Source organism: Moschus berezovskii, chromosome X, assembly GCF_049115385.1.
Source record: "Moschus berezovskii isolate FMDL1 chromosome X, NW_MosBer_1.0, whole genome shotgun sequence".
NCBI classification, from domain to species: Eukaryota; Metazoa; Chordata; class Mammalia; order Artiodactyla; family Moschidae; genus Moschus; species Moschus berezovskii.
Genome location: NC_142488.1, coordinates 106,522,008 through 106,594,096, shown reverse-complemented (window position 1 = coordinate 106,594,096; position 72,089 = coordinate 106,522,008). Strand labels below are relative to the sequence as shown.

The window sequence follows — 72,089 nt, the reverse complement described above, 5'->3', positions numbered from 1 at the left end:
TCTGCCAGGAGGGTCGGAGCCAGAGATCAGCTCCCCAGAGGAGACACACAGCACACCTGAGATGGCACTCTTGTGTTGCACCCAGGAAACCGAGCGGCTGGGAACAGGGAGGTGATAATGTGCACCACCCATCTGGGGAGAGTGCATTCATCAAGCACCTGCTCACCTGAGCTGCTAGGACCTGGGAAGGGCACAAAACGTAGGCCCAACCGAGTCTGTGCCTTTGTGGAGTACCCAAGTATATGAACCTGAGTACCTTAGACCTGGGAAGTGCACGGAACCCAGGGCCTGCTTTAGACAATTCCCCTGCAGAGCAACCTGCAGCCTGAGCAGTGTACTGGGAAAGCACACATGCGTGAGCAGGGGCAAACTCAGTGTGGCCCAGATACTGCGAGCACTCCCCACACATGCCAGTGACATTTATTTGCAGTGTTCCTCCCACTCCACAGCACAATTGAACAAGTGAGCCTAAATAAATGACCACCTTCACCCCCTTGTATCAGGGCAGAAATTAGACACTGAAGAGACTTGCAAACAGAGGAAGTTAAATTAAACAAAGGGAACTGCTTTGGTAGTGACAGCTACAACAGATTAAAACTCTGTAGTTAGCATTGACTACATTGGAATGGGCCTATAGACCTTGAGAAGAAGTATAAGCTGGAACAAGGAACTATCTAAAACTGAACTGACCCCACAATGCCCGCAACAGCTCCAGAGAAATTCCTAGATATATTTTACTATTATCATTTCAAACTTTTTTTTCTTTTTAATTTTCAAAATTTTTATTAGAAAACTGAAATTTACAATGTGTTTCTATCACTCACTGAGTACATGGCATTTAAAAACAACATCATTACAGAAAGATAACAAAAATACAAAGTCTTAAAACCTACGGGATATGGAAAACATTATCCACTGAGGCCTTAAATGCAGTAGACTTTACATAAAAAGGAAAAGCAATGAGTATACAAGTAAACAGCCAGTTTAAGAAGTTAGCAAAATAAACAGAATAATCATAAAGAAAAGAAATCAACTAATACATACCAGGTATTAATGCAATAAAAATAAAGATAAATTTGAGAGGCTCAACAGAGTCAAAGCTGCCTTAAAAAGCTTCTCTAAAAAGGGAAACATCAGGTAACAATAACCAACAAGAAAAATCTTGCAAATAAACAATACTCAAAATGGGAATTACTCATAGAAGCATTAAGAATATAAATAATAGAAACAACTTTATGCCTATACATTCGAAGATTAGTTGTCTCATATACAGGGTTATCGTTACCATCTTTCTAAATTCCATATATATGCGTTAGTATTCAAGATCCCCTGGAGAAGGAAATGGTAACCCACTCCAGTATTCTTGCCTGGAGAATCCCATGGACGGAGAAGCCTGGTAGGCTACAGTCCACAGGGTCGCAAAGAGTCGGACACGACTGAGCGACTTCACTTCACTTCACTTCACTTTACTTCATTCTGTATTGGTGTTTTTCTTTCCGGCTTATTTCACTCTGTATAATGTGCTCCAGTTTCATCTACCTCATTAGAACTGATTCAAATGTATTCTTTTTAATTGCTGAGTAATACTCCATTGTGTACATATACCACAGCTTTCTTATCCATTCGTCTGTTCTTTATTACTCCTTTAATTTTCATTTTTATAACCTAGTATTACCTTGCAAAAAAGACCCTATTTTTAAAGTAAATTTCATATATATTTTTTTTATGATTTTTGCAATTTTTTTTCTTTTTAATATTGTATTTTTGAGCATCTAACTTCTACTCTAGATTTTTAAACTTTGCTTTTGGGTATTTGTTATCAATTTTGTACCTTTAAGAATCCAATCTTCAGTACACATTTTTACTTAGGAGTGTGATTACTGGCTTGATTGCTCTCTCCCATTTTGACTCTCCTTTTTCTCCCCCAGGTCACCTCTATCTCCTCCCTCCCCCTTCACTTCTCTACTTAACTCTATGAATCTCTTTGGGTGTTCTGGGCTGTGGAGAACACTTTGGGAACTGATTACTGGCTAGATTGTTCTCTCTCCTTTTGACTCCCTCTCCTCTCCCTGAGCAACTTTAACTTCACTTCACTTCCTCTCCTCCTGGTCACCTCTATTTCATTCCTCCCTCTTCTCTTCTCTATGTAATTCCATGAACCTCTCTGAGTGTTCCAGACTGTGGAGAGCACATAGGGAATTGATTACTGGCTAGACTGCTCTCTCCCCTTTTGATTCTCCCTCTTTTCCTGGTCACCTATATCTCCCTCCTCCCTCTTCTCTTCTCCATGTAACTCTGTGAACCTCTCTGTATGTCCCTAACTGTGGAGAATATTTTCACCATTAACCTAGATGTATTATCATCAGTGCTGTATGGATGGAGAAGTCTTGAGGCTACTGTAAGAATAAGACTGAAAGCCAGAGGCAGGAGACTTAAATCCAAATCTTGAGAACACCAGAAAAATCCTGACTTCAGGGAACATTAATCGACAAGAGCTCATCCAAAAGCCTCCATACCTACACTGAAACCAAGCTCCACCCAAGAGCCAACAAGTTTCAGAGCAAGACATACCAAGCTAATTCTCCAACAAATCAGGAACATAACCCTGAGCATTAAAATACAGGCAGCCAAAAGTCACACCAAACCCATAGACACCTCAAAACTCACGACTGGACACTTCATTGCACTCCAGAGAGAAGAGATCTACCTCCACCCACCAGAACACCGACACAAGCTTCCATAACCAGGAAACCTTGAAAAGTCACTCATCCAGCACCACCCACAGGGAGGAACCTCCACAATAAAGAGGAACCACAAACTTCCAGCATACAGAAAGACCACCCAAAACACAGCAACCTAAAGAAGATGAAAAGGCAAAGAAATATTCAGCAGGAATAAGGAACATGATAAATGCCCACCAAACCAAACAAAAGAGGAGGAGATAGGGAGTCTACCTGAAAAAGAATTCAGAATAATGATAGTAAAAATGATTAAAATCTTGAAAACAAAATGGAGTTACAGATAAATAGTCTGGAGACAAGGATTGAGAAGATGCAGGAAAAGTTTAACAAGGACCTAGAAGAAATAAAAAACAGTCAATCAATAACGAATAATGCAATAACTGAGATCAAAAGCACTCTGGAGGGAACCAACAATAGAATAACTGAGGCAGAAGATAGGATAAGTAAGGTGGAAGATAGAATGGTGGAAATAAATGAAGCAGAGAGGAAAAAAGAAAAAAAAAATTAAAAGAAATGAGGACAACCTCAGAGACCTCTGGAACAATGTTAAATGCCCCCAAATTCAATTCATATGAGTCCCAGAAGAAGAAGACAAAAAGAAAGGCCATGAAAAAAGACTTGAGGAGATAATAGTTGAAAACTTCCCTAAAATGGGGAAGGAAATAGCCACCCAAGTCCAAGAAACCCAGAGAGTCGCAAACAGGGTAAACCCAAGGCAAAACACCCCATGACACATTTTAATCAAATTAACAAAGATCAAACACAAAGAACAAATATTAAAATCAGCAAGAGGAAAACAACAAATAACACACAAGGGGATTCCCATAAGGATAGCAGCTGATCTTTCAATAGAAACTCTTCAGGACAGAAGCGAATGGCAGGACATATTTAAAGTGATGAAAGAAAATAACATACAACCCAGATTACTGTACCCAGCAAGGATCTCATTCAAATATGAAGGAGAAATCAAAAGCTTTACAGACAAGCAAAAGCTGAGAGAATTCAGCACCACCAAACCAGCTCTGCAACAAATTCTAAAGGACCTTCTCTAGACAGGAAACACAGAAAAGATTTATAAACTCGAACCCAAAACAACAAAGTAAATGGCAATGGGATCATACGCATCAATAATTACCTTAAATGTAAATGGGTTGAATGCCCCAACCAAAAAACAAAGACTGGCTGAATGGATACAAAACCAAGACCCCTATATATGCTGTCTACAAGAGACCTGCCTCAAAACAAGGGAAACATATGGAGTGAAAGTGAAGGGCTGGAAAAAGATATTTCATGCAAATGGAGACCAAAAGAAAGCAGGAGTAGCAATACTCATATCAGATAAAATATACTTTAAAATAAAGGCTGTGAAAAGAGACAAAGAAGGACACTACATAAATGATCAAAGGATCAATCCAAGAAGAATATATAACAATTATAAATATGTATGCACCCAACATAGGAGCACCGCAATATGTAAAGCAAATGCTAATTAGTATGAAAGGGGAAATTAACAATAACACAATAATAGTGGGAGATTTTAATACCCCACTCACACTTATGGATAGATCAACTAAACAGAAAATTAGCAAGGAAACACATACTTTAAATGATACAATGGGCCAGTTAGAGCTAATTGATATCTATAGGACATTTCACACAAAACAATGAATTTCACCTTTTTCTCAAGTGCACACGAAACCTTCTCCAGGATAGATCACAGGATAGATCACAAGATAGATCTAGCCTTTGTAAATTCAAAAAAAAAATTGAAATCATCTCAAGCATCTTTTCTGATCACAGTGTGGTAAGATTAGATGTCAACTACAGGGAAAAAAAAACTATTAAAAGTACAAACATATGGAGGCTAAACAGCATGCTTCTGAATAACCAACAAATCACAGAAGAAAGCAAAAAAGAAACCAAAATATGCATAGAAATGAATGAACATGAAAACACAACAACCCAAAACCTATGGGATTCAGTAAAAGCAGTGCTAAGGGGACAGTTCATAGCAATACAAGCTTCCCCCAAGAAACAGAAGAAAAATCAAATAAATAACCTAACTCTACACCTAAAGCAACTAGAAAAAGAAGATACGAAGAACCCCAGGGTTAGTAGAAAGAAAGAAATCATAAAAATTAAGGCAGAAATAAATGAAAAAGAAACAAAGGAGACCATAGCAAAAATAAACAAAGCTAAAAGCTGGTTCTTTGAGAAGATAAATAAAATAAACAAACCATTAGCCAGACTCATCAAGAAAAAAAGGGAGAAGAATCAAATCAACAAAATTAGAAATGAAAATGGAGAAATCACAACAGACAACACAGAAATACAAAGGATCATAAGAGACTACTATCAGCAACTAGATGCCAATAAAATGGACAACTTGGAAGATATGGACAAATTCTTAGAAAACTTTAACTTTCCAAAAGTGAACCAGGAAGAAATAGAAAATCTTAACAGACCCATCACAAGCAAGTTTTTAAAATAAGAACATAACCAGCAACTATATCCACATTTTGCTTGACCTGATTGATAATATGAAAATAACCAACATAACGTGTTTGCTCTGAAAGGAATAGAGAAAATCTCCCAGCAGAAAAGGCAAAAAAGCAAATTATTATTGTATAATAACACCTTGACAAAGTGATAACTTTGGTTGCTTGCCTGCAGAAAGGTGAAGTAGGTAGCTGGTATAGTGGTAATGAGAATATTTCACTATATACTCTTTTGTGACTTTTGAATTATAAGAATGTATTCTCATACTGTTTTCTCAGTCATGTCTGACTCTTTGCAGCCCCGTGGACTATAGCCTGCCAAGCTCCTCTGTCCATGGAATTTTCAGGCAAGAATACCTACAGATAGCACTAATGGTAAAGAACCCGCCTGCCAATGCAGGAGACTCAAGAGACTTGTGTTCTATCCCTGGGTCAGGAAAATCCCCTAGAGAAAGGAATGGCAACACTCCAGTATCCTTGCCTGGAGAATCCCATGGACTGAGGAGCCTGGTGGGCTACAGTCCATAGGGTCACAAAGATTTGGACACAGCTGAAGTGACTTAGCACACAGCATGCACAATTTCAAAAAATAAACAGCAAAAGCAAAGTGGTAGTTAGGAGACACTGTGGTGGAATAAATTAAAACATGCTAATATCTTCATCTTATATAGAGAAAAGTGATAGAAAACTTTTTATTTTTTAAAAAAACTTTTTATTCTAATAATGATATTTGGGACCTTCCTAGTGGTTAGGAAGCCACCTTGCAATTCAGAGGATGAGAGTTCAATCCTTGGTCAGGGAATTAAGATCCCACATGCTGAGGAGCAACTGAACCTGCATGCCGCAACTATTGAGCCCCTGCAATCAGAAGCCTGTGTGCCACAACTAGGTCTATGTGCCACAAAGAAAGATCCTACATGCCTCAACTAAGACAAAATGCAGCCAAATAAAAAAATTTTTTTAATGTTGACATTTAAGAATTACAGACACAAATATGGTGTTACTGTTCTAAAGAAGAATAAGCACTATTATACATAATAACATAAACAAAGAAAAAGATTAAGCACATAATAAACTAAGATTTTTTAAGTAAAGAGAAGTATTAAATAAAGCAAAATTTAAGAAGCAAAACTAAATAATTATTAAAATAAAAGCAATTATTTAAACTCCTTTATTGAACTTGAAGAAACTCAGATTGGGCTTCCCTGGTGGCTCAATGGTAAAGAATCCTCCTGCCAAAGCAGGGGACATAACATAATAAATATTATTAACATAATATTTTTGAAGTCTATTGGTGATGGACAGGGGGGCCTGGCGTGCTGTGATTCATGGGGTCACAGAAAGTCGGACACGACTGAGCGACTGAACTGAACTGAACTGAACTGAATAGCTTTATTCATAAATGTCCCTGAGTATTTCTTGCTATAATTTTGCTTTTGTGAATAGGCTTTTTTCCCATTATCTTTGCAAATTTATTCAGTTCACTTCAGGTCAGTCGCTCAGTCCTGTCCGACGCTTTGCAACCCCATGAACACCAGCAAGGCATCCCTGTCTATCACTAACTCCCGGAGTTCACTCAAACTCACGTCCATCAAGTCGGTGAGGCCATCCAGCCATCTCATTCTCTGGTGTCCCCTTCTCCTCCTGCCCCCAATCCCTCCCAGCATCAGTCTTTTCCAGTGAATCAACACTTCACATGAGGTAGCCAAAGTATTGGAGTTTCAGCTTTAGCATCGGTCCTTCCAATGAACACCCAGGATTGATCTCCTTTAGAATGGACTGGTTGGATCTCCTCGCAGTCCAAGGGACTCTAAAGGGTCTTCTCCAACACCACACTTCAAAAGCATCAATTCTTCGGCAATCAGCTTTCTTCACAGTCCAACTCTCACATCCATACATGACCACGGGAAAAACTATAGCCTTGACTAGACGGGCTTTGTTGGCAAAGTAATGTCTCTGCTTTTTAATATGCTATCTAAGTTGGTCATAAGTTTCCTTCCAAGGAGTAAGTGTCTTTTAATTTCATGGCTGCAGTCACCATCTGCAGTGATTTTGGAGCCCAAAAAATAAAGTCTGACACTGTTTCCACTGTTTCCCCATCTATTTCCCATGAAGTGATGGGACCAGATGCCATGATCTTCGTTTTCTGAATGTTGAGCTTTAACCCAACTTTTTCACTCTCCACTTTCACTTTCATCAAGAGGCTCTTTGGTTCCTCTTCACTTTCTGCCCCAAGGGTGGTGTCATCTGCATATCTGAGGTTATTGACATTTCTCCCAGCAATCTTGATTCCAGCTTGTGCTTCTTCCAGCCCAGCGTTCCTCATGATGTACTCTGCATAGAAGTTAAATAAGCAGGGTGACAATATACAGCCTTGACGTACTCCTTTTTCTATTTGGAACCAGTCTGTTGTTCCATGTCCAGCTCTAACTGTTGCTTCCTGACCTGCATACAGGTTTCTCAAGAGGCAGGTCAGGTGGTCTGGGATTCCCATCTCTTTCAGAATGTTCCACAGTTTGTTGTGATCGACAAAGTCAAAGGATTTGGCATAGTCAATGAAGCAGAAATAGATGTTCTTCTGGAACTCTCTTGCTTTTGCCATGATCCAGCGGATATTGGCAATTTGATCTCTGCTTCCTCTGCCTTTTCTAAAATCAGCTTGAACATCTGGAAGTTCATGGTTCATGTATTGCTGAAGCCTGGCTTGGAGAATTTTGAGCATGACTTTACTAGCATGAAATGAGTGCAATTTTGCGATAGTTTGAGCATTCTTTGGGATTGGAATGAAGACTGACCTTTTCCAGTCCTGTGGCCATTGCTGAGTTTTCCAAATTTGCTGGCACATTGAGTGCAGCACTTTCACAGCATCATCTTTCAGGATTTGAAATAGCCCAACTGGAATTCCATCACTTCTACTAGCTTTGTTCGTAGTGATGCTTTCTAAGGCCCACTTGACTTCACCTTCCAAGATGTCTGGCTCTAGGTGAGTGATCACACCATCGTGATTATCTTGGTTGTGAAGACCTTTTTTGTACAGTTCTTCTGTATATTCTTGCCACCTCTTCTTAATATCTTCTGCTTCTGTTAGGTCCATACCATTTCTGTCCTTTATCGAGCCCTTCTTTGCATGAAATGTTCCCTTGGTATCTCTCATTTTCTTAACGTGATCTCTAGTCTTTCTTATACTGTTTTTTTCCTCTATTTCTTTGCATTGATTGCTGAGGAAGGCTTTCTTATCTCTCCTTGCTATTCTTTGTAACTCTTATAGGTATATGATCAAACTTAAATTTTGCCCTATATTTTGCAACTGGAAACTCTACTGAATTCTCTTATTTTTTCTAATGATTTTTTTCTGATGACTCTTGGGTTTACTAGGGAGCAATTTTACAATTTAAATAGTGATGATTTTGTGTTCTTCTTTGTAATATGTATATTTTCTTCTTTTGTCACACTAAGTAGAATTTCCAGAATAATGAGAAAAAAAGAAATGACGGTTATTGATCGATTTTAGTAGAAATGTGTTTAATTTTTCACCATAAGATAAAAATTTAGATATTGACTAGAGAAAGTTTTATCATATTATGTAAGTATAATTTTATTCTTAGCTAAGAGTTTAGTTATTTGCTTGTTTAAATTTAGGAACAGATGTAAAATTTTAATTGATTATATTTTAATACATTTTGTAAAGTTATGATGGATTTTATTAATAGTGTTACAAACTCTGAAACATCAATGCCCTTTGTAAATATAATCAACTCACCATGTGTTATATTCTCAAAATAACCCTGGAAACCATCTGATAAATCACTTGGGATTTTTCCATATATATTCATAAATAAGATCGGTATGTTGTTTTGTTCTGCTGTCTTTCTCAGATATCACTAACAGAGTTATGCTAACTTTGTAAGTATAAATTAAGAAGCTTTGTATGGATGTGAGAGTTGGACTGTGAAGAAAGCTGATCACCGAAGAATTGATGCTTTTGAACTGTGGTGCTAGAGAAGACTCTTGAGAGTCCCTTGGACTGCAAGGAGATCCAACCAGTCCATTCTAAAGGAGATCAATCCTGGGTGTTCATTGGAAGGACTAATGCTAAAGCTGAAACTCCAATACTTTGGCCACCTCATGCAACGAGTTGACTCACTGGAAAAGACTCTGATGCTGGAAGGGATTGGGGGCGGGAGGAGAAGGGGACAACAGAGAATGAGATGGCTGGATGGCATCACCGACTCAATGGACGTGAGTTTGAGTGAACTCTGGGAGTTGGTGGTGCACAGGGAGGCCTGGTGTGCTGTGATTCATGGGGTCGCAAAGAGTCGGACACGACTGAGCAACTGAACTGAACTGAAACTCATATGTAACCCTGTAACTGACTATTTGGAACAAGAAGTATTTGTTGCATGGAAGTTTGGGAGGGGTGCAGGAAAACAAAGCCTTTTATGTCAGTGGTCCCCAGTCTTTTTGGCACCAAGGATAGGTTTCGTGGAAGACAGTTTTTCCACAGCTGGGTAAGGGGATGGAAGACGGATGGTTCAGCTCACTTGCCTGCTGCTCACCTCATGCTGTGCAACCAGCCTGGTTCCTATCAGTCATGGCATGGGGGTTGGGAAACGCTGTTTTATGTACATCATTACTTGAAAGCTTTCCAGTATCTTCAGTGTACTCTTCCTGTGTTCATGTTTTTCAGTATTATTGAGCAAACACTGATCATTTCAATCTTCTAACAAAATTTTAAATTTCATCAAAATATTCAAATTTAAAAAAAAAATGCTGGGAATAAAATGCCAGGCTGGATGAAGTACAAGCTGGAATCAAGATTGCCAGGAGAATATCAATAACTCAGATATGCAGATGACACCACCCTTATGGCAGAAAGCAAAGAGGAACTAAAGAGCCTCTTGATGAAGATGAAAAAGGAGAGTGAAAAAGCTGGCTTAAAACTCAACAGTCAAAAAACTAAGATCATGGCATCCGGTCCCATTACTTCACGGCAAATAGATGGGGAAACAATGGAAACAGGGCGCAGACGCGAGAGACGCCCGGCTCCCGGCGCAACCGACCACGTGCAGAATCGTGGCTGAGAGGAGCTGCCCCGCACCCAGGGTTAGGGCGGTGGCCGAGAGGAGCTGTACCACGTCCAGGAGGCGGTGGCTGCTTGGGCACCGGAGGGCCGAGAGGAGCTGATCCACATTCAAAGCAGGAGGCGCGGCCTTGAGGAGATACCCCTCGTCCGAGGTAAGGTACAGCGGCTGCGCCTTGCTGGAGCAGCTGGGAAGAGGTACTCCACGATCAAGTGGAATATAAGAATCCAGTGTTCTGGGGAGGAAGGAACAAGATGGCGGAGGGATAAGACGGCGAGACCACTTTCTTCCCCACAAATTCATCAAAAGAACATTTGAATGCGGATTAAAGTCCACAAAACAACTTCTGAATACTGGCAGAGGACATCAGGCTCCCAGAAAAGCAGCCATTGTCTTCTAAAGGAAAGAGAAGAAATCAAGCTCCACCCACCAGAACACTGACACATGCCTCCCTAACCAGGGAACCCGGACAAGTCACCCGTCCAACCCCACACACAGCGAAGAAACTACATAATAAAGAGAACTCCACAAACTGCAAGAAGAGGGAAAGGCCACCCCAAGCAAAGCAATATAAGCAAGATGAAGAGGCAGAGAAATACCCAGCAAGTAAAGGAACAAGATAATTGCCCAGCAACACAAACAAAAGAAGAAGATATAGGGAATCTACCTGATAAAGAATTTCAAATTTTGATGGTGAAAATGATTCAAAATCTTGAAAGCAAAATGGAGTTACAGATAAATAACCTGGAGAAAAGGATTGAGAAGATGGAAGAAAGATTTAATAAGGACTTAGAAGAAATAAAAAAGAGTCAATATACAATGAATAATGCAATAGATGAGATCAGAAACACTCTGGAGGGAACAAACAATAGAATAACAGAGGCAGAAGACAGGATTAGCGAACTAGAAGATAAAATTGTAGAAATAAATGAAACAGAGAGGAAAAAAGAAAAACGAATTAAAAGAAATGAGGACAATATTAGAGACCTCTGGGACAATGTTAAACGCTCCAACATTCGAATCATAGGAGTCCCAGAAGAAGAAGACAAAAAGAAAGACCATGAGAGAATACTTGAGGAGATAATAGTTGAAAACTTCCCTAAAATAGGGAAAGAAATAATCACCCAAGTCCAAGAAACCCAGAGAGTCCTCAACAGGATAAACCCAAGGCGAAATACTCCAAGACACATATTAATCAAATTAACAAAGATCAAACACAAAGAACAAATATTAAAAGCAGCAAGGGAAAAGCAGCAAATAACACATAAGGGGATTCCCATAAGGATAACAGCTGATCTTTCAACAGAAACTCTTCAGGCCAGAAGGGAGTGGCAAGACATACTTAAAGTGATGAAAGAAAATACCCTACAGCCCAGATTACTATACCCAGCAAGGATCTCATTCAAATATGAAGGAGAAATCAAAAGCTTTACAGACAAGCAAAAGCTGAGGGAATTCAGCATCACCAAACCAGCTCTCCAACAAATACTAAAGGATCTTCTCTAGACAGGATACACAGAAAGAGTGTATAAACTTGAACCCAAAGTAATAAAGAAAATGGCTACGGGATCGTACTTATCAATAATTACCTTAAACGTAAATGGGTTGAAATTTTCAAAAAGGCTAGGAAACAATTCTCATAGCCATCAATAGTTCAGTGTTGAGTTCATGAATAGTTTTTAAAGTTTGGGACAAACTGTAGTATTTGCTATTTGAAGTACTATTTGTAATTGGCATATTACGATGTAACATTGGTCTTCATTTCCAACTTAAAACGCCTAAAAATGCCTAACAGATTTTTAGATTTGTGAATTTTAGTTGAAATGTATTTTACGATGTTACTAAACCTGCAGAAATATTGAAATATTTCAGAGAACTTATTCACTGTACATTTAATTTATTTTATTTATAAAAGTTATGAACTGTAGAAAGTTTTACTTGTTGGGTCAAATGCTTGTTGCTTCAAATGCTTGTTGCATTTGAAGTGCTAGTTACAAGAAAATCAAATACCTTCAATGTATAAATGCTATTAAGTTTTTAAAGGACTCTGGAGTATAAGTCAGTTTGTTTAAAGAAATTTAGTCTATTCAACCTGAATCAGCTCTGTCAAACATTAATTAAAAGCCTCATTTTAAAAAAATAAATAAATAATGGTGGTGGGAGGGAGGGTTGGGAAGCTGGCTGGAGGTGGAGGTGGTGAAGTTTATAAATCTAATTAAAAATGAAGTTGCATTTCCATTTTCCAAATCCACCCATCCACCAGCGTACTGTGTCACTAGACATTATGTACGATTTTACTTTGCGACAGAAACCATTACATTTAAAAATTCATTACAGCAAGGTGAGTTAGACACATGATGGATGCAGCTTTAATTCTGCCATATATTATTACAGTTAAAATGTAAATGATGAAAAATATTTTGTGCTTATCAGCATTTATGTGGAAATGTGTTTTACAGTGATATATGATGTTATATTTCTATTATTGTGATGAAAAAAAAAAGCAATACAAAAAGACGAAGTGTTTATTAAAACATGAAAAAAAAAAAAAGAAATAAATGGTTTTGCAGCACTGAAGAGATTATAGAAAGTAAATAAGCTAGATCAGACCTGTTTTATGTAGTAATTTTATAGTTTATTTTAATTATTTCAGTTGTAAAATATTGTTATACTGTTAATTAGTTCTGATTGTTCATATTAAACTATTGTAATGCAAAAAAATAAATAAATAAATAAAATTAAAACAAGAAAAAAAAATAGAAAAAAAAACAAATAAAAAAGGTGTTAAATTCAAAAAAAAAAAAAAAAGAAACAATGGAAACAATGACAGACTTTATTTTCTTGGGCTCCAAAATCACTGCAGATGGTGACTGCAGCCATGAAATTAAGATGCTTGCTCCTTGGAAGAAAAGCTATGACCAAACTAAACAGAATATTAAAAAACAGAGATACTACTTTACTGACAAAGGTCTATATAGCCAAAGGTATGGTTTCAAGAGTCCGAAATGCAGTACTTGGATGCAATCTTAAAAATGACAGAATGATTTCTGTTCGTTTCCAAGGCAAACCATTCAATATTACAGTAATCCAGGCCTATGCCCCAACCAGTAATGCTGAAGAAGCAGAAGTTAATCGGTTCTATGAAGATCTACAAGACCTTTTAGAACTAACACCCAAAAAAGATGTCCTTTTCATTATAGGGGACTGGAATGCAAAAGTAGGAAGTCAAGAAACACCTGGAGTAACGGGCAAATTTGGACTTGGAGCACGGAATGAAGCAGGGCAAAGGCTAATAGAGTTTTGTCAAGAGAATGCACTGGTCCTAGCAAACACCCTCTTCCAAAAACACAAGGGAAGACTCTACACATGGACATCACCAGATGGTCAACACCGAAATCAGATTGATTATATTCTTTGCAACCAAAGATGGAGAAGCTGTATACAGTTAGCGAAAACAAGACCAGGAGCTGACTGTGGCTCAGATCATGAACTCCTTATTGCCAAATTCAGACTTAAATTGAAGAAAGTAGGGAAAACCACTAGACCATTCAGATATGACCTCAATCAAATCCCTTATGATTATACAGTGGAAGTGAGAAATAGATTTAAGGGACTAGATCTGATTGATAGAGTGCCTGATGAACTCTGGACGGAGGTTCGTGACATTGTACAGGAGACAGGGACCAAGACCATCCCCACGGAAAAGAAATGCAAAAGAGGGAAATGGCTGTCTGAGGAGGCCTTACAAATAGCTGTGAAAACAAGAGAGGCAAAAAGCAAAGGAGAAAAGGAAAGATATAAGCATCTGAATGCAGAGTTCCAAAGAATAGCAAGGAGAGATAAGAAAGACTTCCTCAGTGATCAATGCAAAGAAATAGAGGAAAACAAAAGAATAGGAAAAACAAGAGACCTCTTCAAGAAAATTAGAGATTCCAAGGGAACTTTTCATGCAAAGATGGGCTCGATAAAGGACATAAATGGTATGGATCTAACAGAAGCAGAAGATATTAAGAAGAGGTGGCAGGAATACACAGAAGAACTGTACAAAAAAGATCTTCACGACCAAGATAGTCACGATAACGTGATCACTGACCTAGAGCCAGACATCTTGGAATGTGAAGTCAAGTGGGCCTTAGAAAGCATCACTAATAACAAAGCTAGTGGAGGTGATGGAATTCCAGTTGAGCTATTTCAAGTCTTGAAAGATGATGCTGTGAAAGTGCTGCACTCAATATGCCAGCAGATTTGGAAAACTCAGCAGTGGCCACAGGACTGGAAAAGGTCAGTCTTCATTCCAATCCCAAAGAAAGGCAATGCCAAAGAATGCTCAAACTACCGCACAATTGCACTCATCTCACACGCTAGTAAAGTCATGCTCAAAATTCTCCAAGCCAGGCTTCAGCAGTATGTAAACCGTGAACTCCCAGATGTTCAAGCAGGTTTTAGAAAAGGCAGAGGCACCACAGATCAAATTGCCAACATCCGCTGGATCATGGAGAAAGCAAGAGAGTTTCAGAAAAACATCTATTTCTGCTTCATTGACTATGCCAAAGCCTTTCACTGTGTCGATCACAATAAACTGTGGAACATTCTGAAAGAGATGGGAATCCCAGACCACCTGACCTGCCTCTTGAGAAACCTGTATGCAGGTCAGGAAGCAACAGTTAGAACTGGACATGGAACAACAGACTGGTTCCAAATAGGAAAAGGTGTACATCAAGGTTGTATATTGTCACCTTGCTTACTTAACTTCTATGCAGAGTACATCATGAGGAACGCTGGGCTGGAAGAAGCACAAGCTGGAATCAAGATTGCTGGGAGAAATATCAATAACCTCAGATATACAGATGACACTACCCTTATGGCAGAAAGTGAAGAGGAACTCAAAAGCCTCTTGATGAAAGTGAAAGAGGAGAGTGAAAAGGTTGGCTTGAAGCTCAACATTCAGAAAACAAAGATCATGGCATCTGGTCCCATCACTTCATGTGAAATAGATGGAAAAACAGTGGAAACAGTGTCAGACTTTATTTTTTGGGGCTCCAAAATAACTGCAGATGCTGATTGCAGCCATGAAATTAAAAGACGCTTGCTCCTTGGAAGGAAAGTTATGACCAACCTTGATAGTATATTAAAAAGCAGAGACATTACTTTGCCAACCAAGGTCCGTCTAGTCAAGGCAATGGTTTTTCCCATGGTCATGTATGGATGTGAGAGTTGGACTGTGAAGAAAGCTGATCGACGAAGAATCGATGCTTTTGAACTGTGGTGTTGGAGAAGACTCTTGAGAGTCCCTTATACTGCAAGGAGATCCAACCAGTCCATTCTAGAGGAGATCAATCCTGGATGTTCATTGGAGGGACTGATGTTAAAGCTGAAGCTGCAATACTTTGGCCACCTCATGCAACGAGTTGACTCACTGGAAAAGACTCTGATGCTGGGAAAGGTTGGGGGCGGGAGAAGAAGGGGACGACGGAGAATGAGATGGCTGGATGGCATCACCAACTCTGTGGACATGAGTTTGAGTGTACTCCGGGAGTTGGTGATGGACCGGGAGGCCTGGCGTGCTGTGATTCATGGGGTCGCAGAGAGTCGGACACGACTGAGCGACTGAACTGAAATGAACTGATGGTTTTTCCAGTAGTCATGTATGGATGTGAGGGTTGGACCATAAAGAAAGCTGAGCGCTGAAGAATTGATGCTTTTTAACGGTGGTATTGTAGAAGACTCTTGAGAGTACCTTAGACTGCAAGGACATCAAACCAGTCAAATCTAAAGGAAATCAATCCTGAATATTCATTTGAAGGACTTATGCTGAAGCTCAAGCTTCAACACTTTGGCCACCTGATACGAAGAGCTGACTCACTGGAAAAGACCCTGATGCTGGGAAAGACTGAAAGCAGGAGGAGAAGGGGACAACAGAGGATGAGATGGTTGGATGGCATCACCGACTCAATAGACTGGACTAGTTTGAGCAAGCTCTGGGAGTTGGTGATGGACCGGGAAACCTGGTGTGCTACAGTCCATGGGTCTTGCAAAGAGTCGGAGACAACTGAGTGACTGAACTGAAATGAATAATTCCTAATCTTACTAGTTTGTTTAATTTTTGAGTTGATCTGCTTAAATTTTGTCTGTATGAATATGTGTGTGTGATTCCATGAAAATGATTTTGGATTTTTTTTTAATTAATCTTATAACACTTATGTTTTCTTTTATTTTAACATCCTTTTCATCTACATGCATTTCTACATCCCATACATTTTTGTTCTGACATCATGAGTTGAGTGCTTTATTCATTTATTTTCTTTCTTATGCTTCCTGAATCATAATTATAAATTTGTGAGTTAGAATATACATATATAACATATAGGGCTTAAGAAGAATAAGGATTTCTAACATAGAAATATATATAAAAGACATAATTGAGAGAAATAGAGGTTATTGGTATAAATATAGAGATATAGATACCATTCATGTGTACACAGATTAACATATAATACTGCAGATTTTCTATGGGTTTATCTATAAATATTTGGAAGGATCATCATCAAATTCATAAATGTAGTCATCTCTAGGGAGGGAGAATAGGCTCAAATTTTAGGATGATGTCAAAGGGACTTTAACCTTACCTTTAATGTTTGAATTTTGCATTACATGTATGATTAAAAATTAATTTTAATATTAAAAAGTTATACATTGACCAATAAATTTAAAAAATTTTAACAAAAATCCAACACCTTTTATGATAAAAACATTCACAGAATTAGAAATAGAAGGGAATTTCCTAAACCTTATAAAGGGTATCTGTGAAAAACCACAGTTTATATCATACATGCATGCTAGGTCTCATCAGTCATGTCCAACTCTTTTCGACCCTATAAACTGGAGCCCACCAGGCTCCTCTGTCCATGGGATTCTCTAGGCAAGAATACTGGAGTGGGTTGTCCTGCCCTCCTCCAGGGAACCTGCACCACTAGATCTCCTGCATTGGCAGGTGAGTTCTTTAGCATTAGCGCCACCTGGGAAGCCAGCTTATGTGATAGTCAAAGGTGAAAGACTGAAGTCAAATAAATTCGAAGTAATACCAGTATTTCAGCTTACAAAATTAACATGCTTTAAAAGTATAATATATAAACTTGCAAGGGTGAGGGATATACAGATACTTTAATACCTTGCTGGGGGAATGGAAATTAATACAATTTTTCTTTTCTAATTATATCAGTTATAATAATCACATAACTTGACCCATCAATTACATTTCTGGAATTACTCTAAGGATAGAATTATAAACTTGTACAAAGATATATGTGGGCTTCCCTGGTGGCTCAGATGGTAAGGAATCTGCCTGCAGTTCGGGAGACATGGGCTTCATCCCTGGGTTGTGAAGATCCCCTGCAGGAGGGCATGGCAACACACTACGGTATTATTGCCTGGAATATCCCCATGGATAGAGGAGCCTCGCGGGCTACGGTCCATGGGCTCGCAAAGAGTCAGACACAACTGAATGACTACTTACAGCACAGCACAAAGATATATGTATCCAGATATTTATTATAGTATTATTTATAATCATAAAATTTAGAAACCACCAAGTATCTAAAATTATAGATTAAATATAGTACACTTATATGATGTAGCAATATGTAGTCATTAGAAAACAATGTTTCTGAAGACTTTTTAATGACATGTAAAAATATTTATGATGTATTCAGTGAAAAATTAGGGTATTAAATAGTATGCATATTATCCCAATTTTATTTAAGAGAGGAAGAGAAAAAACACATATTTGTTAATACTTATTATCTTTAGAATTAGATATTAATTTTATTTTATTCTGTTTACTCTGTGTTTTCTAAATTGTACACAATGAACATGTATCAACTTTCCAAAGAAAACAAACGTCAGTTCTAAAAATCAGGTTCACAAAGAAGAACCAAAACAAAAGTCTTGAAAATGTTCATACTTTTTGAGCCAACTGATACAACAATTCAACATCTAGGAATGTATTCTAATCAGAATTTAAGACCATGATGATTTAGGTCCAAAGTTGATTGTCACAGTATATTTTATAACAGAGAAATTTAGAAAATTAAGTTCTAACAATATAATATTGATTAAATTAATTATGGTCTTCTTGATAAATGTCAAGAAAATTTTTTAATTTATTAATTTTTAATTGGATGATAATTGCTTTACAATATCGTGTTTGTTTCTGCTATATATCAACATGAAACAGCCATAAGTATACATATGTCCCCTCCCTCTTGAACCTCCCTCCCACCTCCCACTCCATTCTACCCCTCTAGGTTGTCACAGAGCACCAGATTTGAGCTCCCTATGTCAGTTGTGGAAAATATTTAATGTCATTGAAAAATATTCCTCTCATATTATTAAGTGAAAAATTAGGTTATGAACAATACGTAAAGAACAAAATCATTATTGTAAAAAAAAGTCCACATTCTATAAAGTTAGGTGTGTGTTCAGTCATGTTTGACTCTGTGACCCCATGGAATGTAGCCTGCCATTTCCTACTCCAGGGGTTCTTCACAATCCAAGGATCAGACCTGTGTCTCATGCATTGCCTACTTTGGCAGGTGGATTCTTTACCACTAGTGCCACCTGGGATGACCCCTTAAAAGTTAGTTGGTAAACTATATATAAATGCAGAATGTTTTCAAGCTAAAACCACACTGCATTGGGAATGTAGGAATAAATCAATCTTCAAGACCTGGCTGACACCTAATAAGCACTCTGAAGTTGTCAAATTATATTTTCTCCCATTTTTCTTCCCCCACTCCCATGTGCTATTACTTACAGACAACTATTGTTGGAAGTTTCTTCAGAGGATTTAAGGGCAAGAGTTGAGGGCAGCATTCTGTGAAGAGGTTTACCATGTAAGGGTCTCATTTATCATGGAATAAGGATTTCAGAGGGCAAATTAAAAAATATTGGAGTGAGGTCAGCTATGAAAAGTAGAGTGAAGGTAAGAAGCACAGCATAGTGAAAAAGACCTAGATTTTTGCATTTGGGACAATGATGACTAGTAAGAATGGAATTCAAGATGGGGCTGACTCATTCAAGTTGTAAGTTTTAACAGGAAAAAGGCTGTCAAAAACCTAATGAGGCTATACTGTCAACTCTGAAAAGCATTCAAATGGGAAGTTGTAAAATTCTGGATTTTCCTCACTGTTAAGTGGCAGGCAGGATCATACAGACTTTAAACACAACCTTAGTGTGTAAGAGGCCTCAGTTAAAACCTAGTAGAATTGTAGAATCTTGGAACATCTGAAAAAGAGATTAAGGATGAGATCCTGAAACATAGGGAGATATATAAGAGAAAACAGTGTCAGAAAGGACAAAGAAGAATTTCAAGAGAAGAGTGGTCAACTGTCAAAAACTACAGAAGTTAAGTAGGATTTAGGCTAAAATTCAGTTCAGTTCAGTTCAGTTCAGTCGTTCAGTCGTGTCTGACTCTCCGCGACCCCATGAATCACAGCACGCCAGGCCTCCCTGTCCATCACCAACTCCCGGAGTTCACTCAAACTCATGTTACCACTCGCCAAATATATATCTATGATTGGAAAGTAAGACTCTACAACCAGACTATCAGTTCAGTTCAGTTCAGTTCAGTCGCTCAGTCGTGTCCGACTCTCCGTGACCCCATGAATCACAGAGCTCCGGGAGCTGGTGATGGACAGGGAGGCCTGGCGTGCTGTGATTCATGAGGCTAAAATTAGGCCACTAAAATAAAGACATCAAAACAATTTAGTCATATAAAAGTTCAGAACTCCATAAATCTACTAAAATGGTGAATTCAGAAGATAGTAAAGTCAGAGAGATGTATTTTGTATTGCTTTTATGGTTTTCCTATCTTTTGAACCAAAGGCTTGTCGAAAAGTGTACATGTAGTTGTCAGACTTATTTAGAGGCTTGAAATTTTTTGTATTTTTAAGTATGCTTAGTCTCATTTTTTAACTGAAGGTCAAACAAATAAAAATCAGATACTGATAAGGTTGAATTGTCCCATCTTGTAAGCAAACTTTTGCCTGAAATTTTACTTTGGCAAGTCAGAAGGTCTTCCTTTGCATAGTCCTAGGTCTCCTTTCTAAAGAAGAGAGGGTCATCCTGAGTATATTCCTCCCACGGTCATTTATTTTCTCTCAAGCCAACTGGATACTTTTCTGTCAGAGTGCTCCATGTTTCTATCAATGGAATTATAAACATATTTTAGGGGTAAAGCAGATGTTTCTTTGTATAAATGCAGATGTTACTTTAAATCAATGTGCTTGTAACAATTATAACTTTCATCCCTGTTCTTAAATTCTAGATTACAATTACTAAAAGTCCCATCAGAGGTAACTTTATTCCTTTTATCATGCCCTTTCAACTTCTGCTTTTAATTTTACCATGCAGATGAGATAACATATGAAGAATGATTATGAGGAATCAACCAGCCTGCACAAAATAAAAAATGACACAGAATCTAACATTCTGCTTCAATGATTAACTGAAATTAATTCCCCCTTTTTTACCTTTAAGAACTGCCATGGGGCTTCCCTGGTGGTCCAGTGGTTAAGAATCTACTTGCCAATGCAGGAAACACTGGTTCGATCGCTGGCCCAGGAAGATTCCACATGCCATGTGGCAACTAAGCCTGAGTGCCACAACTGCTGAGTCCTCAAGCTCTAGAGTCCTTGCGCCACCACAATGAGAAGCTCGTGCACCACAACAAAGAGTACCCCCATCTCGCCACAACTAGAGAAAGCCCTCGTGCAGTAATGAAGACCCAGCACAGCCAAAAATAAATAAAATAAAAATTGTAATGACTGAGCAGAATCTTCAGAGCTAGTTTTGGGACAAGAGCCCACTTTCTACTCAGATTGCTGGCTTTCTGATTAAAGCAACTTTCCTTTCTACCAACACTTGTCTCCTGACTATTTGCTTTTTGACCAACAAGCAGCTGAACCTGAGTTCAGTAACAATATCTCTCATGTTTTGAAATTTGAACAAACTATTTTCTCAGTTACAAATGCCTTTTCCCCAGAGCTTCAACTAATTAATTCATATTGTTTATTAAGTCAATCTGGAAATCATTTTTCATGAAAACACTCTCTGTCTCTGCCTCTCTCTCTCTCTGTCTCTATCTTTTTCTCCCTCCCCTCTTCTCTCCAACCTTGAGTTAGGTAGCTCTACATTGTATCCCCATGTGCTCCTATTGCATGTATCATTCTGAATTAGAATTTTTAAACAACCCTGTTGAGGTATTATTCACAGACAATAAAATACATATTTTAAATATACAGTTTGATGAGTTTTGACAAGTGTATACATCTGTGTAATCACCACCTCAATCAGGATATAAAACATTTCCATCACCCAAGAAAACTCTTTCATGATCATGTCTCTTGCAGTCAATCCCACCCACATAAGCAGACATTAATTTTATTTCTATAAACATAATTCATTTTCATAATTCTAGACTTTCATGTAAGTGAAATCACATAGTGCGTGCTTTTTTTGACGTTGGCTCCTTTTGCTTATTATGATGTTTTTCATCCATATTGCTGCATGACTGATAGTTCATTTCTTCCTTGCTTCAGGGTATTCCATTTACAGCTGTGCAATGCTTTGTTTATCCATTTACCTATTGATAGAAATTTGGGTTGTTTCCGGTTTAAGGCTATTATGAAAAAAAACTGCTATCAACATTTGCACACAAATCTTTACGTATATATGTGTCTTCACTTCTTTTGGGTAAATAACTAGGAATAGAATTGCTCAGTCACATGGTACCTATATGTTTGATTTTATTTTAAATAAAAAATTGCTAAACTATTTTACAAAGTGTTTGTTTCATTGCACATTTCCACCAGAAGAGGAAGAGTATCCCAATTGCTCTATATCCCAGACAACACTTGATATGGTCAAATTTTTAACTTTTATAATTCTAATGAGTGTGAAGTATTATCTCATTACAGTTTTAATTTTCATTTCCTTGATGACTAACAATGTTCAACATCTTTTCATTTGCATTGGGATTTCTTTCTTTCTATGTTTGGAAAATTTAGCACATAATCTCTGAAAGAATCTGATTTTTTAATCAAAAATCCATGTGTGAATCCCAGGGCTGCCATTTGAAGTAATTGGATCTCAGGCCACTATTCAATCAGTCTACGCTACAGTCAATTTATCTATGAAATGGGTATAACACTATCTCACAGGTAGATAATACATATGAGGTATCTAGAACAATGCCTGTTATATAATAGACCTTAATAAATGGTAAGTATGTACTGCAAGGAGATCCAACCAGTCCATCCTAGAGGAGATCAATCCTGGGTGTTCATTGGAGGGACTGATGCTAAAGCTGAAACTGCAATACAATGGCCACCTCATGCGACGAGTTGACTCACTGGAAAAGACTCTGATGCTGGGCAGGATTGGGGGCTGAAGGAGAAGGGGACGACAGAGAATGAGATGGCTGGATGGCATCACCGACTCTATGGACATGAGTTTGAGTGAACTCCGGGAGTTGGTGATGGACAGGGAGACCTGGCGTGCTGTGATTCATGGGGTCGCAGAGAGTTGGACACGACTGAGTGACTGAACTGAACTGAACTGAACTGATGATTATTACTGCAAAAATCATAAACTCTTACCAGTCTTCCTTCTCAAACAATGGTCAAAGCTACAGAAAGCTACTGTAATCATGTTGTTATAGCTCAGGGATTTCCTCTACAGTTTTCAAACTTCAAATTTTTTATTATTTCCTCAGTTTCTATCCTACTGTCTCACTAAAATGTATGTTCCATAAGGGAAGTAATACATCTGTATCATAAACGTCTGTATCCTCAACAATTAGAACAATGCAATAAATACTTGCTGAAAAAAGAAAAGAATGAACATCTGCATCCACCTTTTCTTTCTCACTTCTATGCATTGACATACACATCGGTTGATCTGTCTGGTTTTCGTTTTAATTTCTCCAGGAGGCACAAGATGCTTTCTTTTGTAATTGCTCATGGGCAAGTCATTACTCACTGCCACCCAGCTTAGAAACTCCAAAATCACTGCATCCTAGCCTAAATCAACGCTTTAGACTTACGCTTATCCGGAAGAAGGCAAGATTTGTAGCCACAATTCTTTGATCACCCAGTTCACAGTAGCTGTTGCTAATTCCTATCACTGGGCTCCTGACCTAAAGAATTCCATCCACATGCTGTAGTAAAATCATGAGCATAATTGGCTTCAGTACAATTTGGCGTTGTGTTTTAAAAAAAAGAAAAAAAGGAAAATGTGGGCTGTAGCATGGAATGAACCTATGATAGAGACCAAACTCTACAACTTATTTGCTATGTGACCTTTGGCAAGTTATTTAATTTCTCTCAGCAAATGTCTCTTTGGTGTACATAAAATAATGAGATATTATATATCTGATTAGCTTACTTCCCAGCTCATAAGTAAGCTTTCAATAAATGTCAGGGATGATTTATTTGAGGGAAAACTGAACTGAAATTTGAAAGATAAATAGAAGTTAACTAAGAAAAGAGTAGAGGAAGTATACCATAGGCAGAGGGAACAGTAGGTGCAACAATAAGTATGGGGTGACTCTTCATCAGTGGTACTCTTCTACAAGTGCAATGTTTTGCAACAAGTATTGTGTTACATATCCTAATAGAGTTTTTTCAGACTGAGATGATAGTAGCCACAGGGATATCTGGCAACTTTGTGAAACAAGTACTAATCCAGCACATCCAAACTAGGATTATTAGACATTTACTAAGAAAGTCAGCAGAAACTAGTCCCATGAGAATATATTAATAGAGTTCGATTTGGTGATATTTTAAAGAAGCTGCAGCTATCCACTGCAAATTGCCTATATTTCTTCTTAGTTCTCTGCCTCTTTTGGCCAGAGACTCACAATTATTTCCTGAAAAACTCGCTCTCCATTCATATTAGAAATCTGTAACCACTACAAAGAATATCTCCCAGCAAACACAAAGATTCTAGCCATCTTTAGGCCAGGGCTCCTGGGATCTTGGTGATATATTCTCATATATGAAGGTTAAAGAATTTCTCTGAATTGCATGTATGACCACAAAATCAGTCTGATGCCAGAACCAACATATTTGCCAATAGGTCTATTCCACAGGCCTGATTTCCCAAGGTCCTTCACTAATATATAGATACCAACTGTTCATAAGAACCATTACCATTCCATGGTAAGATCATCTTCTTTCAATATCATCTAGATTATAATGAAGCTACTATTTGAGAATGATAGCACTTCAGGTGATTTCTTACCTCTGGTATAGCATTCTTATTGGTCTTCATAAAATTAGATCTCTGAAGTGTCTATAACTTTGCCAGTATCTAGAAAGGTGGCAAGTGGAAAATGGTGTTCCGTGTACTCGTTGATAATCTGAATGTCCTATACTGCCATTTGGTCTGTGCAAAGCCCCAATCTTCTTCCAGAAATTAATAAAAGTGTTCTAGCACAAGCAGGAGTTCCACCAAAAGAAGTGAACCCCTGAAGATTTTTACATAGCTTGATTTTCTGAAGGGAGGAAAACCTTGCTCAGAGTACCAAACATGAGTTTGTAAAATGAATCAGCGATATAAGGATGGATGAATACATGTATGGATGGATAGGTAAATGAATGGAAACAAAGGAAAAATATTCCAGCTATAACTGTAACCTGAAAATTTTAAGTTATCTATAAATTATATCTCAGGTTATTTTTGAGCACTTACTATATGCAGGCACTACTGTAAGTACTTTATGAGTATGATTTCATTTAATCCTCATGACCACAAAATATATGAAATGCTATTATGAGTTATATAGATAAGGAAAATGAGACATAAAGAGACAACTAATTTTCTCAAAGTCACTTGGGTTATTAAGTGGCAGAACTGGCACATGATCCCAGGCATTTTGGTTCCAGATCTTAATGTCTTAACTTCTAGTACAACCTCCTCTAGTTTACAATACATTTTCAAGAATATATTATTTTAGTAAGAAGAGACAGTATATTGAAATATGACCACATGATAAGGTGAAAGAGGTACAGTCTCAAATTCTGGGGAAAAGTATTAATAGAAGCAAAGAAAAGATTTAAAACAAAATTATACCTTGAGAAAACCATAATTCAAAAAGATACATGTGAAAAAAGAAAAGACACATGTATCCCCAGTGTTCATTGAAGCATTATTTACAATAGACAGGACATGGAAGCAACCTAGATGTCCATCAACAGGTAAATGGATAAGTAATATGTAGTACATATATACAAAGGAATATTACTTGGATATAAAAAGGAACAGATTTAGTCAGTTCTAGTGAGTTGCATGAATCTAGAGCCTATTATACAGAGTGAAGTATTAGGCTGGTGCAAAAGTAACTGGTTTTTGCATTGTTGAAATCTGCTATTTGATATTGGAATGAAGTGAGGTGTTAGTCGCTATTTCATGTCCAACTCTTTGCAACCCCATGGACTATAACCCACCAGGCTCCTCCGTCGATGGAATTCTCTAGGCAAGAATACTAGAATGGGTTGCCATTCCCTTCTCCAGGGGATCTTCCCAACTCAGGGATCAAACCTGGGTCTCCTGCATTGCAGGTAGATACTTTACTGCTGAGCCACCAGAGAAGCCCCTGATATTGGAATACATTCTAAATAAATGTGGATATGTTATATATCACTGTAATGTGCATTTCTCATTTTATGTTTTTTGCTAATGACTTATTACTTACCATTTATTTTATATTTATTTCAGACTCTGGAAATGACATTAGTTGCTGTTGTTTCGTAGCTAAGACGTGTCCAACTCTTTGCGACCCCATTGACTGCAGCACTCAATATGTCAGCAACTTTGGAAAACTCAGTAGTGGCCACAGGAAATGATGTTAGATAAAAAAAATTTTGAGAGATTTTCTTATTTGAGTTCAAAATGGGTTGTATAGCAGTGGAGGCAACTTGCAACATCAACACCGCATTTGGCCCAGGAACTGCTAACAAATGTATATTGCACTGGTGGTTCAAGAAGCTTTGCAAAGGAGACAAGAGTGTTGAAGGTGAGGAGGGGCACAGTGGTTAGCCACGGGAAGTTGACAACAACGATTGAGAGCAATCATCGAAACTGATCCTCTTACAACTACAGGAGAATTTGCTGAAGAACTCAATGTTGACCATTCTGTGGTCATTTGGCATTTGAAGCAAATTGGAAACAAAAACATTTGATAAGTGGGTGCCTCATGAGCTGACCGAAAATCAAAAAAAATCATCATTTTGAAGTGTCATCTTCTCTTATTCTATACAACAACACACCATTTCTCAACTGGATTGTGATGTGAGACAAAAAGTGGATTTTATACAAAAACTGGCAATGACAAGTTCAGTGGTTGGACCGAGAAGAAGCTCCAAAACACTTCCTAAAGCCAAACTTGCACCAAAAAATTCATGGTCACTGTTCGGTGGTCTGCTCCCAGTCTGACGCACTACAGCTTTCTAAATCCTAGCAAAACCATTACATCTGAGAAGTATGCTCAGCAAATCGATGAGATGCACCAAAAACTGCAATGCCTACAATCGGCATTGGTCAACAGAAAGGGGCCAATTCTTCTCCACAACTAATGCCCAACCACATGTCACACAACCAATGCTTCAAAAGTTAAAGGAATTGGGCTATGAAGTTTTAACTCATTTGCCATATTCATCTGTCCTCTCACCAACTGATAACCACCTCTTCAAGCATCTCAACAACTTTTAGGAGGGAAAATGCTTCTAAAACCAGCAGGAGGCAGATAATGCTTTCCAAGAGTTTGTCAAACTCCAAAGCACGGATTTCTATGCTATAAGAATAAGCAAACTTATTTCTTGTTGGCAAAAATGTGTTGATTGTAATACTTCCTATTTTGATTAATAAAGATGTGTTTGAGTCTAGTTATAACGATTTAAAATTCACAGTGTGAAACTGTAATTACGTTTGCACCAACCAGTAAGTCAGAAAATGAAAAACAAATATCATATGGTAATGCATATATATGGAATCTAGAAAAAGTGGTACTGATAAAACAATTTTCAGGGCAGGAATAGAGGCACGGACGTAGAGGACAGACTTGTGAATACAGCAGGGAAAGGAGAGGGGGTATGAATTGAGAGAGTAACACTGACTTATATACACTAATGATGTAGGAGATAGATGAGCTCCAGGTTATTTACAACTAGCCTCCTATTTGCATTTTCCTTCTCTTGATAGGTGGGCTCCAGTTGAGGGATTTACAATCAGCCTGTTTGCTCCCCAAAGTGGAAGTAACAACAGAAACAACATAAACAACCAGTGTTTACCTCTTGTAAACACCTTAATTTAATAGTCATGGCAAGGACAAAGAGGAGCAAAATCTTGTTGGAGTAAGGGATTAAGAGATCTACACGCCTCCCTCTTTGGGGATAAGGGAGACACTACACATGTGCAGAAGGGCTCCTTGTGGGTCAAAAGTCAGGGGATAATACCAGGTCATAATGAACTTTGCTCCCCCCAGAAGCCTTCACTTCAAGGGGTGTGTGTGCACCCCAGGGGAGGATCCCCGGGTTTGTCAGGTGTGGAAAAAGAAATCAGATAATTGGCCTGAAGAAAAACAAAGGCCCGGAAGAACTGACCTATATAAACGACTTAACCACCTCTTTACTGGGCTCCTCTTTATTGGGGGGATGCCCACACCCTTTATCTCTGGGTGTGGATCTCTGCCTTGCTTCTATCTCAACTAAACAAATTGCTTCTCTGTGTGCTCTCCCACGTGTTGTGCTGTGCCTAATAATAAACTTTGTACCTGCATTTACAGTTTCTACCTCCATGATAAATGCATTTTTCACTGGGGGCAAAGATGCAGGGAAAATTAGCTTCTAGCTTCTAGCCCTTGCTGGTTTGGTGGCTGGGATTCCTGGTTTTCATCCAGGCTTCCCAGGTTCAACTCCTTGGCAGGGAATTTACATCTTGCTTCATGCTACCATGTACTGCTGCCTCACCAAGATCACTACCATGTATAAAATAGATAGTGGGAAACAGCTGTATAGCACAGGGAACTCAGTTCAGTGCTGTGTGATAACCTAGAAGGGTACGATGGGGGGTGGGGTGAGAAGGAGGGGAGATATATACTTATAGCTGATTCACATTGTTGTACAGCAGAAACCAGCACAACATTGTAAAGCAATTATCCTCCAATAAAAAAAATAAATAAATGAAACAAAATTATCCCTATGAAAGAATTGTATTTAATGATGTTCAGGGGCTCAGACTTTGGGATCCTTACAAAACTGATACTAATTCAAATTCCAGGTCTGGTACTGTTAGGGGAATCACACTGATTGAAACCACCTACTCTGGCCAGGCACCACAGTAACCATTTGCATGAGTTGTTTTATGACAGGAGGTTCTGGTAAGGAAAACGGAACTAATAAGCCTCCACCAACTGGAAGAGTTCAGGAAAGGTCAAAAGGAGACACCACATGTCCAACCACCTCCCACAATCCTTCTCTCTGGCATCCATCTTGGCTGAACAACGCGTGCACCACCAGGAAGGACTCTGAGTCAGAATGATTGGCTAAAGACTACCCGGAAACTAATCCCATCACCATAAAACTGAGACTGCAAGCCATGTGACAAAGCAGTTCTCCTGGGTTCCCTTACCCTCCTGCTCTCCACCCAGGCACCCTTTCTCAATAAAACCTCTTGCTTTGTCAGCACATGTGTCTCCTTGGACAATTCATTTCCGAGTGTTAGACAAGAGCCCAGTTTCAGGCCCTGGAAGGGATCCCCCTTCCTGCAACAGTACTAATTAAGCCTTGCAACCTTGAACAAACTAGCAAACTTCTCTGTGCTTCAGTTTCCTCAACTGCAAAATGTGGGTAACATTATAACTCACATTAAATTGCAATTGAAAAGATTAGATAATGCAAATAAAGTCTATAACACAGTGTCTAGGGCACAGCAAGAACTTAATCATGTTAGCTATATTATTATCATTATTATTACTATTCTATTTTCTCAATTGTACAATAAAAATGGAAATAGCAAATCATTTTGACATTTCATAATATCTATAATATTTGGCATGGTGCTGACATTATCTTAAAATTCAGGCCAAATGAAAATTAATTCAACTCCAAGGAAGACAAGGAGCAAACTAATCGTAATATCTAACAAGAAACACTGGAGAGAAACACAGTTAAACAGAAAAATCATGGATTTTTCTGCTTATACGGTTTCAGGTGCCACAGAAAATCAGCAAATCCATGACACACCAGGCAGCACGGCAGAATGTGTCAGGCAGGCAGCCAGAGATAGAGAACAGGATCCAGAGCCAGAGTCAGGGATGGGTGGAGGGCAGGTCACGAGCAGATCAAGCAGTCTCTTAGGAACAAGTGTGAGCATGATCTGGACAAACAGTGAGTCAAGGCAAAACAGGCAAATTGGAAGCCCTACGGGGTCAAGCAAATAATCCACTTCAGGATCCTAAGGAAAGAGGGGAGGCCAAGGGCGAAGTGGTTGGGTGGGGGAAAACTAGGGGGTGATGGGATAAGGGTAGATGCTGAAAACCAAAAGCAGAACGGGAACAAATTTCAAATGGAGAATGCAGCCGCACTGCGTCAGAATCAAGTGGACTTTGGCAGCTAAGAAAGCTTACTGTTCCAGCTTCAGCTGTTCTTCCCCTGCTGCCACGGGAATCTGGCCTGGGGGCTTGCAGCAGAGGCAATGGAAACAGCTGGCTAAGAGAAGAGCGTGGGGTTGAAGAGCTGAAAACAGTGCCTGCAAAGAAAGAGCATGTTTTGCTTATAAAGGAAACTAGAAATGTGCTAACGGGGGTATTTAAATATGAATGAGGTATTTAGGTATTTAAATACTCAAAAGAAAATCATTCCATAGCAAGAATGCCTAAACTTAAAAAGATTTAACAGATACAAGCACACACTTCAGTAAATGAGTTAATAAACCATATAGCTAAACATGCCTGGCATTTTCGATTCATGCCTCTGTCTAGAAGCTTCCCAGTCATCTCCCACTCTTTCTAAGGGCAGAGAGCTGTTTAACAACCCTTCACTGTTCCAGGCAGCAACAGGCTCTCAACTATTAATGGCAAAGCTACCAGAAGCCAGATATACCTGGGAACAGATGAAAGGTTTCATTTGTTCAACTTTTAACATTACACTAGTTCCCACTCAGGACCTCTGAGCACATTACTGGAAATTTTTTAAACATACAGTTACTGGTGTGAAGAGGTTTCTGAAAACATACAAAGCACACATTCAACAAGAAAGTCCACCTGAAAATCCTGTGAGGGTGAAACTGGATTGAAACATTACAGCATGCCTGTTCTTTTTACAAAGACCAAAGCAAGTTCAAAGACTCGGAAACTTTCTTGAAAATGATAGAAACGTTATGGCAAATTAGGTTTCATCTTGCATGCCAAATCCAACCGATTGGTAGCTGCTTCATGAGGCCCTGTATACCTGATCAAATTAGTGATGTCTGCCATAGCCCACGGAGAAGGCAATGGCAACCCACTCCAGTACTTTTGCCTGGAAAATCCCATGGGTGGAGGAGCCTGGTAGGTTGCAGTCCATGGGGTCGCTAAGAGTCGGACGAGACTGAGCAACTTCACTTTCACTTTTCACTTTCATGCATTGGAGAAGGAAATGGCAACCCACTCCAGTGTTCTTGCCTGCAGAATCCCATGGATGGGGGAGCCTGGTGGGCTGCCGTCTATGGGGTCACACAGAGTCGGACACGACTGAAGCGACTTAGCAGCAGCAGCAGCCATAGCCCAGGGAGGAGGAAGGGGATAGTCACCGTTGTTAATAAGTTGGTCTTACTTTGAGCCTCAGGCCATCTGGGTATACTGCTTTCTATCCTAGAGGTGCATTCTGGCAGCTTATGGGCTGCATTCCCACTGAAGATGTGCTTTGGCCCTCACAGTATTTTTTTTAATTAGTTGCTGATATTTTAAAATGGGAGATTTCATATTTGTAAAAGATTGGAATTTTCCTTTAAAAATGGAAATTTCTAGCAATTTTAGACCTATCTTCCCAAATGGCAACTGTCACCTGTTTCTGAGTAGTGGCTGCCTCCTTTAGATGGGATGTCCTCTCCTAAATTTGCCTTCTTTAACTCACTGACATTTACCATCTGGCCTCTGAAGGATATGTGTTTGTGACTCCTTGCTCTGTTCCTCTGTGCTACTGTTGTTGTAGCCACGCGTTTCGGGAAACAAACTCATCCAGAAGGACAATGCAGATATTGAAGTGCAGTTTATTACACCGGCAGGCCCAAGGCAGAGTCTCCTCCTAGCCAAGGACCCCAACCAACATTTGTGAAAATCTTTTATACCCCATGTGTACGTGTCTGAACCCACCACTCCAAATTCCTTGAGACTTACATAAACCAAGGAAAATACAACCCCAGTAACCCCATAATCCATGTGCTATGTGCTCATGTGTTCAAACAGTCAAATAGTTAGCCAATAATCAATAAGCCCGAGGTTACACTCCAATAGATACAGAAAAATTTACGGCCTGTCTGGAGGAAGGGGTGATTAGTGTATGTTTTCTCTTAGGCGATGAGTAACCTAGATATGATCTTCATGGTTCCCCTGTCTGGAGGGGGTCTTATCCTTCTGTTGTCATTTTCATAGGCACTAAACACAGAGTTCAGAGCCCATTGGAAAGGTGGCTGAGCATGATCAGCATGAACAGGCCTAAGATGGAGTCCCGGCCCTATGAATTCCTTCTTTACTGTAATTTAATCAAGCTTCTCCACTTCAATGGAGGACTTTGAGTTTCATCATTTCCTTTCCCACTTCAATTCTGTCATTAACCAGGATGACTTTAACTCCTTGGTCTCACAGTTGCTGGACTTGCTCAGCTTCAGTAAATCCCACCTTCACTTTGGCAATCAACTCTTCAGCAACAGAAATGCCCTACTGAAACTGAGCAGGACCCTGGGGGCTCCAAGCACAAAAGTCTGTGTCCCCCATTTCTTGACTACAGGTAGCAGGTTTCTTTCAACCTCCATGACCTTCCCTGAGTTCCAAAGGGCAGGTTCAAACAGTTGCTAATCAGGGAAGGGAGGGGATGCAGAGACAAGGGAGGAGCAGTCAAGAAACAATAGTGCAGTCCTGGGGCAGATCCTGGTTCCCCCTCAAGGGACATACATAACAATATTTTTGAGCTATTCTGCAGGTGGGAGAAGTTAATTGTATGCCGCCCACAAGCACATAGAACCCTGACTGATTGGAACCAGAAAGTTGATGATGCTGACTCCCACTTATCTCACCACCAACCAATCAAAAGAACATCCACGAGCTCATCACACCCTCTTTGAACCATTACTATAAAACTTCTCACTACCTCCTCCAGGTCAGAAGACATAGTTTTGAGGGCATTAGCCTACTTTGCCCCCCACCCCTGCCTGGCAAAGCAATAAAGCTATTCTTTTCAACTTCACCCAAAACTCTATCTCCAAGGTTCAGTTCAGTACCAGAATACAGAGGCCAAATTTCAGCTATACTACCTTTGGAGAAGACTTGTGAGTCCCTTAGACTGCAAGGAGATCAAACCAGTCAATCCTAAATGAAATCAATCTTGAATATTCATTGGAAGGACTGATGCTGAAGCTGAAGCTCCAATACTTTGGCCACCTGATGTGAAGAGCCACTCATTAGAAAAGACTCTGATGCTAGGAAAGATTGAAGGCAGGAGGAGACAGGAACGACAGAGGATGAGATAGTTGGATGGCACCACCAACTCAATGGACATGAGTTTGAGCACATTCAGGAAATGGTGAAGGACAGGGAAGTCGGTTGTGCTGCAGTACATGAGGTCGCAAAGAGCTGGACATGACTGAGCAACTGAAAAACAACAAACCTTCAAAAATGCTCAATTTCAAGACTCAAGTGTTTAGTTTTTGTGTTTCCTTTGTTTTACCGTAACTTCATGTCAGTACAGATGTTTCTGTCTTTATTTCCAAGAAATGTGCCATTATTTGTCAAACAGATGGATTTGGAAAACAGGTACTTTTTCATATTCTCCACATCTATCAGCCCCTTTCTGGATCTACTTTTGTTCCTATGGCCCATCATGTCACTGCTTTTCTTAAAAATATTTTCATTTCTTTTGCTGCTTTGTCCTTCTCTCATAGCTGGTTCACCAAACCTCATCCCTGGATCAATCCAATCACTCAACTTCTCTAGGGTAATGAACACTGCTGGATAAAATCACCCTACAAATTCCTGATCTTCAGTCTCAATAAGGCTTAAGTCCCTAAATATTACCTTCTCCTACTCCCCTCAATATCTACTTCAAAGAGTTGCTACTCTCCTCAAACTATAGTCTATTTTTGTTTGCATTGCCTTGACAGGCAACTTTTGCTTTCTACTTGCTGAGAAAATCAAGGCCATCAGATGAGAGAAGTTCCATAGTTTGCTCCTCTACCACCTACAAATGTACTAGATGGCTGTCATTTAACACTTTTGAAAGCACTGCTTTTGTTCATTGATTAAATATTGTCATTACCCAGGATTCCGATGTCAGCTCTATGTTCCTCTCATATTATACACTTTCCCTTGTTTTCCCATGCACTTACATAAAATTTACCTGTAAGGAGTTGCATCCAACCTATACCTCTCTCTCAAGATCAAAACCCACATATCCAAGTGTCTTAGATATCTCTATTTGGATAATCTAAAGACACTGAGAATTCCACATGTGTCAAATTGAACTCCTCTTTCTCCAGTTCTGACTTCTCTCTCCATTAATGACATCAATACCCACTCAGTCTCTCAAGCCAAAGATGTATGAGTCATTGTGAAGGTCCATCCTTCTCTTCCTCACCCAAGTCCCAGTATTCCAGATCTTAAATGTAAGCAGTACAAGAAACAGTGAAGACACCATCTTGGCAATAAGAGAAACAAGATAACCTTGTGAAACCTGACTGTAGTTTGGCCCTGGGGAATCCATTCTCCCATAGAACTCGTACTTGAAATTACTGAAATATAAATCTGATCATATCACTTCTCTTCAATGACTTCACATAGGTTTCAGAATAAACCTAAAGCAGTAATTTAGAGTGCAGGCCCTTCCTGAACCAGTCCTTACCAACACTGCTAGCTCCACTTCTTGCCTCTTCTCCATGTGCCCTCTATGCATTAGCCATATGGAACTGCCTGCACTTTCCTGTATGTATTGCACTGTTTCATATCTGTACTTTCACTCATGCTGTTCTCTCTGATTAGAATTAGCCCACATTCCTAATCTTTTTTTCCCCCTTGTCTGCTGGCTAACTCTAAACTTTTCCTTTAAAACATAACTCAAATATAAACTCCTTCAAAATGATTTCCCTGACCCTTGAAGGGGAGGAGAACTTGCCACCCTAAAATATGTCTCTTTATCCTAAGGATTGTTTTAGGCTGATTATGTTTAACAAATGGGCTTCCTTGTTGGCTCAGGTGGTAAAAAATCTGCCTACAATGCAGGAGACCTGGGTTTGATCCCTGGGTCAGGAATATCCCCTGGAGGAGGAAATGGCACCCCACTCCTGTATCTTGCCTGGAGAATTCCATGGACAGAGAAACCTAGTGGGTTACAGTCCATGGGGCTGCAAAGAGTCAGATTCGACTAAGAGACTAACACTGTTTAAGAAACGGTAGACATTGGAGAAGCTCTGAAAACTGAGTAGAAGTTATCCTTTTGTAAGAGACATTTACATTTATAAGTGAAATCTACATTTGTAGGGGTGTCTCCTCCTCTGTCCTTAAAGAAGAGTGGGATGACTAAATCTCTGGAAATTCTTATCAATGGAGAAGGTCATGACCTAAATCTGCATGACAACCTTACTCTTGTTTACCAAGTTTTTCCCAAGAGTCTGCTGTGACTGGCTCCCCTACTCCCCAACATCTTTTGTTTTTAGCTGGAGATGGTATTAACTGCAATGGCTTGGGCCATTTCAGGGAGTTCGTTTTCCTGGCTATCTCCCATGTATATAAGAAATACATATGCTATTAAACGTTGTTGTTCTTCTCCTGACAATCTTTATTTCAGGGGGGTCTCAGTCAAAAATCTAGAAGGGCACAGGGAAAAGTATTTTTCCTCCTCCTTTTCTGTATCCTCAGTACTCTGTGTATATGCTCATTCAGTTCAGTTCAGTCACTCAGTCGTGTCCGACTCTCCGCGACCCCATGAATCACAGCACGCCAGGCCTCCCTGTCCATCACCAACTCCCAGAGTTCACTCAAACTCATGTCCACAGAGTCGGTGATGCCATCCAGCCATCTCATTCTCGGTCGTCCCCTTCTCCTTCCGCCCCCAACCTTTCCCAGCATCAGAGTCTTTTCCAGTAAGTCAACTCGTCACATGAGGTGGCCAAAGTATTGCAGTTTCAGCTTTAGCATCAGTCTTTCCAATGAGCACCCAGGATTGATCTCCTTTAGAATGGACTGGTTGGATCTCCTTGCAATCCAAGGGACTCTCAAGAGTCTTCTCCAGCACCACAGTTCAAAAGCATCAATTCTTTGGCGATCAGCTTTCTTCACAGTCCAACTCTCACATCCATACATGACCACAGGAAAAACCATAGCCTTGACTAGACAGACATTTGTTGGCAAAGTAATGTCTCTGCTTTTTACTATACTATATTACAGAACCTTATTACAGTGACTTATGAATACTGATTTACTTGTATGAGTCTTTCATCATGCAGTAAAGGCCCAAAGGCAGGGATTTTTTAATTGATATTTCTGCATCTCTACTGGTTAGTACATTATTTACTCATCAGTTCAGTTCAGTTCAGTCGCTCAGTCGTGTCCAACTCTTTGCAACCCCATGAATTGCAGCACACCAGGCCTCCCTGTCCATCAACAACTCCCAGAGTTCACTCAAACTCATGTCCATCGAGTCGGTGATATCATTTAGCCATCTCATCCTCTGTCGTCCCCTTCTCCGCCTGCCCCCAATCCCTCCCAGCATCAGGGTCTTTTCCAGTGAGTCAACTCTTCGCATGAGGTGGCCAAAGTATTGGAGTTTCAGCTTTAGCATCAGTCCTTCCAATGAAAACCCAGGACTGATCTCCTTTAGGATGGACTGGTTGGATCTCCTTGCAGTCCAAGGGACTCTCAGGAGTCTTCACCAACACCACAGTTCAAAAGCATCAATTCTTCGGTGATCAGCTTTCTTCACAGTCCAACTCTCACATCCATACAAGACCACTGGAAAAACCATAGCCTTGACTAGATGGGCCTTTATTGGCAAAGTAATGTCTCTGCTTTTTAATATGCTATCTAGGTTGGTCATAACTTTCCTTCCAAGGACTAAGCGGCTTTTAATTTCATGGCTTCAGTCACCATCTGCAGTGATTTCGGAGCCCCAAAAAAATAAAGTCTGACACTGTTTCCCCATCTATTTCCCATGAAGTGATGGGACCAGATGCCATGATCTTAGTTTTCAGAATGTTGAGCTTTAAGCCAACTTTTTCACTCTTCTCTTTCACTTTCATCAAGATGCTTTTTAGTTCCTCTTCACTTTCTGCCATAATGGTGATGTCATCTGTATATCTGAGGTTATTGATATTTCTCCCGGCAATCTTGATTCCAGCTTGTGCTTCTTCCAGTCCAGCATTTCTCATGATGTAGTCTGCATATAAGTTAAATAAGCAGGGTGACAATATACAGCCTTGACATACTCCTTTTCCTATTTGGAACCAGTCTGTTGTTTCATGTCCAGTTCTAACTGTTACTTCCTGACCTGCATATAGGTTTCTGAAGAAGTAGGTCAGGTGGTCTGGTATTCTCATCTCTTTCAGAATTTTCCACAGTTTATTGTGATCTACACAGTCATTTAGTACTATGTATTTAGTACATAGTAGATGCTTAATTAAAAGGGTCTTCCCTGGTGGCTCAGTAGGTGAAGAGTCTGCCCGCAATGTAGGAGACCCAGGTTCAATCCCTGGGTCAGGAAGACATCCTGGAGAAGGAAATGGCAACCCACTCCAGTATTCTTGCCTAGAGAATTCCATGGACAGAGGAGCCTAGAGGGCTACAGTCCATGGGGTCACAAAGAGTCAGACATGACTGACTAATACTTCCACTCCTCAGATGCTTAATTTTTTATAAATAAAAACAAAAAAACATGAATGGAAAGGTAATTAGTGAACAGAAGAGACTAGAAATGTATGCATCTATGATTTCTTTTTTACACTAACATCAAATTTATGTTTTAATCAGGGACTTTTGTTTCAGTTATGTACATGTGAAAGGTAATTGAGGATTTACAAGAGTTTATACCTATGGTCACCATTGTGTTACTTTATCATGAGTGAAGTTATATTGTACTTTGCATAACTAAAGTGCTACCTGACTAGATGCTGATGGGTCCAATTAGGGTAAGTAGGCTACAATATGGGCTTCCCTGGTGGCTCAGAAGTTAAAGTGTCTGCCTCCAATGCAGGAGACCCAGGTTCGATCCCTGGGTCAGGAAGATCCCCTGGAGAAGGAAATGGTAGCCCACTCCAGTATTCTTGCCTGGAGAATCCCATGGACGGAGAACTCTGGTAGGCTACAGTCCACGGGGTCACAAAAGAGTTGGACAAGACTGAGTGACTTTACTACTACTACTAGGCTACAATATGGGCTTCCCAGGTGGCACTAGCAGTAAAGAACCCACCTGCCAATGCAGGAGACTTTCTGAAAGACTCAGGTTTGATCCCTGGGTTGGGAAGATCCCCTGGAGGAGGGCACAGCAACCCACTCCAGTATTCTTGCCTGGAGAATCCCATGGATTGAGGAGCCTGGCAGGCTGTGGTCCATAGGCTCTCACAGAGTCTGACATGACTGAGCATGTATGCATGCAGGCTACATGATGTCACCAAGAATTTCTCTTTCATTTGCCAATCCTCTACTGTCTTACAAAGAAAGTCAAGGAAAACTGTGCCCCAGTCACCATGATTCCAGGAGTCTTCTGCCACCACTCTACCTGCCTTGCCTCATCTTATTCATTCTTGGTGCTATTTATACCTGCCACTTTAATAGAATGAGCCAATCAGGATCCCCAAGCAATGTGAGTGTGAGAACAGTTTCCCAGAAAAGCAAAATGATTGTTAAATCACAAGCTCTGCTAATCAAAATCACTTCTTAACTCACTCAAAGCCTCCTTTTGGGCCTGGAACAAATTTAAATAGTTGTGCTTCTGCTCCCTTTACTACACACTCCCCCCATATCCTACCTCCAAAATCAACACCTTCTTGCCAATGAATAGCCTAATTCAGACCTCTCCTTTTCTTTTCAAGGAATGGGTAAGGAGGTAGACTCTGATCCTTTCCTGCCTGTTCTAAGGCTGGTGTGCACTGTCCAGTTATGCTATAAGCCCTGGCCAGAATGAGAATGTGGTATCTGTCTAGGGAGGAACATTTACCATTGTTATGTAGCCAGAAATAATAAAAAGGTTCTGAACTAGTCCTCTTGAAACATAGGTGAATCTCATTGGCCCACAGTAGGCACAAGCCACCTGTCACACATTGACAAAAATTCACTCGAGTGACTCAACCCTTCAAAATGTTCTAGCTTATCATTTCTGCATTATCTTGGGTGTGGCTTGCCTTCCTACAACTATTTATGTTCAAAAAAATTAGGCATCCTGCTGCCAAAATTATCATATCTATTATTTTCCATAAGTCACATGAACATTTTTGTCAGTACTTTTGAAAGCCAGTACATTCATCTACCTGACTCCTCATTACACTCTTTCATTAGCCCACATTGTGATGTTCTTTTACTCTAAGTTAATACCCTTAAGATTTCAAAAGTTGCATCTGAACAAAAATTTCCTGTCGACATATCTTCATATTAATACCTTAAATGCTCTATTTAAATAAATCAATTTAACCACTCTAGTAACCATGAAATCTCTTTTTGGCATTTTCAAATCTCTGTTCCAAAACTTTTGATTTAGTCCCTATTCAGATATTATAAATCCCCATGAGTCTTCGAAATTCTCAAATATCACCAGTCTCTTCACAAAGCCAATTAATTACATTGGAGCCATAGGGAAACATTTTTTACAAATATCTGTAAATATTCTCTGTAAATGTTCCTGAATATAATTAGATATAGATAGATAATTCAAGCTGAAATATGCAGCCTATTAAAGCTTAATGCTTTCCACGTTAAATTTAGGCCATGACCAAATCACCAAGCTTACTAATTGGATTTTCTGTCGTTTGATCAAACTAGAGAGTTCAAATCTTAAAGCTAACTAAATTGTCAGAATTAGTTCCCCTTTTAGCAATTTGATTGCTAAATTTAAATCTGAACAGAAAAATGAGTTCTGAAAATTCCCCATTTTATGTTTTCCCATCTAATAAAAATCACATGTCTCTTTCTTCAGGCAGAAGTAACGAAAGTGGCCTTCCAAGTCATCTGATCCCCAAATTTACCTAAGCAGAAATATGTGCTTTTCAAAGCTCCAGTTACTAGAACTGTGTCTATACATTAGCTGGACTGTGTCAGTGGAAAGAAGGCATAGGAGAGGAACTATCCTGAGCGATTATTTCATGTCAACCACTGGGTCTGGCTCAGGACTTCATCAGCACCCTGCTGCCTTTCTAACTAGCAATTTAAGATGAATAGAAGGGGAATTCCCTGGCGGGTGAGTGGTTAAGGTTCGTCACTCTCACTGCCAAGGGCCTGGGTTCAAACCTTGGTTGGGGAACTAACATCCCACAGGCTACATGGTGTGGAAAATAAATAAATAAAATAAAATACATCTTAGAAAAAGATGAGTAGGAAGACATCCCTATAACCACGGCTTCCATTCTACTTGCTGCTGTTGACAGATTATTTATTATTGCCTTCATCTGGCATGTTCGGCATTAGGGTTGAGACCTGACAAGCTATTTCCTGAATGCAGATGACCAACTTCAGTTAAGTGTGACAAATATTTTATAAATTATATATTTCTTTCAAGAATCACTATGGAAACATTATGTAATTGAGATGTTAGACTGAGCAATTAAGCATTTTCTGAGGGTGAAAGGGTAAATCAACTACTTAGATGATTCTCAGGGCTAGGGTAGGATAGGGAAGTCTAATAATACAGTAAGTCCCCTACATATGAACTGTCAAGTTTTGAACTTTCAAAGATGCAAACATGCATTTGCATGTCCAATCACGTAAGTTAGTTCACGTGTCTGGCATACGTTGTCACATGTGTGCATCCTCTACAAGTGGTTGTGCTTTTGTGTACTTTATTGTATACTACTGTATAGAGTACAGTAGTATAGTATCCTTATTTCAAGCCCAGGATGTCCAGAAGCAAGCATAAGAGCAGCAGTGATGTAGCTGGTACAGTACTACCCAGACATCACTGAATGATTTTTTCAAGTGGGTAGATGGAATCAAATCCAGCAATGAACCAGAACCTGTGCAGTCGATGTCAGACATGACTGAAACTGCAGCTTGCTCTCCATCTCCTATTGCTGATGCTCTTTCAGCTCTACCATCTCCCACCTCCTCTCCCTCTTCACTCTTTGTGCCTGTTCACTCAGCAGCAGTCCCCATATGCCAGGTGTTTTACTGTACTACTGTACTTTTTGGACTTCCCTGATAGCTCAGTTGGTAAAGAATCCGCCTGCAATGCAGCAGACTCTGGTTCGATTCCTGGGTTGGGAAACGCTGGAGAACGGATAGGCTACCCACTCCAGTATTCCCGGGCTTCCCTTGTGGCTCAGCTGGTAAAGAATTTGCCTGCAATGTGGGAGACCTGGGTTCGATCCCTGAGTGGGGAAAAACCCCTGGAGAAGGGAAAGGGTAATACCCACTCCAGTATTCTGGCCTGGAGAATTCCATGGGTCGAAAAGAGTCTGACATGACTGAGCAACTTTCACTTTCACTGTACTTTTCAAGATACTGAACTGTAAGGTTTAAAATAGTTTCTTTTAAAAAAAAAAAATCACTGCGAAAATAAACCACCCCCCACCCCTATCATTTTATTTTGACAATAAGATGGTTTGTTGGGTAAATAAACTTAAATATTGTAAAACTATCAATGAGTAATTTAGTAACTCTTTATAAATGTTGGTTAGGCTTCCCTGGTGGCTCAGTCAGCAAAGAATCTGCTTGCAATGCAGAAGACATGGGTTCAATTACTAGTCCAGGAAGATCTCCTGGAGAAGGAAATGGCAACCCACTCCAGTATTCTTGCATGGCTAATCCCTTGGACAGAGGAGCCTGGGGGGCTACAGTCCATGGGGTCGCAAAGAGTTGGACATGACTTAGGGACTAAACAACAACATTAAATGTTGGTTCACAAAACTTAGTTATAGCATAAACATCTGCAGGAGCATATGTATAAATGGACCCAGGATTCCCATACATATAAATGGACCCAAAACTAAAGGTATATAATTTAATCCTGGGTTGATTTTGGGACTGCTAAACACTAGTGCTTGAATAACTGCATAAATCATGAGTCAGATGAAGCATTTCTTTCTAGTCAATTATTAAAACAAAAAATTCAAGAGAGGCCTTGAGAGCATATACTGGCTTCATACTATCCCAGAAAGGAAGGCTAGAACCACCCTGAGAAGAGTACAGCCAGAGCAAAGAAAAGTGGGGCAAGGCCCTGGACATAGCCACCAATTGTAGGGCAGGATATAATACTCCTGGAAGAAAACAAACAGGGCATGGTAGTCTTAGAGGCTCTGCTACTGCTGCTGCTAAGTCACTTTAGTCGTGTCCGACTCTGTGTGACCCCATAGACGGAAGCCCACCAGGCTCCCCCATCCCTGGGATTCTCCAGGCAAGAACACTGGAGTGGGTTGCCATTTCCTTCCCCAATGTGTGAAAGTGAAAAATGAAAGTGAAGTCGCTCAGTTGTGTCCGACCCTTAGCGACCCCACGGACTGCAGCCTACCAGGCTCCTCCATCCATGGGATTTTCTAGGCAATAGTACTGGAGTGGCTTGCCATTGCCTTCTCCGCTTAGCGGCTCCGAGTTTGGAGCAAATCAAACTCTGTTCCTTTCTGTACTCCCTCTTCTCAAGCACATCCCGATTAGATTGACCAGTTAAACATCAAGGCCAATCCAAGGGAAAGGTGATATCTCCATCTGAACCCTATATAAATATGGAGATGGCACAAATGACCAGTAGCCTCACAAATTTTGGAGGAAGCTTACAAATCTGCATCACAAGCACTCCCAGATGATCCAGATGCAGGGGGTCCACAGGTCATGCTTTAAGAAGCACTGCCTCAGAGAATAATAAAATCATAATAATCATAGAATCCTAGAAATAGAAGGTCCCCAGAGAATCCCAAATCACTTCCAACAGTCAGAGTCAGACAAAAAAAAAAAAAAAAAGATGCAGGTCACCCTTGGGAGGCAGTAAACAGCCTATTACTGAAGGTGTTCCAGCAGAAACTCAATAACTACTTAGCAAGAAAATTGTAATAGGATTTCACATATCACAGGGAAGTTAGGCTGTGTGATCTTTAGGAAAATTTCATGTCTGAGATTATATTATTTCTATCTCTGGGAAATGTCAGAAATCCCATTCTCAGAAGTATAAATAATACTATTTCCCAACCTATCAGATCATGGGGATGATTATTTTTTAAAAAAATTTAAACTAAAATTATCCCAAATGTTCTGGAAAATATTCTGAAAAACTATATACTGAGAGTTCACGGAAAGAGAGTCTAGACAAAAGAGGTTGCTTGGTCTAATTTAAAGGAGCAATAGAAAAAAAGTTACTATGGATGAGGACATCTGACCTATACCTGACAAGTTTTAGTGCTTGATACTAGTCATCACCTGCTTTTATCATGTGGCAGAGGTTAGAAAACAGAATGGCAATGAGATAGACAATAAATAGGAATAAGAGCAGGAAGAAATAACACCCCACAAAGTAAATCACTGATGAAGAAGATACTCCATATACAATATCTGTTTGGGAAGGGGCTGAAGGGGCTGTAGAACAACACCCACATTTAATAATTCAAGCCATGTGTGTATATGAGCACTTCTAACTCAGGGCAAGATTCCTGGGGGCCACAGTAATTGCAATAGTTTTAAGCTCTTCCTAGTATTCAAGAGTAGTGGAAAGGTGTAAAGAGGTTGGAAACTAGCATTTATGGAGCACTTTCTATGTTCTGGGATGACTCTGACATATCCATACAACAGCCCTGTAGAATAGATAGCATGTTTATGCCCTTTTTACACATGAGAAAACTGTCTGAGACACAACAATTAGTAAACAGCAGGATTGAACCCATGACTCTCTGATTCTAAAATCCATGCTTCAACCACCACCTCAGTGTCTCTTACATTTAATGTGCACATTAAAATCACCTGAGGAGCTTTTCAAAACTGCCACTGCCCAGACCTCACTCCCAGAGACTGATTCCATTGTCTATCTGAGAAGAGACAGGACATGGACATCAGTATATTTTTCTTAACACACATAGAGAAAATGCATATAACAAATGTACAGCGGTATGAATCAGTGGTCCATTTCCTTTTTTTTTTTTTTTTTGCTATGCAGTAGTTTAGATGTATGTATGTACCACAAGATTTTTTTTCTTTTTGGTGGGATACTTGTTCTCCAACCAGTGAAAGCACAGAGTACTAACCAGTGGACCACCAGGGAATTCCCCCACAATACTTTAAACCACTCACTGGTTGATGTACAGTTTGAGGCAAATAAGAATAAAGCTACTAAGAACATTCTCACGCGTGCCTTTTAATGAACATAGGCCCGTATTGCTAGAATTGAAACCACCCAGCAAAGCAATAATGCCCTCAAGAGGATAAAAACTGATGTTGGGGAGGCAAAAGAAACCTTAAGATGTTAAAGTGGTTTGTGGCCCTCTAAAAGGCCCCAGTACATAATAAACCAATATAGACTATGTCTGGAGTATCATGTTGGGGTGGGTATGATAAGGACAAAGGGTCTAAAAAGATTCTTGGGGGATGACAATGAAAAATAGGTTGGGAAACATTGTTTTATATTTAAGTGTGAAATTGCATTGTATGTATATGTTCAATTTTATATATACTATCAAAGAATTTTCCAAAATGGTTATATTTTTAAAGCACCAGATGAGATTCTAATGTATACCCAGGCATGGCCTTGACTACACCTATTTGTCACTGCCTGTTCTGAATAAGAAAAGAACAAGAGAAAAGCATTCTCCAAAAGTGAAGCAACTGTAATTCAACAATATTTTTAACGTGCTATATTGACAAGACTATATTTAAGTCTTGAGATACAGAGAAGGGAGTCAAGTATTGTCTTAAAAAAAAACAAACAAAAAACTGCTCACTCCCATACCAGCTAACATCACATCCACTTCCATACAAGTCCATCCTTTGGTACCCTCCCTCTGATGTTAGAAACAAGGCAAGATTTCCCTGTGGGTCCAGTGGTTAATTAAGACTTTACCGTTCAATGCAAGGGGTGAGGGTTCAATCTCTGTAGGGAGCTAAGATCCCACATGCCTCCCGGCCAAAAAAAAACAAACCAAAAAACATAAAACAGCAATATTGTAACAAATTCAATAAAGAATTAAAATAGTCCACATCAAAAAAAAAAAAAAAAGAAAGAAAGAAATCTTTTTAAAAAACAAACAGGGAAGGCTTATGAACCTCTGCCTTCCCAGCTGGGCTTATTTTTATCACCTGAAGCTGGGCCTTTCCTCCAGCATCTGCCCCATTCCATATATTTCAGGTTCCAGCCTCACCTAAGCATAAATTTTCTGCGTCCAAAGGTGTCTTACGGGTAAAGGGCCAAGGCTCCCTTGTACTTCCTGAGTCTCAGACTAGTTTTGTATGTGAAATTCTGTTTCCTTAACTGAATTCTAATTTATAATCTTAATTTGAAGGTCATGAATGTTTCTTTTGGACCTTTCTATGTTCTTTATTTTCTAGACATGGCTACACCTAGACAATCAAATAATATCCTCTAATAAAGAAAAAATCATTTCACAATTATAAACCATTTAAAAAAGACTCAGTCTTTGCTTTGCCACTGCATTTTAGATTACTAAACTTCGACAGATATTGAACTAAAATATTTCAAACTGAAGCATTTGAGGGGTAGTAATTGGAAAAAAGCAACTTTCTTTCACCATTGGCTGCCTCACTAAATCCAAGCTCCCACAGCAATAACTGTGTGTCTGTGTGTGTGTGTGTGTTATATGAGGAGAAAGGGGCCTCTGTAGCTCAGGAAGCCAGAAAGCATTATCATTGTTCCTACAAGTTGAGCAGGACTCTAGTCATTAGCTCTGGTGAGTAATGAACATATGAAGGAATGTAAACTTTGTTAGCTTCCATTAGGTCCTCAGGCACAGATTAATCCTCTCAAGCATATCTAGACTTTCAGAGCCTCTTGACCAAGTAGAAGGAACAGGATTCCCTGGAAAGAAAATATTGGCTCAGAGTAGGAAGGATGGAAAAACCAGGTCCACTTTGAAAAGCTGCATTTTTTTCAACTGAGTAAAAGTGAAGCATGATCTCCCTCTAGTGACCTAAAGGAGAATAGCCACCAAACTATTTCGAGTTCCTTTTTTTTTTTCCTTTTCAACAACCTAAATGTGAAAATGTTCATACATAGCCTTAGCAAACTAAACATATATACACAGCGTATGTATATGTATCTCTTTTACTTCTTTATGACTAGAATACAAGACTGGAGCAAAATTAGAACATAGACAAATTATGGATGCTCTGGATACCACCTACATATGCACTAATTGCTTATTGCTGAACATAGCTAGCCTTAAAAAATATTAAAACCTTGGGAACTAGACAATTCAGTGTTTGGTAAAATGGTGTCTGAAAGAAGAGAAAATCTGACTTTTTAGCTATTGGACTAAATGAATTTAGTTTTTATGAAATGCCTGGAATCAGATTATACTACAGAGTTTCTTTTTGTTTCCACTAAGTGCTTTCTATTAGACAGTCTTTTCCTCTCCATGTTGTTTTAAAAGTTAAGATTTTTTAAATGTTCTGTGGTATTTGCCCTTAACTTAAGAATCATGCACATGTCTATTTTTCTTAATTGTTTAACAGTATTAACAACTGTGTGTGTGTGGGTGTGTGTGTGTTCAGTCACGTCTGACTCTTTGAGACTCCATGGACTATAGCCTGCCAGGCTCCTCTGTACATAAGATTTTCCAGCAACGATACTGGAGTGGGTTACCATTTCCTAGTCCAGGGGATCTTCCTGACCCAGGGATCAAACCCAAGTCTCCTGCCTGTGTCTTCTGCATTGGCAGGCAGATTCTTTACCACTTGAGCCACCTGGGAAGCCCATTAACTATAACTTCTCCCAAATAAAATGAGAAATTCAGGATGCTGTCAAATTAATTTTGTTACATCTCATCTCCATTATGTTACCATTGTCTATAATTTTAGTTAAAGGCTATGATGAATATACATTTTTCCTTCTCTAGTATTTGAATTCGGAGAAGGAAATGGCAACCCACTCCAGTGTTCTTGCCTGGAGAATCCTATGGACGGGGGAGCCTGGTGGGCTGCCATCTATGGGGTCGCACAGAGTCAGACACGACTGAAGCGACTTAGTAGCAGCAGCAGCAGCAGTACTTGAATTATGTTTATTTTATTTTTAAGACATAAAAAAATCTAGCAAAGAAATTTGATCATATTAACCTGCTATATTTCTAAATCTATCAATTGAATTTTTTTCTATTCTCATTTAAAGACTTCTTTTGATTAAGTTTCCAATATGGATTCTTGTGTAGCAGACCCTGTAAGGCCTGGTATCCCAAAGAATATTTTTATCATTCCTTCACATTTGAATAACAGTTTCAGTTCAGTTCAGTCGCTCAGTCGTGTCCGACTCTGTGCGACCCCATGAATCACAGCACGCCAGGCCTCCCTGTCCACCACCAACTCCCGGAGTTCACTCAAACTCATGTCCATCGAGTCAGTGATGTCATCCAGCTATCTCATTCTCTGTCGTCCCCTTTTCCTCCCACCCCCAATCCTTCCCAGCATCAGAGTCTTTTCCAGTGAGTCAACTCGTCGCATGAGGTGGCCAAAGTACTGGAGTTTCAGCTTTAGCATCAGTCCTTCTAATGAATACCCAGGATTGATCTCCTTTAGAATAAACTGGTTGGATCTCCTTGCAGTCCAAGGGACTCTCAAGAGTCTTCTCCAGCACCACAGTTCAAAAGCATCAATTCTTCGGTGATCAGCTTTCTTCACAGTCCAACTCTCACATCCATACATGACCATGGGAAAAACCATAGCCTTGATTATATGGACCTTTGTTGGCAAAGTAATGTCTCTGCTTTTTAGGTAAAAATTCTAGGCTCGAAGTTCTTTTCCTCAATATAAAACAATGATAGCTCCGTTGCCTTCTTGCATCCAGAATACTATTGAAAAATTGATAGCAATCTAACTTTAATTCCTTTATTGTTGATCTATTTTTTTCTCTCTGAATCATTTTTAGGATTGTTGGCTTTTTTTAACTAACACAGTTTATGTTTTAGAGCAGTTTTAGTTTTACCTAAAACTTGAGTGGGAAGTACAGAATTCTCATCTACCTCAATACACTCCCTCTACACACATACATTCAGGTACCCCATTATTAATGTTTTGTAACAGTGTGGTTCATTTATTATAACTGGTGAAGCAATATTAAAGCATTAAAATTCATAGTTTACATTACTGCTCACTCTCTTATTGTACATTCTACTGATTTTGAAAAATGTATATTATCGCTTTTGTTTTCCTTGTCTGAGGCTGCTGCTAAGTCGCTTCAGTCGTGTCCCACTCTGTGCGATCCCATAGACGGCAGCCCAGCAGGCTCCTCTGTCTCTGGGATTCTCCAGGCAAGAACACTGGAGTGGGCTGCCATTTCCTTCTCCAATTTGTCTGAGGAGACATATGCAAAAAAATGTTATTAAAACCAATGTCAAAGAGTTTACTGACTGTGTTTCTTCTAGAAGTTTTATGGTTTCTGGTCTTATATTCAAGCCTTTAATCCATTATGAATATATATTTGTGCATGGTATGAGAGAATAATCCAACTTGATTATTTTGCATGTAGCTATCCAATTTTCCCAACACCATTTACTGAAGAGGCCATCTTTTCTTCATTTTATACTCTTGCCTTTGTCACAGATTAATTTCCATATAAGTGTGAATTAATTTTTCAGATCTCTATTCTGTTCCATTGGTTTATATTTGCTTTTGTGCCAGTACCATATAGTTTTGATTACTATAGCTTGTAGTATAGTTTGAAATAAGAAGTGTGATACCTCCAGCTTTGCTCTTTCTCAAGATTGTTTTGGCTATTTGGGGTCTTCTATGTTTCCATATAAATTTTAGAATTATTTGAGTTCTGTGAAAAATTGGTATTTTAATAGAGACTGCATTGAATCTGTTGCTTGCCTTGGGTAGTACAGTAATTTTAACAATATTAATTCTTCCAATCATGAGCGAGGTATATTTTTCCACCTTCAATTTCTTTCAACAGTGTCTTATAGGCTTCCAAGTACAGATCTTTTACTTCCTTCGTTAGATTTATTCAAAGGTATTTTATTCTTCTTCACATGATTTTAAACAGGATTGTTTTAATTTCACTTCCTGATAGTTCATTGTTCAGTTCAGTTCAGTTCAGTCGCTCAGTTGTGTCCGACTATTTGCGACCCCATGAATCACAGCACGCCAGGCCTCCCTGTCCATCACCAACTCCCAGAGTTCACTCAAACTCATCTCCATCGAGTCGGTGATGCCATCCAGCCATCTCATTCTCGGTCGTCCCCTTCTTCTCCCGCCCCTAATCCTTCCCAGCATCAGAGTGTTATCCAGTGAGTCAACTCGTCGCATGAGGTGGCCAAAGTATTGGAGTTTCAGCTTTAGCATCAGTCCTTCCAATGAACACCCAGGATTGATCTCCTCCAGAATGGACTGATTGGATCTCCTTGCAGTCCAAGGGACTCTCAAGAGTCTTCTCCAGCACCACAGTTCAAAAGCATCAATTCTTTGGCGATCAGCTTTCTTCACAGTCCAACTCTCACATCCATACATGACCATGGGAAAAACCATAGCCTTGACTAGACGGACCTTTGTTGGCAAAGTAATGTCTCTGCTTTTTAATATGCTATCTAGGTTGGTCATAACTTTCCTTCCAAGGAGCAAGCGTCTTTTAATTTCATGGCTGCAATCAGCATCTGCAGTGATTTTGAAGCCCAAAAAAATAAAGTCTGACACTGTTTCCACTGTTTCCCCATCTATTTCCCATGAAGTGATGGGACCAGATGCCATGATCTTTGTTTTCTGAATGTTAAGCTTCAAGCCAACATTTTCACTCTCCTCTTTCACTTTCATCAAGAGGCTTTTTAGGTCCTCTTCACTTTCTGCCATAAGGGTGGTGTCATCTGCATATCTGAGGTTATTGATATTTCTCCTGGCAATCTTGATTCCAGCCTGTGCTTCTTCCAGCCCAGCGTTCCTCATGATGTACTCTGCATATAAGTTAAATAAGCAGGGTGACAATATACAACCTTGACGTACTCCTTTTCCTATTTGGAACCAGTCTGTTGTTATTGTTAGTACATAGAAATGCAATAAATTTCAGTATCTTAATTTTTTATCCTGCAACATTACTTAATTTATTGACATATTCTATGTAGTACATGATATGTAAAGTGTCATGCCACACACCTCTTGTTCTTTCCAGTTTGGATTTCTTTTACTTCTTTTCCTTGTCTAATAGCTGTGACTAGGACTTCTGTGTGTTGAAGTGTTAATCACTCAGTCATATCTGACTCTCTGTGACCCCATGGAATGTAGCCCACCAGGCTCCTCTGTCCATGGAATTCTCCAGGCAAGAATACTGAAGTGGGTTTCTATTTCCTTCTCCGGGGGGGGTCTTCCCAACCCAGGGATTGAACCTGGGTGTCCCACATTGCAGTCAGACTCTTTACTGACTGAGCTACCAGAGAAGCAAAACTTTACCAAAAAATTAACAAATATTCCAGATATAGTAAAGCAGAGTTAGGTTAAGAAAGGGCCACCAGATAGGGACATTTGAAGTTCATTGTTGAGTTTTTACATAACCTCTCAGTAGAATGGTAGAAATAGACCAGTTCAAGCAACAAATGCGTATTGAGGACCCACTATTTTAAGATACAGTCTCCACATTCTGACTATTCTCTTCAAACATAAGCTGTCTTAAGGAGAGTACTTAGTTGTAAACTGTAGACTACTTAGTAAAGACTTTAGGTATATATGAAAGTTTTCCTTAAAGAGAATGCAGGTGGGAATGTAACATTGATAGGTCTTGAAATGATGGTAGTCAAGATTACAGAAGACTTTTGGATCATTAAAAATAGTTGAAGATTTTCTTCATGAAAGGAAATGTGGTTCTAATGGTTAATTTTATGTGTCTACATGACTGAGCAACAGGGCACCCAGATATTTGGTCAAACATTATTCTGGGTGTTTCTGTGAGGGTGTTATTGGATGAATGAGATTAACATTTGAATTGGTAGACTGAGTAAAACTGATTGTTCTCCCTAATGTGGGTGGGCCTAATCCAATCAGTTGAAGGTCTGATTACAACAAAACTACTGATCCTCCAATAAGAAAATTCTTCCTCTCTAACTGCCTTTGAACTGAGACATCATCTTTTTTATGCATTAGGACTTGAACTGCAACACTGGGTTTCAAGAGTGTTGGTCTTCCAACTATAAACCGTTGGCTTCATGGTTCTCATCCCTTTGAATTCAGACTAGAACTATGGCAAAGGCTTTCCTGAGTCTCCAGCTTGCCATCTCACCCTGCAGATCTTGGGACTTGCCTGCTATGATAATCATGTGAGCCAATTGATATATATATAGATATCATACATCTGATTGATTCTGTTTCTCTGGAGAATTGAGAGTAACACAAAAGTGGGCCTAAGTTTTCAAATTAAAACGAAAATTTTCTATAAAAAACCATTTTGCTTGTATAATATGTCCTGTCACAAAATATTTAGGCAACTTAAAAAAAAAAAAAAAAAAACAACTAATGCTTAAGTCTTTCCACACATGGAAATACTCTGTCTTGGGGAAATCAGATTTGTAAAGTTATTTAAACTAAAATGTTAATATACCAGAAAGTCTGTTACTGGTCACATTTTCCTTCCATTTAACAGATAATTTTGTACCACATCTTGATATGATACAATATACATATAACTTCATTCAGTTCAGTTCAGTTCAGTTGCTCAGTTGTGTCCTACTCTTTGTGACCTCATAGATTGCAGCATGCCAAGCTTTCCTGTCCATCACCAACTCCCGGAGCTTATTCAAACTCATGTCCATCGAGTTGGTGATGCCATTCAACCATCTCATCCTCTCTCATCCCCTTCTCCTCCTGCCTTCAGTCTTTCCCAACATCAGGATCTTTTCCAATGAGTCAGTTCTTCTCATCAGGTGGCCAAAGTATTGAACTTTCAGCTTCAGCATCAGTCCTTCCAATAAATATTCAGGACTGATTTCCTTAACCCACTCCAGTATTCTTGCCTGGAGAATCCCATGGACGGAGAAGCCTGGTAGGCTACAGTCCACGGGGTCGCAAAGAGTCGGACATGACTGAGCGACTGACCGGAACCGGACCGGACTGGACCGGATTTCCTTTAGGATTGACTGGTTGGGTCTCCTTGCAGTCCAAGGGACTCTCAAGAGTCTTCTCCAACACCACAGTTCAAAAGCACCAATTCTTCAGTGCTCAGCTTTCTTTATAGTACAACTCTCACATCCATACATGACTACTGGAAAAACCATAGCTTTGACTAGATGGACCTTTGTTGGCAAAGTAATGTCTCTGCTTTTTAATATGCTATCTAGTTCAGTCATAGCTTTTCTTCCAAGGAGCAAGAGTCTTTTAGTTAGATTCAATTTGCTGGAATTCTGTTCCAAGTTTTGTTTTTTGCTTTTTTTAATCTCTTCTTCCTTTTTTTGGCATCTTGGTTGTTTCATAAATACAATTTTATTTATTTATTGACTCTGCTGGATCTTCACTGCAGTGTGGGCTTTTCTCTAGTTGCAGCAAGCTGGGGCTACTTTCTAATTGCAGTGCACGGGTTTTTCATTGTGGTGGCTTCTTTTGCTGCAGAGCACATGGGCTTCAGTAGTTGTAGCATGTGGACTCAGTAGTTGCAGCTCCCAGGCCCTAGAGCACAGGCTCAATAGTTGTGGTGCATGGGCTTAGCTGTTCTGTGGCATGTTGGATCTTCCCAGATCAGGGATCGAATGCATGTCTCCTGCATCGGCAGGTGGGTTCTCTACCACTGAATCATGAGGGAAGCCCTGGCATCTTGTTTTCAATTTAGGTTAGGTTCTTCATTTGTCTGCAATGATCATCACCATAAACACACACTTCATAATGTAATTTTCTGAAAGTATTAAACAATATTACATATGAACTAAATGGAACATTCTTTTTTTTTAATTCCTAGCCCCTCACTCAAGATTATTTTCATGACAGTTTAAAACCCCTATGTGAAGATGGGGCTAATGCTGGTGGTGGTAGTGGTGTAGTAATGAAACATGCCCTAACTCAAGACAGACAAAACCATTTTTACCCCGGAAAAGAAAAATTATAAAATTTTTTAAGTGGATGGGCCATATTTTTCTTCAAGTATCATGGACATTTTTATTGTTTGCTGTTGAAAATTAGATCTCAATAATTTATGCTGTTTTTTAATGTTGTATACCACGTATTTAAGTTTAATAAATTAGAAAATGAAGGTTAAAGATAAGTTATCAATTCAACTACTTAAATATATTTCACCTTGAAAAGAGATCACACTTCTAGAACATTCAAATTGATACACATTAATACAAATTTTAATCTTTCTACTTCACCCTTAATTTTCTAGCATTCTAAAAGATATACACCACAAAATCAGACAGTAGAATGATATTTGCCATAACAGCATTCTCCTCGAGATGGCATATTAAAACACTTGTATAAAATGTTATGAGATGGAATGTGAGAGGTACAGTGCTAAGCCAGAGATCAGCTGAATGGTCAACATTCTTCTGCAATGTCCTCCCTAAGCTCCTATCTCATTCAAGCCTCTAAACAAGTCTAAACGAGCCTGCATACTTAGCATGACCACGTCTTAAGTTCAGCTAAAGAAGGACCATATTCATCTTATTTCACCTTTGTTGCTATGTCACCTCAAGTCATTTTAGAAGGCTGGACGCATATCATAAGAATTCTACTTATGTTTCTAAAAATGATAGATCTTGTCTAGAATTGTCTTTCATTTATGTAGAACGATAAAAATTACCTTAACTGTTAGTAAATATTCATTCTTAGAGTATACTTGAACTTTAGAAATTATAAAAGGCATTCAGATTTAAGTCTGAAGAGAGAGTTGGTGAGCAAAATACAGGGTCACACCTGAAATACTAAATACTTAATAATTGTTTTATCCATTCATACTTGAATCCTTGGAAAATGTGCCACAGTAGATGATCCAAATCTTCTCTAGTTTCTTTAAATTTCAAACATTCCCCAGAGCTTTCATGATCAATGATCTGATTTCCCAGTCCACTGGGAAGATGTCAGCTTTTTCAACTTCACTTCAGTTGAGTCCAACTCTCTGTGAACCTATGGACCATAGCCAGGCTCCTCTGTCCATGGGATTCCCCAGGCAAGAATACCAGAGTGGGTTTGTCATGCTCTCCTCCAGGGAATCTTTCCAACCCAAGGATCAAACCTGCGTCTCTTAGGTTTACCTGCACTGGCAGGCAGGTTCTTTACCACAAGTGCCACCCTATTCAGCTTTACTACTATTAATGTCATGATTTCTCTGAATCCACATTCCCAACTCCCCTCCTGAAATTAGCTTCTCTCCTGGGCCTTTTGAGCATAATGCCTACATAAGCACACTGTCCACAACTTTCTAATGTAAACGTTTCATTGCTATCTTTGCAGAGAAGTACACAATCGTTCTGCTTGCGATTTAAAACTAACCACACATAGAATCACACAAGCCTGAAATATGTAAGTGGGAAGAGGTCTTCTTCAGTTCAGTTCAGTCACTCAGTCGTGTCCGACTCTTTGCAACCCCATGAATCACAGCACGCCAGGCCTCCCTGTCCATCACCAACTTCTGGAGTTCACTCAAACTCATGTCCATCGAGTCAGTGATGCCATCCAGCCATCTCATTCTCTGTCGTCCCCGTCTCCTCCCACCCCCAATCCCTCCTAGCATCAGATTCTTTTCCAGTGAGTCAACTCGTCGCATGAGGTGGCCAAAGTATTGCCCACTAATCTTGTCCTCCACATTTAATGATGAAGAAGGTAAGATCTAAGGAGTGTGACTTACTTAAAGTCAAGTCAATTAGTAACATTGCTGAGATCATATCTTACTGCTTATCATTCTGTAACTATTACTATTGCTACTTCTTTTGCTTTTTACTGCTTCTTTAAATGATTCAGAACAATAAAGGGGTACAAATAGTCTCTGGGAGAACATAGATGGTTTCACTCTAAATATTGGTTGAGAGAATAAAGCATCAAACACTGTAATAACTTTGTTATAATTTTTAAGTGCTCCTTAAAAATAATAGACACAGTCACAATTTGCTCCAGTCTTTGTGACTGGTCAAATTGCCTAAAACTTAGATTCTAATATTCTCAAAGTGAGTGTGAATGTGCTACTTAAAATAAGAACAATAGATACATAAAGGTCTATTAATCTGAAAGTTTGCATTTTTTATCACCAATAAAACTGACAGCTTCATGCAAACATGTGATGCTCAAGTTGTTAGAATTTATTCTCATGACAGAAAGACATTTCTTCAGAAACCCTTAAGTAACTTTTGTGGGGCTCTGTCATGTCTTGAGTGATAGAGGAAAAGTGATAATTTAATCTCCATGGAAAGTAAAATTTGAAGAAATAGCAAGATGAAAGCACTTTAGTCAGACAGATGAAAGCTAGAGTTTTTGGCTTCTGCTTCAATCCGTTTCCCTTCCACCAACAGGAAAGAAATACTATATTAAAGATTCATAGTATGTAGAAAGAAAAGGCATGAAACTTTCAGTACGATCGAGTATAACTGTAGCTATGTTTCATGAAACAAGCAAAAGACAATCTAGGTATTTACAAAGCTGGCAAATCCTCAAAAGCATTTGTGTAAGACATTAACATTAAAAAGAAAAGACAACCTCAAATTTCACCAAGCCTTATGAATTAGGAATATCATTTTTAAATGTGCAGTAGAAAATCCGAAGAAGCTGAATGAGCTCACTCTAAGAAGAGGGGGTGGGGGGACTTGGCTTTCGTTGCTATCAAGAAGAAGACCAGAGAACATAGATAGAACTAGACAGCTATCTCACAGATCTCCAAGGATCTACCCACTGTAAGCAAGTGAAAGCTGAAGGAATGCAATAGGGATGTATTGAGGTTGATTGCTTCTAATTATATCCTTTCGACAACCTACTTTTATTTCATTTCATTTATTACTTTAATATGGCTAGTGTTTGTCTTTTATAAGTATTGAAGGTGAAGAGGAAGGTATATAGATTACAGTAAGTTTAATTTATAGGGAAAAGAAATTTCAGAGGTTATGTTTTGGGTCCAGAAGTATAAAGTACTGCATAACTGAAACAAAATTTAACAGGTCTTGCAAAAGAGAAAGGAGAAGAGGTGTGATAAAATTTAGACTATTTTAATCTAACATTTAATAATTCTTATCATTTTTTAAAATGTTTATTTCCTTCAAATTTTGACTAGTCCACACAAGAATTCATTAAAATTAAACAAAAGTGATTAGAAATTATAACATTAAATCCTACCCCTTAGGTTGCTGCCACCATCCTGTAATTATTCTATGCAGGGTATCATTTATTTTACTGTGGTAAAGTATTTTGATAGGAGTTTAGGACATGATATCCTAAAATACGACACACTGACAATATTGAATATTTTAAGTTGAAGAGTTTTGAGAAAAGGTAGAAACAAATTGGCCTCTTTGACCACCTCTCTGACCTGTTTTTCTCCCCTGAAACAGGTAATAAAACCTTTACCTGACAGGTACCCTTCTCATACTTAGAGGAAGTGTTAGTCACTCAGTTGTGTCTGACTCTTTGTGACCCCATGGACTGTAGACTCCTCTGTCCAGGAGGAATTCTCCAGGCAAGAATACTGGAGTGGGTAGCCAATCCCTTCTCCAGAGGATCTTCCCAAACCAGGGACTGAACCTGGATCTCCTGAAATACAGGTGGATTCTTTACCATCTGAGCCACCAGGGAAGCCCATACCTGCAGGAAAGGAGCATCTTTATCTCAATTAGAAGGTACACCAAGAAGAATCCAAACAAAGAGGCCTTGATGAAACGACCCCTATTTACTTGAATTACCTCATTTTTCTTAACCTATCATATTCCTCCATGATTTTCCATTCTTTCTCACTCCTAGAATAAACTACACATATCTAACCATTTCCTCAGGTCTTCATTTTCTTATGAAGACTCTCATCTCATATAAACCTTCTGCCAAATAAATCTGTATGCTTTTCTCCTGTCCATCTATCTTTATCAGTTTCATTTTCAGACCTAGCCAGGGACCCTAAGAAAGTTGAAAAATAACTTTTTACTTTCCTACAATACATAACATAAAATTGACTGTTTTGTAGATGATCATTTTATGTATATTGCCATTAAAGAGAAATTGGCCTATCCCACACACAAATCATAAGCTACCATATACTCTTCCCTTAGCCAACTTGTTGAATTCAACTTTAGGCTTGTTGAGGACCATAAGCAAGCATCCATAAATATATTTTAAGCACATTTTTACCATTTTTAAATTATTAAGTATTTTTCAACTTTTAAGAAGACAAAATTCTATAAAATTTCTTTTAAGATTTGTTATGGGTAGAAATATGCCAGGGACTCCAAATTTACTAGGATTAACATTCAAAATGCCTATAATGAAAGCATTGATAGGAGAATATATCATAACACTCATTAATATGAGAATCCTACAAAAGATTTTACTTGAACAATATTTGATCTGGGGCATAAAGTATCAAAATCATAAGAAAGAAATTTCTCAGACATATTCAAATAAACCAGGATCAAGTTTTTTCCCAACATATGTAATTTTCATAATAATAAAGTATCCCTAGTTCAGCATGAAACAAAGAACTAGAGAACCTCTCTGTAGGAAAATTTAGTTCTCTACATTTATACCAAGGGAAGCAAAAAGTTTTGGGGGTGTAATGGATGTGTTTATTATTCTTAGGATGGTACTCACATCTCAGGTGAAACATGTCAATAGTTATCAAATTGTACAGTTCAAACAGGACACTTTACCTTCTGTCAATTATACTCCTACTAATAAAGCCCAAAAGGAACAAACCTGTGTGTCCAGGGCAAAGTAACCAAGGAGGAAAGAGGTTAAGTAATCAAGGCAAAGAGTAGCCAAATCTTGTTCATTGCTGGCCATGCTTGGTAAATATTTTCATTTCAATTTCAGTGAGAAATTATTGGAGAGTTCCAGGCATGGGTCGGATATGACTTGAATTATGGAAGGCACTAAAATGAGAGATGTGTGACACTGGAAAAGACAGTGACCTCCCTAAGTCCAGGTGCTTTTAAGAGAGGGCCATAGGTCCTTAAACTTCCTAAAGTAGCTACTAATTGTATACATATGTACAAATACACATTTTTTAAAAATTAATTTCCATACTATTCATCAGCTTCTCAAAAAAGAAATTTGACCACAAAACATAGGAATTTTTCATTTACTTACTCATAAATTAGGTGAAGATATCAAAACCTGGAGAAGTAAAAGGATTTGTTCAAAATCTGAGGTCACAGGTTGATAAGGTCATAAGGGGTTTATGAAGCTGACCACCTTCTTTCTCCTCCCCTCATCTCTCCCTGCCCCAACTGCTGATTCACAGAACATCAATGTCATAGAAAGCTAGGATACAGCATATGAAGTCAAAGTCTGCTGAATGCTCACCCTCACCCACATCAACAGGAGAGTGTGCCAATGATATGGTCCATAAGAGGTGATAGGCCAGTACAACTACTGGAAAACAGTACCTTATGACTCCCCCGTCAAACTAGTATAAATTTCTAAATCACCTGTGTGTGTATTACTACTAGAATCACAAACAGTACATCATAAATAATAACCTATTCCTTTTTCAATAATACTGAGCATTCCCTAAGCTATAAACCAGAAGAATAATACAGAACAGGCATTTGACAATTCTAGTTTCTTCCTATAAGGAAACAACAAATGAGTTTCTGCTGTATCCTTCTGAATAGAGATTTCAATAATGTATAAACAATGCTTCTTAACTAGGAGGCACTACAGCAAAGTACATTTCACATGGGAAATTTCATATCATCCTTCAGAGATTCCAACATAGAATGACAGGTCCTTTCTTCAACAACCCAGGGATAAAACAGTTTAACCTCAAATTTCTTACTAGCTCTAGGATTTGTGAAACTATCAGGTTATTTTGATAGCTTTAAAAGGTCTCAGGTTACTGAAACAACCCTGCCTTTGTTCAGTCTAAGCATTAAGAATGTACCACCATGGAACCAATATAAATTGGATTAAAACACTTCAGAAAGTCATCTTTGGAAAAAGCATGGGAATAAAACCCAAAGTACACCTGGGAGTTCTCTTCCATACCTATCAGATATGTGAAATTGGCTACAGTAAAATAATGGCCTTTTCTGGGCTTTGAGTTGAAACTGAGTTCAGGGGTGTTGGAACTTACAAATAGGCTGATATTTGAACCACACAGGTAGAAAGAATTCTTCTGATCATTATGGTGAACAACTATAGCGACTAAGTATACATGAACACCCCTGGAGAAGGAAATAGCAACCCATTCCAGTATTCTTGCCTGGAGAATCCCATGGACAGGGGAGCCTGGTGGGCTACAGTCCATGGGGTCAAAAAGAGTCAGACACGACTGAAGTGACTTAGCACATACATAAACACACTACTAACCAGACACTAACCAAGGAAATCTGGTTAGAGACCTACCTTGAGAGGAGCCTACTGTACAGAAGGGGGAAACAGAATCATAGCACAACTGAGGCCTGTATTACATACCTATCAGAAGTGTGAAGTCAGTGTCTGCTCTTCGTCTGTACTTGCACTCTGGGTCCAAACCAGGGCAATGGATGAGCTGTTGATCAAGCCCTTTGATTTTCTTAACTGCATCTGAAAAGAAAGAAAATACTGTTGAATACCTTTGCAACAGATACAAATTAATTTCCCTCAGTAGAAATTCAGCAAGAAAAACATAAGAAACAAAACAAAAACACACCAGTCTTCTAGTTCCATTAAAAAAAATCCAGCCGGAAACTACCTACCCTTAGGAGAAATAGGCCTAAATGTACAGATGCTCTGGACTTTATACTACAAACCCATTGTAATATAACCCACTGTAACCATTTAGTCACTCCATATAGTAATCTTCTGGGATTGAGGTTTGTGGTCAAACATACTGATGAGCCTTTCTGCTTACCTAAACTACTGGCCCTAAGGTTCCTGAAATAAATAACCCATTAGTCCTGCATCCACAGATACACAAACGTTCTCCTGCTTATAACTTATTGATTCCCATGAGGGATGAGTGTCCTTGCACAAGGGACAAATGACTGGGGTTTGTGCAGCACTCTCAATCACTTAGCTAGAAACAAGTTACAAAACTGGAATTCACTTAAGTAAGATGCTCTGTAGAGACCAATCTCTACACCTGTTTCAAAATGTATACTCCATATTACAGGAGTATACACTTTGTATGCATGGCTAGAACCTGGATTCATTTAAAGTGGCAAAGGTCTTCAACCATACCCTAATTATGTGAATCATCAAGGTAATTCTGGCCCTAACCCTAACCAATAACAAACTGACAGAATACATCACAGCTCCTCTTGCTTCAGAACTGGAGGGTAAATGACTATTTGTATTCATAACTATCTAAATGATGTAACAGCATAATTTCATAATCGGCACACAGGATATGATCCTCACAGGATGATGCCCCAGATTTCCACAGGGACATCCCCACACTACCTGGTCACTTCCTCAGGCCTTTATGTCTCATTCTCAGGGAGGCCCTGGCCAGATAACCTACCTGCAAGTTTAGGTCCCTCCCCCTCCCATGCCCAATTCCCCTTCTCTGCTTTTCTGTGGTGAAAGCAGATGTCATTATCTAACAGAATACACCTGTATCTCATTGAGCTTATTTTCAGTCTCCCCCACTAGAATGTGAGCCCCATGTGAAGAAGGATTTATGCCTCTTTTGTGTATTTCCAGCATGAGGAAGAGTAGCTGGCCCATGGTAGGTGCTCAGCAAATGATGAAGGTTACCTTTGGCCACCAGCCCCAGTTCATGCCATTCTCAGAGCTGACCCTGTTAAATGTACAGTGTGTATCCTCCAGAATTTCCTCGCTATATTTACATTCTTACACAGGGATCATTAGAAATAGATACCCTACACTATAATTAAGGGGTTGAATAATTCTATACTATTTAAAAATTACCTGTTTCCAGTCCTAACTGGAGATACAACCAACTACATCTTGGTAATGCAAACAGAATCAACTCTTTCAGGTTGGTACTTTCACCCATATTACTCAATAGCATACTCAAAATGCAATGACTTATCAGTTTTGTTTGCATAGTTGCTTTTGGATAGTTTTAGCTCTTTATCATGAATCATTTCAAACAAAGAATATACGAATTCTATATGTCAGTCAAGCAGTTTTAACAGTCAACATTTTGTCAAGTTTTTTTTTTCTAGCATATTCCAAAGCATATTCCCAGTATTTTATGATACCATGTCTAAACCTAAAGAAGTTATTTTCTCCACATGTGGTGGTGGTGGTTTAGTCACTAAGTTGTGTCCAACTCTTATGACCCCATGGACTGTACCTTGCCAGTCCCCTCTGTCCATGGGATTCTCTAGACAAGAATACTGGAGTGGGTTGCCATTTCCTTTTCCAGGGAATGTTCCTAACCCAGGACTCGAACCAGGGTCTCCTGCATTCCAGACAGATTCTTTACCAACTAAGTACGAGGGAAGCACTTCCTCCACTTACTCTACTGTAACATAAATTACAACAAATAGGACTTTAAAATATATAACCAAAACACTATTACTACATCTAAGAAAAATTACAATTATTCCCTAGTGCCACATGAAGCCATCCATGTACAATATCCCTATTTGATCTAAATATCTCTCTTAAATTAGATTTGTTCTTATTAGGATCCGAACAGATAACTTACATAGCATTAACTGAAATAGGACTTAGTCCTCTTTTCACCTATAACAGTCCCTGCTCCTATTTTTTTTTTTTTTTGCTATTCTTTTGATGAAAAGACTGAATTATTTGTCCCGTAGAATTACTCACATTCTGTATTTATCTATATGCATCCTGTCCTGAACAGGTTCCATTAGAAACAGAACATTCCCTAGTGAGATCTATGAACTTGGTTAGATGCAGGCTCAGTTATTTTAGCAAGAACATTTTAGATGTGATGCTTCATACCCCTATTGTATCATATCTGAACACCCACATTTTAACCCACAGTTTAATGTAAAGGCTGATCAGTGAGTTGTAGTATTATAACCTTAATTCACCCACATTATAAAATTTTCCATCAATCTTTTACTGAAATTGTATCAAATGTATGTGCTGGCTTACTATTTAAATTTTTGATATGCTCTTCACATACCATATAATTCACAATATTAAAATGTACTGGTTACTGATTTTTAGTATTTTCAGAAAATTGTGGATCCATGACCACAATAAATTTTAGGACATTTTCAACATCCCCCCAAAAAAGTCTATACTTATTATCAATGACTGCCTATTCTCCTGATGGGACTGATAACCCACCTGAATGGTACAAAGATTAAGTTCAAACTGAAAACATCTGAGCTACAAGAGAGGCACTGAAGTGAAGTGAAAATTGCTCAGTTGTGTCTGACTCTTTGTGACCCCATGGCCTATACAGTCCATGGAATCATTCAGGCCAGAATGGAATGGATAGGCTTTCCCTTCTCCAAACCAGGGATTTAACCCAGGTCTCCCATATTGCAGGCAGATTCTTTACCAGCAGAGCCACAAGTGAAGCCCAAGAATACTGGAGTGGGTAGACTATCTTTCTCCAGCAGATCTTCCCAACCCAGGAATCGAACCAGGGTCTCCTGCATTGCATTCGGATTTTTTACCAACTGAGCTATTAGGAAGCCCTTGAGAGAGGCAGAAATAAGTCAGTCTGAACTTGCTTTATCTGACTAAAGCTGAACTTTGTAAGAGACAGCTGCTACAACCCCACCCACATTGCCAGGATGTGGGAGTGGGGAGTGGGGATGTGTGTCTCTAATCAGGGAGGCCTGAACTTGGATATTGGTTTAGTGGTTTAGTTGCCAAGTCCTGTCCAACTCTTTGTGACCCCCATGGACTGTAGCCTGCCAGGCTCCCCTATCCATGCGATTGTCCAGGCAAGAATCTGGAGTGTGTTGCCATCTCCTTCTCCAGGGGATCTTCCTGATGCAGGGATCAGACTCAGGATTCTTGCATTAAAGGTGGAGTTATTACCGACTGAGCCACCAGGGAACATTTCAAGATTGCATAAATAAGCCTCATCAAATGCTTCCATCCTTTGAAGTTCTAATCCACCAAGCCCCTTGGTGGTATATAAACCCCTATCTCTAGCCCATTAGGGAGCCTCTTCATATGAAAGTTCCTACATAGTTAATAAACCTTTCTCCTATTAATGTACTATTAATTAATTTTCAGGCCCCAAGCCAGTGGAGTCTAAGATGGTAGAGAAAATGTTTTCTTCCCAACAGTCCCTCTCACAAGCCCCATCAACACAAGTTGATTTTTTAATCTCTGTAGATATGTCCGTTCTGGATATTTTAAGTGAATGAGATCTTATAAAATGTGTTCTTTGCTGTCTAGCTTTCTTCATCTATCATAGTGTTTTCAAGATTCATTCATATTTCAGTATGTATCACTAAGCTAAATAAAAATCCATGGTAGGGGTATATAGCATATTTTGCATAAAAATTCAACATTCAGTGGACATGAGGGTTGTTTCCATTTTGGCTTTGTGAATAATGCGGCCATAAACATTCATGTACAAGTTTATGTTTGAACATTTGTTTTAAACTCTCTGGGATATATATCTAGGAGTGAAATTGCTGTTGATGTGGTCACTCTAGGTTGAAATTTTGGTGGAAGTGCCAAACTACTTTCTATAGTGTCCCCACCATTTTACATTTTCATATGGCAGCGTATGAGGGTTTCAATTTCAGCATATCCTTATTTCAATTATTTTCATCTTTAAAGTTAGAGCTGCCCTGGATATAAAATTAACACACAGAAATCCCTTGCATTCCTATACACTAACAATGAGAACACAGAAAGAGAAACTAAGGAAACAATTCCATTCACCATTGCAACAAAAAGAATAAAATATTTAGGAATAAATCTACCTAAAGAAACAAAAGACCTATAAATAGAAAACTATAAAACACTGGTGAAAGAAATCAAACATGACACAAACAGATGGAGAAATATACCATGTTCATGGATCAGAAGAATCAATATAGTGAAAATGAGTATATTACCCAAAGCAATCCATAGATTCAATGTAATCCCTATCAAGCTACCAACGGTATTTTTCAGAGAACTAGAACAAATAATTTCACAATTTGTATGGAAATACAAAAAACCTCGAATAGCCAAAGCAATCTTGAGAAAGAAGAATGGAACTGGAGGACTCAACCTGCCTGACTTCAGACTATACCACAAAGCTACACTCATCAAGACAGTATGGTACTGGCACAAAGACAGAAATATAGATCAGTGGAACAAAATAGAAAGCCCAGAGATAAATCCACCCACCTATGGACACCTTATCTTTGACAAAGGAGGCAAGAGTATACAATGGAGAAAAGACAATCTCTTTAACAAGTGGTGCTGGGAAAACTGGTCAACCACTTGTAAAAGAATGAAACTAGAACACTTCCTAACACCATACACAAAAAGAAATTCAAAATGGATTAAAGATCTAAACTAAGACCAGAAACTATAAAACTCCTAGAGGAAAACATAGGCAAAACACCCTCTGACATAAATCAAAGCAGGATCCTCTATGATCCACCTCCCAGAGTAATGGAAATAAAAGCAAAAATAAACAAATGGGACCTAATTTAAAGCTTTTGTACAACGAAGGAAACTATCAGCAAAGTGAAAAGACAGCTTTCAGAATGGGAGAAAATAATAGCAAATGAAGTAACTAACAAAGAATTAATCTAAAAAATATACAAGCAGCTCCTGCAGCTCAATTCCAGAAAAATAAACGACCCAATCAAAAAATGGGCCAAGGAACTAAACAGACATTTCTCCAAAGAAGACATACAGATGGCAAACAAACACATGAAAAGATGCTCAACATCACTCATAATCAGAGAAGTGCAAATCAAAACCACAATGAGGTACCATCTCTCACCAGTCAGAATGGTTGCTATCAAAAAATCTACAAACAATAAATGCTGGAGAGGGTGCACAGAAAAGGAACCCTCTTACACTGTTGGTGGGAATACAAACTATTACAACCACTATGGAGAACAGTGTGGAGATTCCTTAAAAAACTGGAAATAGAACTGCCATAAGACCCAGCATCCCACTGCTGGGCATCCACACCGAGGAAACCAAAATTGAAAGAGACACGTGTATCCAAATGTTCATCGCAGCACTATTTACAATAGACAGGACATGGAAGCAACCTAGATGTGCATCAACAGATAAATGGATAAGGAAACTGTGATACATATACACAATGGAATATTACTCAGCCATTAAAAAGAATACATTTGAGTCAGTTCTAATCAGGTGGATGAAACTGGAGGCTATTATACAGAGTGAAGTAAGCCAGAAAGAAAAACACCAATACAGTATACTAACGCATATATATGGAATTTAGAATGATGGTAACGATGACCCTACATGTGAGACAGCAAAAGAGACACAGATGTAAAGAACAGTCTTTTGGACTCTGTGAGAGAAGGCGAGGGTGGGATGATTTGACAGGGTAGTGTGGAAACGTGTATATTATCATATGTGAAGCGGATCACCAGTCCAGGTTCAAGGCATGAGACAGGGTGCTCAGGGATGGTGCACTGGGATGACCCTGGGGGATGAGATGGGGAGAGAGGTGGGAGAGGGGTTCTGGATGGGGAACACATGTGCACCCGTGGCTGAATCATGTCAATGTATGGCAAAAACCACTACAATATTGTAAAGTAATTAGTCTCCAATTAAAATAAATAAATTAATTTTTTTAAAAAAGAAAAAAAATAACATGAAGGAAGCCTGAAAAAAAAAAAGAGCTGCCCTGGTAGATGTGAAGTTGCATCTCTCGGGATTTTCATGTTGATTTCTCCAATGATTATTGATGTTGAACATGTTCTCTTGTGCTCAGTGCCCATTTGCCTGGAGAGAGCAGTGGATCTGCACCATGAAAGCCCCCTGTGTGTGAACCAGGTGGCAAAGCCACATAGCCTGTTTGGACCTCGATTTCCAAGCACAGTTCAGTTCAGTTGCTCAGTCGTGTCAGACTCTTTGCGACCCCATGAATCACAGCACGCCAGGCCTCCCTGTCCATCACCAACTCCCGGAGTTCACTCAAACTCATGTCCATCAAGTTGGTGATGCCATCCAGCCATCTCATTCTCTGTCGTCCCTGTCTCCTCCCACCCCCAATCCCTCCCAGCATCAGACTCTTTTCCAGTGAGTCAACTCGTCGCATGAGGTGGCCAAAGTATTGGAGTTTCAGCTTTAGCATCAGTCCTTCCAATGAACACCCAGGACTGATCTCCTTTAGAATGGGTTGGTTGGATCTCCTTGCAGTCCAGGGGACTCTCAAGAGTCTTCTCCAGCACCACAGTTCAAAAGCATCAATTCTTTGGTGATCAGCTTTCTTCACAGTCCAACTGTCACATCCATACATGACCACGGGAAAAACCATAGCCTTGACTAGACGGACCTTGGTTGGCAAAGTAATGTCTCTGCTCTTTAATATACTATCAAGGTTGGTCATAACTTTCCTTCCAAGGAGTAAGCGTCTTTTAATTTCATGGCTGCAATCAGCATCTGCAGTGATTTTGGAGCCCAAAAAAATAAAGTCTGACACTGTTTCCACTGTTTCCCCATCTATTTCCCATGAAGTGATGGGACCAGATGCCATGATCTTTGTTTTCGGAATGTTGAGCTTCAAGCCAACATTTTCACTCTCCTCTTTCACTTTCCTCAAGAGGCTTTTTAGGTCCTCTTCACTTTCTGCCATAAGGGTGGTATCATCTGCATATCTGAGGTTATTGATATTTCTCCCGGCAATCTTGATTCCAGCTTGTGCTTCTTCCAGCCCAGCGTTCCTCATGATGTACTCTGCATATAAGTTAAATAAGCAGGGTGGCAATATACAACCTTGACGTACTCCTTTTCCTATTTGGAACCAGTCTGTTGTTCCATGTACAGTTCTGACTGTTGCTTCCTGACCTGCATACAGGTTTCTCAAGAGGCAGGTCAGGTGGTCTGGTATTCCCATCTCTTTCAGAATGTTCCACAGTCTATTATGATCCACACAGTCAAAGGCTTTGGCATAGTCAATGAAGCAGAAATAGATGTTTTTCTGAAACTCTCTTGCTTTCTCCAAGAGTGAACATCGACATTCTAGGAATCAGTGAACTAAAATGGACTGGAATGGGTGAATTTAACTCAGATGACTATTATATCTACTACTGTGGGCAGGAATCCCTTAGAAGAAATGGAGTAGCCATCATGGTCAACAAAAGAGTCCAAAATGCAGTACTTGGATGCAATCTCAAAAACGACAGAATGATCTCTGTTCATTTCCAAGGCAAAACATTCAATATTACAGTAATCCAGGCACAGTGAGTAGTTATTTAATCTGTGTTCATGCAGGGAAGGGACACATAAAAAAAGAATTTGACTTGGATCTCTGTGTGGAGAAACAGCCACTTGTACCCAGAGTGAAGGAAAAGAAACTCACAGATGAATCCAGAGGGGCAGCTGAGATCCAGAGCCCAGAGGCTGGTCAGGTAATTCCACCTGGAGAGGACATGGACACTCCCTTCCCTTTCCACCCTCAACAAGGTGGGTAAGTTGAAGCAGGGCATGAACCCCTCCCTTCACTCCTTAGGAGTTGAAACTGGCTGAGTTTTGTAAAATTTCCTTTGTTGACCTGAAACGCAAGGAGGCAGCTGCCTGGGCAGAACTAAGCACCTCAGGGTCCTCATTGTCCTTCTCCTTTCTGCCCTGGACATTCCCACTACCTCTGCCCAAAAAACAGGGAATGGGGGAGTAAAGGGGCCAAGAGTCAGATCCTGAGCTAAGATTGGGACTAGCCAGACAGCAGGTGGTCTTGGGAGCCCTGAGTCTGTGCAGGTCCTGTGTGGGGGAGCAGAATGGGGGCAGGAAATTCTGAGGCATTAGGGGTAGGCAGCAGGTCAGTTGTGCTGCCCTGCAGTGGGTGCAGAGCTCACGGGTTTACTTCAAGTGTTTCTTTGAAGGGTGGTTACACTGGGGAATAGATCTGGGTAGGGATGACTTCAGTTCTCCCTTGAAAAACTTCTGTGTTTGTGAAGATGTTTTTCCTGAAAGAATAATCAAGCTTGAATTATGCTTGTCGATGGACATAACCAGTTAATAACACCATTTTCACAGTCTTGATCATTTTAGCCACCAAAATACTGCAAGTTACTCAAGCTCCAAGAGACCATTGTTTCTAAAGACAATCTATTTGTATCAATCTCCCCCTTTCTAAGCTCCACTAACCCCTCTGTAAGGAACAAGGTACCAGGTGGACACAAGCCCTGATTTAATATCTGTCATCTCTGAGTGGAGGCATTTATCTGTTACCTTCCTTTTCTTATCTGTGCTACATGTGTTTCCTCTGCCTTGCTTAAGTCGCTTCAGTCATGTGGGACTCTGTGCGACACCATGGACGGTAGCCCGCCAGGCTCCTTTGTCCACGGGATTCTTCAGACAAGGAGGCTGGAGTGGGTTGCCATTTCCTTCTCCAGGGGAATCTTCCCAACTCAGGGATCGAACCCCCGTCTCCTGCACTTCAGGCGAACTCTATACCGCTGAGCCACCGGGGAAGCCCATGTCTTCTTTATTTAAAAGTTATTTCGCTAGAGGAGAACGTAACTTTCCTCCACAGGAAAAATTAGTCAAGGCGCCCGTCAGGCAGGAATAACCTGTTTGTCGCTGCGACTCTCAGACACATAACATCCCCCTCACCAAGCCGGTTTGGACACCACCTGAGGTAACCCCGGGAAAAGGCGCTTAAGAGGTAGTGGCGCCCTAACAGTCCCTTGACAAAGAGCAGGAGGTGACCGGGCACAAGCAGCGTCTCCTCTTGGGGCTCTGCCTCTCACTTGATGAGGGATACTTGAAGTAATAATAACCTCAAGCATATGAAGTATACAAACTTGTAACATCGTTTGATATTGTACTTACTTAAACTTTTTTCCTCTAAATAGTTTTGCGACTGTCGAACGGTAAAATTTCCGTTTTTACCATTCCTTCACTTTCGTCGCTGGCGGCATGGACCCTACAAGGGAGACAAGTGGGCTCTCGTGAGATTTCCTGTCACCTTCCCAATCTCACCTCTCTCACTCGCACTCGCACTCCTGGGACCAACTGAGGCTGTCTCAGTCCTCCCCTGGGCGGGGCCAGCAGCGAGGAACCGGATTCCCAACCCCTCCCTCGTCAGCGCCCCACCTCCAGTGCGTCTCCAAGGAGACGCCCACGACGCGAGGAAGGATCAACCCCTCCCACCTCAGCACTCTACCTCCGTTGCGTCTCCGAGGAGACGCCCACGACGGTGGAGGTGGGGGGATGGGGTCGTATTCGCGGGGTAACGCGGGCGACGCTTTACGGCAATGGTGAGCGTGGTCGCAGTGGAACCTCTGCAGCTATCGCGCGAAGCTCAGAGGGGACCGGGTCTTTCCCGCCGGAGCGTGGCCTCAGCCACCGTGGTCCCCTCAGCCTCCTTTGTGTCCTTTCCCTGGGGCGACGCGGGGCCGGGACGGGCAGCCTTTCTGGTCCCAGGGACCCTCCCCATCTTCTAACGTCTGAGCAGCCTGTACCCTGCGTGCAAGGTAGGCCAGTGTTGGCTGCAGCCCGCCGGCCTGGGGGAGGAGGAGACGGGCAGGGGGGCGCCGCGTGGGCCGGGCCGTGGTTTGGCGTTTAGACTGGGCTGGGCGGGCGTGGGCACCGGGATTGTATTGCCGTGTGTGTTCTGTGCCCTCGCGCCATTAGGGAGAGGGTCCAAGTAGAGCCCCTCGGGCCTCCGGGTCGGTGGGCCTGGCAGCGGTTCCCAGTGGGCAGAGGGCGGGGCGGGCCGGAGGAGTGCGGGAGGCTCGCCAGCTGCTTCTGCCTTGCTCCCCATTGACGTGGCCGCCCTGGAGTCCGCTTGGTCGGGTGAGATTGACGTGCTGCCCACGGGGACTGGGCATCTCGGAATGCATCCCTATAGAAGTAACATTTCCTTTCATGAGTTTTTGACCTTAAAAAATATTGTAGCTCTATTCTCACGTATGCGTTGAACCACGTGGAAGAATGTGCTGTGCTTAGTCTCTCAGTCGTGTCCGACTCTTTGCGACCCCATGGACTGTGCCCGCCAGGCTCCTCTGTCCATGGGATTCTACAGGCAAGAATACTGCAGTGAGTTGCCATGCCTTCCTCCAGGGGATCTTCCCAACCCAGGGATCGAACCGGGTCTCCCGCATTGCAGGCAGATTCTTTACCAACTGAGCCACCAGGGAAGGAGGGCAATCGAAATGTGTCAGGGATTTTCATATAAAGGACTGTACGTTGTTTACAGTGGGATTATAAGCATTTCATGGGTAAAAAGGTTTTGGGGCAACTTGAGACAATTCTAGAGGTGACATGGACCTGGATCCCCTCTCTGGCTGCGGATGGTGACGCCCAACTCAGCATACCGCTCAGGGGCCAGTTTCTTCCCACCGCCAGTGGGTCTGAATACCCTGTGTCATACTGTACAGTTAGGGCCTCACAGGATCCTGTGGGGCATGAGACCCAGACTCTCTTTCCCAGTAGCAAAAGTGAACAAAAACTCAACTCCAAGCTGGACATAAAATGCACGTGCATTTGTCTGGGTTTGGGACCAAGCCTTCATCAGGCAAAATTCCACATCCTGTCTGCTGGATGTTCACCCCTAACAGGGTGAACACCTCTTCCTGTTTCAGCTTTGTGCATGGTGGCGAGGCACAGCGCCTCCACCGGGCAATAGATCCTGGATCCCCAGTAGCCCTGAGACCCCAGGGACTACACTGGTGGACCTTGCTCCTGCAGGACAGGTGAGGATCCCCTGGCCAGAGGCCCTGGGACAGTAGCTTCAACTCCTTGTTCCTGAAAATAGCAGCTGCCTAGGCCACGCCCCCGAGGGCCTGCAGCCTTGTTATCCTCAGTGGGCCTACGAGCCCGCACTCAACACCACTGCCGGTCCCTTCCACACCTTTTCTAGAGGGGTGCACCGTGGCCAGCTTCTCCCAGAATCCTCTGTGTGCTCCAAACCCTCCCTTCTTCCCCTCACAGGCCTTCCCCAGTGGGATCCAGAGGCAGGACCAGGAGTTCAGTTCAGTTCAGTCGCTCTTTGCAACCCCATGAACTGTAGCACACCAGGCCTCCCTGCCCATCACCAACTCCTGGAGACTGCCCAAACTCATGTCCATCGAGCTGGTGATGCCATCCAACCATCGCATCTGTTGTCCCCTTCTCCTCCTGCCTTCATATTTTTCAGTCTTTTCCAATGAGTCAGTTCTTCGAATCAGGTGGCCAAAGTATTGGAGTTTCAGCTTCAGCATCAGTCCTTCCAATGAATATTCAGGACTGATTTCCTGTAAGATTGACCAAAGGACTAGGAGGCCAGACTCAAAGTTTCCACTTGATGGCACTCTTGCCCCAGAAACGCTATCCACACTCTGGAGCCTGGCCTCTCCCTCCACTTTGGAGGTGAAAAAAGGCCCATGGGGGCCAAGAGTCTTCCAAGCCATCCACTGGAGTGTTGTGGGAAGAGATGTCTCCTCTTCTGCTCTGCAGTAGGAATGTACAGATAAGGAAAAGCAAAGGAAGCCATCAATCTCTGGGTCCATATACATAGCACTCTAAGAGATTCTGAGTCCACATGGCTGGATCCCCATTTCCCGGTGACTGGGATGTGATGTATTCTGTCACTTTGTTATTACTGGTCAGGGTTAGGGCCAGAATTAACCTTGATGATTTACATAAGTAGCGGCTCGTTGAAGACCTATGCTACTTGGAATAAATCCAGGTTCTAGACATGCATATAAAAGCTGTGTTCCTATAATATGGATCCTTATGTAATAGGTATAGAGATTGGTCCCTACACAACATTTTTACTTAAGTGTCTCCATCGAGTTTTCTAATTTCTTTCTAGCTAGGTGACTGAGAGTGCTGAACAAACCCCCAACTGTCACTTCTCCCTTGTGCCAGGTCACTCACCCCTCATGGTAATCAGAAAGTTGAACATGGGAGAACGTTTGTATATCTGTGGATACAGGGCTAACAGGTTATTTATTTCAGGAATCTCAGGGCCAATAGTTTAGTTAAGCAGAAA

The 72,089-nt window shown here is 40.1% G+C and overlaps 1 long non-coding RNA gene across 1 annotated transcript; it reads right to left on the bottom strand.

Moving 5' to 3' along the window:
* Positions 1-20,343: 20,343 nt before the first annotated feature.
* LOC129534882 (uncharacterized) lies at positions 20,344-69,126 on the bottom strand. Its single transcript, XR_016036938.1, has 3 exons — positions 68,945-69,126; positions 59,480-59,590; positions 20,344-21,961 (listed from the first exon to the last, which is right to left on the bottom strand). It is a non-coding gene; the product is annotated as an uncharacterized LOC129534882 (long non-coding RNA).
* Between the last annotated feature and the right edge of the window lie 2,963 nt (positions 69,127-72,089).